The sequence below is a fragment of the Beta vulgaris genome, chromosome 8, assembly GCF_026745355.1.
Source record: "Beta vulgaris subsp. vulgaris cultivar EL10 chromosome 8, EL10.2, whole genome shotgun sequence".
Taxonomy (NCBI): domain Eukaryota; kingdom Viridiplantae; phylum Streptophyta; class Magnoliopsida; order Caryophyllales; family Amaranthaceae; genus Beta; species Beta vulgaris.
Genome location: NC_079209.1, coordinates 55,858,206 through 55,929,862, shown reverse-complemented (window position 1 = coordinate 55,929,862; position 71,657 = coordinate 55,858,206). Strand labels below are relative to the sequence as shown.

The 71,657-nt window shown below is 34.6% G+C and overlaps 7 protein-coding genes across 8 annotated transcripts in view; 4 read left to right on the top strand and 3 right to left on the bottom strand.

Annotated features, from left to right (window-relative positions):
- Positions 1–624, top strand: part of LOC104902013 (methyl-CpG-binding domain-containing protein 11) — an 8,085-nt gene extending 7,461 nt beyond the window's left edge. The window contains exon 3 of the mRNA XM_010689656.4: positions 1–624. This exon is cut by the window's left edge and continues 849 nt beyond it. Within this exon, the coding sequence (XP_010687958.2) occupies positions 1–309 (309 nt within the window). The 3' untranslated portion in view covers positions 310–624.
- Positions 625–894: 270 nt separating this feature from the next.
- LOC104902012 (thylakoid lumenal 16.5 kDa protein, chloroplastic) lies at positions 895–2,743 on the bottom strand. Its single transcript, XM_010689655.4, has 4 exons — positions 2,242–2,743; positions 1,520–1,659; positions 1,316–1,388; positions 895–1,226 (listed from the first exon to the last, which is right to left on the bottom strand). Exons 1-4 carry the CDS (start codon positions 2,627–2,629, stop codon positions 1,117–1,119), a joined length of 711 nt encoding a protein of 236 aa, XP_010687957.2. The 5' UTR covers positions 2,630–2,743; the 3' UTR covers positions 895–1,116.
- Positions 2,744–5,765: 3,022 nt separating this feature from the next.
- LOC104902450 (beta-galactosidase) lies at positions 5,766–11,131 on the bottom strand. The gene is made up of 16 exons (XM_057391601.1): positions 10,833–11,131; positions 9,829–10,037; positions 9,671–9,737; positions 9,484–9,576; positions 9,119–9,262; positions 8,925–9,013; positions 8,713–8,818; positions 8,220–8,307; positions 8,002–8,120; positions 7,700–7,907; positions 7,308–7,374; positions 7,103–7,206; positions 6,901–7,028; positions 6,556–6,789; positions 5,970–6,455; positions 5,766–5,876 (listed from the first exon to the last, which is right to left on the bottom strand). Exons 1-16 carry the CDS (start codon positions 11,022–11,024, stop codon positions 5,766–5,768), a joined length of 2,445 nt encoding a protein of 814 aa, XP_057247584.1. The 5' UTR covers positions 11,025–11,131.
- Positions 11,132–36,153: 25,022 nt separating this feature from the next.
- On the top strand, positions 36,154–41,462 carry LOC104902011 (glucan endo-1,3-beta-glucosidase 14). 2 transcript variants are annotated; one of them, XM_010689653.4, is made up of 4 exons: positions 36,154–36,853; positions 37,857–38,893; positions 39,365–39,426; positions 40,825–41,462. In XM_010689653.4, the coding sequence occupies exons 1-4, from the start codon at positions 36,799–36,801 to the stop codon at positions 40,847–40,849; spliced, it is 1,179 nt and encodes a 392-aa protein (XP_010687955.1). In that variant the 5' UTR covers positions 36,154–36,798; the 3' UTR covers positions 40,850–41,462. The 2 variants fall into 2 exon arrangements, with proteins under 2 accessions (XP_010687955.1, XP_010687954.1); XM_010689652.4 differs by lacking the exon at positions 39,365–39,426 and having other exon boundaries at positions 36,160–36,853.
- Positions 41,463–46,789: 5,327 nt separating this feature from the next.
- Positions 46,790–51,833, bottom strand: LOC104902010 (LOB domain-containing protein 36). Its single transcript, XM_010689651.4, has 3 exons — positions 51,387–51,833; positions 48,163–49,370; positions 46,790–47,565 (listed from the first exon to the last, which is right to left on the bottom strand). The coding sequence occupies exon 2, from the start codon at positions 49,294–49,296 to the stop codon at positions 48,295–48,297; it is 1,002 nt and encodes a 333-aa protein (XP_010687953.1). The 5' UTR covers positions 49,297–49,370; positions 51,387–51,833; the 3' UTR covers positions 46,790–47,565; positions 48,163–48,294.
- Positions 51,834–61,098: 9,265 nt separating this feature from the next.
- On the top strand, positions 61,099–62,911 carry LOC104902009 (umecyanin). Its single transcript, XM_010689650.4, has 2 exons — positions 61,099–61,408; positions 62,398–62,911. Exons 1-2 carry the CDS (start codon positions 61,243–61,245, stop codon positions 62,739–62,741), a joined length of 510 nt encoding a protein of 169 aa, XP_010687952.1. The 5' UTR covers positions 61,099–61,242; the 3' UTR covers positions 62,742–62,911.
- Positions 62,912–68,544: 5,633 nt separating this feature from the next.
- LOC104902008 (umecyanin-like) lies at positions 68,545–70,823 on the top strand. The gene is made up of 2 exons (XM_010689649.3): positions 68,545–68,730; positions 70,399–70,823. Exons 1-2 carry the CDS (start codon positions 68,553–68,555, stop codon positions 70,752–70,754), a joined length of 534 nt encoding a protein of 177 aa, XP_010687951.3. The 5' UTR covers positions 68,545–68,552; the 3' UTR covers positions 70,755–70,823.
- Positions 70,824–71,657: the final 834 nt, after the last annotated feature.

Here is a 71,657-nt window from a genome sequence, read left to right as displayed (position 1 = left end):
AAAGGAGTGGATTCTTCTCAATTAATTACTAATCATGAAGAGAATATAGTTGGAGAAGACAAATTTAAAGTTGAGGAGCAAGCGCAACCTGAGAAACAAGATGGCTTTGTAGATTTGGTGAAGCCTGATATTGATGCCACCAACAAAGAGGCAAAACTTGATGTGGATAGCATTGGAAAAGACAATGGAAAAGCTCCTTCGGAAACCGTCGAAGAGCCGAAGGAAAAAGATGGCGTGGAGGGCAATATAAGCAAGAAAGTAATAGAGGTGACAGAGAATGGAAGCAAGGCAGGCGAGGCTAGGTCTTGATTCTTGCTAATATGATTGAGTCATCTCCATTTGATACTCCTGGAGCTCTCTGAATGACTGTTATAGGCTTATAGCCTTGTTGTTAATGGTAGAATCTGATTTGCTGTTTAGTCAAGATTACCCCTGTACCCAGTTGTAGATTAGGCCTTGAGTCTCGACCTAGCGAGTGATTATGGGAAATATTTGTAGCTCGTGTAGAGTTCTTTCTGTAACATTATACTGTCAAATTACTGGTTCTGTTACACCTTGACTACCATCATATGTAGTGTATGAAGCTACTCTTATATACTGTTGACAATCTTCTGTTTTGTTGTACTGCTATTGTAGCTCTTTCAGCTGTTTGGAATCTTGGCAGTTCGATTGAGGACATACATTTCATTGTGCATTATCCATATATTGCTTTCTGATGTACGAATAATTGTTTGATGATGCAAGATACCTGTGTTACTCTGACACATATACTCCTATCAAACAAAAGTATGTGTCCAAGTGTTCAGGTCGGCTATTTTGTTTAAAATATCCATGTTTTTGGCCCAAAATAAAGTGTCGGGAATCTGACTCAAATACTTGAAAGAAAATGAAGTCTTGTAAGTAACATAGTTGGATATTGAGATCATGATGTGCTTAATATTTATTAGTTACATGTGAAAAGAATTACAAAACATAAGAATACTCGATGGAACATTGTTGCCGAGCTAGAGGGTCTTTACAACTCTTGTATGAAAACTACACTAAACAGGGGAAGTGGATGCAATTCTGACTCAAAAGGCAGAATAGGAAGCACTGTTAGAATCAAAAAAATCTCTTTCAAAGCCCCTTGAGAAGTCCATCAAGTCCTGTTAGTGCAGTCCATTTCTCGAACGCACTAGCTGAAGATACAAATGCGATCTTAGATGATTCGACATCTTTCTGAGCCACTACAAATTGCAGAAAGAAAGTTCAGTACCAAATAATTCGACATATCTTCATTCAGAGAAAGCAGGCTTAGATAGTTTTTCAGGCTTACCAGATGATATCAGCTCTGAGATTGAGGTGTTAAACATATCAACTTCTTCTGTCTCCTCAGGACCTAAGCTTAGCTGTTAAGGGGTGTTTCGCAGTGTGATCAAAACAGAAAAAAAAAATCATTCAGAGGTCATAAGATTTATCAATGGCAGAACTCGAGTCCTGCCATATACTGTTGAATACGAGTAAAAGACGAAGGGCAGACCTTAGTGAAGGCTGAATTGGCCTTCTTAATCCAATCAGTGTCAGTGCTAGTGCCGAGAACTGAACTCGCAGCATTAAGATCATTGCTTTCTATAGCTTGGCCTACCGCGCTTAATTTGTACACAAGATCTTGTAAATACCCTGAACATTTCAGAATTCAGATGATTGTCAGAAACAATGCTACCTGATTCTTCGTACAAAAATTGGTAAGGGACGCAATTTGCTGTCTAATCCTGTTAAACTAGCTCCCAAGTATACCACTTGCATGTACCAATTCGCTCTATTCATATAGTCACAAGGTTTTAGCGAATTAGGTAATACTGGTTAGAAATAAAGTTATCCATTGCTCCATTTGTTCAAGGTCTCGTACCATAAGCTTTTAATGAGACCGTCTTACATTAACTTATCGTTAAAACATTTTAAGCCACCCACAAATTTACACCACTGTCACAGTGTATGTGTTTCTACTGTTATGGATTGGGTATAACACACAGCTAGAATAACAAAGATTTTTTTTTTTGAAAACTCTATACATATTAGAACCAAAATTATTTTACTCAGATCTTTCACTTAACAACATAGGGCCTGTTCTCCCCAGCTTATTTTCAGTTCAGTTCGGTTCAGTTCAACTGTTTTATGCCGAAGAGAACAGGCCCATATAGTCAATTTCACTAATGTTATATTGTAGGATAAAATCAACATTCGAAAAAAAAAAGGGATGACCTTTTTCCTTAGTAGATGAGTTTATAACTCCTTGTCTTTCAAGCCTTTTCTTTCTATCCTTCTTCACCTTCTCCAAGAGCTCCAAATCATCCTCAGCTTCCAATGGCGCCGCTTCGGCATGGGGCTCACCTTTCCCTGCCATTGATAGAAGTAAGGCAGATGATAGAGAAAGAGCAAAGCTTCTTTTGCTTACACATGGAGATGATGATGATGATGATGACTCTGATTTGCAAAAGGTTACTAATAAATTTTGTCTCATAACATTGTTTTTTTGAAGGGAAAATGAAAGTGAAGATGATGAAGATGTTAATGATGAAGGTAATAAAGAGTTGGATGATGAGTGATGAGGGAATGTGTTAGTAGTAGATAGAAAGGTTGTTACTGCCATTGTTTTTTGTTCTTGTGCTCTTTCTTCCTTCACTTTTGATAGTAGATACAAATACTTAAGTTTTTTTTTTTTGGTGGGAAAAAGAATTTGTGAAGGAGAAACTTGGGACTTTAAAGAGATAAGATATTGCTGGATTTCTCTGATCCTAAATATAGGTGTGTATGAGGCCATTTTTGCAAAGTTGGAAGGGTACAATTGTCATATGAAAGTTAGTCCAAGGGAATACAGGTTGATAACATACTAGTAGAGTTAATCTTTTATAGTTAGAAATGACAAAATTGATTGACAGCATCTATCAATTAAACTACCGTCTTTTTGAACTAAGAGAAAATGAACTAAAAATAAATCTAAAAAAACAGGGCTTAACTGGATATTAAACTTAATTAAATGGTATTTAAACAAAAACCACTTTAATATCTATTTGGTGCCACTTGTGGAGTCTTTTATAAACTTTAATAAGTTTTTCTTTGTGCATATATGATGTGTTTCTGATGCAAATAAAGGTTGACCTTACTTAAAAACTAATATAACTTGTATGATTATTTTATTATAAAATATGTTCTAACGGATGATAATCCCAAATATGACTTGCACGAATTTAAAAACAAACCAAATGACTTCTCATCCATATATGAATATGTATAAACCAAATCTGATCTAAGGAGTAAGTGAAAATTTTATTATGTTCCCAAGAGCATGGTGCATATGGTGCACCCAGTAAATTTGTTCCATTTTCGATGAGTAAATGTTTTATTTCAACAAATGTTTGTTTTAAGCATATTATCCAGCAAAAAAAATGTTCTATTTTATGTGAAAATTGTTCTATATTTAGTAAGCAAATGTTCCATTCCAACTAATGCTCATTTTAAGTATGTTTTTCAACAAAAAAATATGTTCTATTTTTCATGAAAAGTGTTCTATTTTTAATAACTAAATGCTCTATTTCAACAAATATTTGTTTTAAGCTTGTTTTTCAACAGAAAATTATGTTTTATTTCTGTGAACGTTGTTCTATTTTCGATAAGCAAATGTTCTATTTTAAAAAATGTTCGTTTATAACTTATTTTTCAGCAAAAATATGTTCTATTTTTCGTGAAAATTTATTTTATGTTTGATGAGCAAATGTTCTATTTAAATGATTGAATTTTGGTAATGTTCCACTTCAATAGTAGTAAAATGTTCATTTTTCGTAATTGAATTTGGTAATATTCCACTTCAACAGTAAAATGTTCGTTTTTGTCAGTGAACTTTTGTAATGTTCCACTTCAACATTAAAATATTTGTCTTCGTAAGTGAATTCTTGTAATGTTTCAGTTCAACTGTAATGTGTTCGTTTTCGTAAAATATTCTATTTTGCTTTGTGAAAACACAATGCTCATTGTGCTCCTTGGAGTACAATCCACGGATTAAGGAGTAAGGCTATCTAGCTAATGAGGAAGCCAACTAATAGGAGAGAGGAAAGAAATTAGGACTCATACACTAATTACATCATGAATTTTTTTCATCACTTCTAAGAGAATGACTATACATTTCTTTTCAACTCACCAAAACAGGTAACTTTTAGGCTATGTTTGGCAAACTAGTTGAAAATAAACTGAAACTGATAAGCTAACTGAAACTGATAAAATAAAGCTGAACTGATAAAGTACTTGAACTTATAAGGTAACTGTTTAGTTTAACTATTTGGCAAAATTAGTTGATTAAGTTGATAAATTATTTTGGCAAAATTAGATGATGTCAAAATTTTGGAAAGATTTTTCCAAAATTTCAGTTACTTAATTTTTACTTTAGGTGCTCCCCAAATACTACTAATTATTTTAACACCTAAAATATGTTAACAAATTATTATTTAAGGTAGCTAAAATGCTTCACCAAACAGAGCCGTTATGAGATTCATCATGGATACTGTATAGGAACTCTAGATTCCAGTTTACATTACTGTTTAGTTTGTTAAAAGTGAGTTAGAGCAATTTGTTAGAAGTTAGTTAGAGCAGTTTGTTATGCTTTCTCTAATGTTATATAAATACTCCCTAGCTCTAGTTTTGTAAATGAATTGATTCATTCAATTGAAACACAGAGATTGAGACCTCAATTCTCTCTCAATTTTTCCTTCTTCTTGCGGAAAAAAATCTAATAAATTGTCATGATATCAGAGCGCAAAACTTCGTTCTGCAAACCTGATCATCCAAATTTTGGTAACGAATTCCGCAATTTCAACTGATTTTCTGCTCAAAAAATCATCTGTTGAACATCTGATTCTGCTTGAACATCTTCTTTCGAAGATCTGAAACCTAGAGGAGTCTAAATTCAGGTCTAAACTTCCTAATTCAATCTGAAATTTAGTTTTTTCGTTCTTGTTATACGAAATTGATTGACTGATTGAAATTTTTGATTGAGAATACTGAAATTGCTTCCTGAAATCTATCCTTAAATGTTATTGCAATTTGTTCTTCCTCCTTTGAGTTGTTTTTATCTGATTCTCTCTGTTCTGAATTTCTTCATTCCTTTCTGAAATCTGCAGATTCAGAATCTCTAAATCACTGATTTTTTTCTGATTGTTTCTGATTGTTTATCTGAGTTCTGACATCTGATCTGATTAACTTTCTTGAAATTACTTCATTTGATTTGTTCTAGCAATCTAAATTCTTCATATCTGATTCAAAATCTCACATTAAGATGCCTCAAATTGAAGATAAATTCCAAATTCTACTCCAATAAACCTGCAGAATCCTAGCAATATCTAATATATACATCCTTTATATGCTAATTCTACAGAAATTGTTTCCATTAACTTCAATGGAAGTGCCTTTAATGATCGAAAACGTTCTATCGAATTGTGGTTGGATTTTATTGTTACAATTTGAAGCAAGTAAAATCATGTGAGAATTATAACACAAAACCATAGGTCTTTTGTGTTACTTTAGAGAACAATCTAGCCAAATATAAATAAAGCGAAAATATGACGCAGAAGAAAACAGAAACTTTTTAAATTTATTCCATGTATTTATGCTAAAATTACCAGTCTGAATTACTACTAACTAACCATAATTACGAATAATATATAGTCTACCTAATGCTATTAAACTTTTCTATATATAAAAAACTTCTGTAAGGAAAAACTTATTGACATAAACTATTAACAAGTAATCTCCACTGCAAGTCTCTTGGTTTTCTCTTCACAATTTAAAGCCGAACCAAAGGTCTTCTCAGAGATATCCACTGAACAAGTCTCGTGACCAACACAAGCCTACAAAAGTAATAAAATCAAAGTAATTAATAAAATCTCGTGTTAACAAATTAAATCATTCAATTGTTAAATAAATACACAAAAATATAATACCTTAATAAGGATGGGTTGAGCATCGATGTCACAAGATCCTTTCCCAAAAGAGCCACAATCACCTAGAGGATTACCAAAACTAGCGAATTTAATAGCCGAAATTGAGCTTCCTTTACATGACAACTCTAATGTACTTCCTTCATAACCATTTGCACAAGCTCCTTTTACTCCAATGGTCTTGAATTTAACTTGAGTTGGGTTTCCCCCAAATTCCTCAAACAGAACAAGAGTATTCACATCGTCCCTTAGAAAAGATCGCGGTACATGATACTCAGTTTGTATAGACTTCCCGCAATTGGTAACACACTTGGTGTTATCATATTCACCACGGTAGTCACATGGATCAAGGCTGCACCCATCTTCGTCAGCTAGGTAACTCGGCCAATACCTTCCGATACTTATACCATTCACCCAAGCTTCTCCTTTCCCCATGCTACTAAGATCTAGAACAACTGGGTTTGTTCCCAATGGTGGCTTGAATGTAGTCTGTTAAAACACAAGATTCATTATAACTTATTAATGTTAAATGGTAAAAGTGTAGTGAAATTAAGTTATATAGTTGCATATATGGATTAATAATTGTTACCTTATACCATGTCATCTGAGTATCTACTGGCATATCCGTCTCAGTTTTCCACCTTCTGACAGAGGGTGATGTTTCACTATAGAGCATATCATGATCAAGACCTTGCAAACCAGTTTTGTATGCCCATACATGAGAAGATAGATCCTTTATAACAATCTCGTCGCCTCTCTTTCCGACTAACTCTACTGGACCAACTATTCCGACTGGAGTCATATCATAATAAGGACCATAGTTCTACAACCAAATTATCAATTGGCAATTAGAAAATTTAATGATTAAATGTATGTAATGAAGATGGTAAGAAACAATTGTAACCATTAAAAAGAAACTGGTGATCTAGTATACCTGAAGTCCAACTGTGGCACTAAGGAGCGAAATTATGTTCTTTCCCTTCGTCAAATTAACCTTCCCTTCAAAAATGTAGGTAAAAGAATCTTCTTTGCCATATTCATATCCTATAGAATAAAATGATATATAGTATTATTTGCATATGCTAATATAAATACTAAATAGAAGGAGAGTAAAAGTATAATAAATGAATTTTTACCAAGCTCTTCGCCATTGACATAAACATGAAGAACATGAGCACTAGAATTGATACGAAGCCTCATGTCATCACTCCAAATGATATCATTCTTGTCAAGGTGGAGACTAATTAATAAACAGGAAAATTATATTAGTTCCATGTTCCTTCTAAGGTGAAGTATGATTAAGGCAGACTAAGCAAGTATTATAGATTAAGATAAAATTACCTAGTCATGTACCACAAGTAGTCACTAGTATCATTAGTAGCAGCCTTCTGTTCAAGGAGAACATCCCCTGCAAATTGGCCTTTACCTTCTTTGACATACTTTGAGATCGATTCTCGTCTCCAATTCCAGGTTAGGGAACTTGGTTCTTCTTCAGCTTCATTGTGTTTCTTTTCTATCATGTTTGTTTGTGTATTCACCTATAACATTTGAAACGTTACGTTTGTGCATATATCAAGTAAATGATGATATAGTTCCATGTGGGTTATGATAGAGTATAGATCTATTCCCAGGGTCTCAACCATCAACTTAAACTTTTGGTTAAATTGGTCCTTTGACAGCGCCAGGTATGAGGGAGAATTGGTCCTTTGACAGGTTACTCAATTACCATCAACAAAATAACAAATAGATATATTGAATATGCACAAGAAAAAGTCTTACCTTAGCAGTATTATATGCTTCGTTTTTGCAATCTGGGAGGATACTGACAGACCAAGCAGGAATAGTAAAGGTACGATGATTCAATACTATTGTTGCATCGTTTGTTGAATTTGCATTGCTAAGGAAACAACTTGAGGTTTTGTTGTTCGTAAAAGTTGTCACCTAAACATGCATATATAGATAATAATCGTATCAAATTTCTGTGTAACGGTTAGTTAATTGAAACAATAGGTTATATTCTCCATAGAAATTTTACCGTAACAGAATTTCCCATATCAGTTGTATTCACATCTCCATAAGTAAGAAGTTTCTCCATTGAGTGTAACACAGAGTGGAGTTGTTTAAGATGTCCATATTTAGGTTGATTCAGATTTCCTATTCATATAAAATAAACGAGCACATAAATTAGTTAATTCTGTAGTTACATCATTACAATTGAGCTAATATGTCAGTAATCAACACATGAATTCATACCATATTCATCAAGGGGTGCATCATAATCATAACTTGTAGTGATATATGGACCACCAGATGTTCTTCCGAAGTTTGTTCCTCCATGAAACTGAAAAATATTATATCATAAGTTGCTATATATGTTTATAATTTCGATTTTTTTAACTTATAGGCTTCATTTGGTAGGCGTAAAACATTTTCAGTAATTCCAAAATTAGTTTTTCGTTGTTTGGTTCCATGTAAGAAAAATAATGAAAATGAAAAAAATATGAAAGGGAAAGTAAGGAGGTAGTGAGAGGAGTGTGTAAGAAAAATAATAAGGAAAACAGTTTTCCCTTCATTTTGAAAGGAAAATGGTTTTCCATCATTGGGAGTGTAATTTTACTCCAAGGGAAAATGGTTTTACACTCTTTTGCCAACCAAAAGTAAAACTGAAAATAGAGGAAAACAGTTTTCCGGGAAAATGTTTTACGCCCTACCAAACGGAGTCATAATCTTTGTTTTTGTTATTTACCATGTAATAATTCTGTACAGTGCCTCCAGTTTGGAAGAATCGTGCAACAGCATAAGCAACATCTTCAGCAGTCCTATGTGGAACCTTACCACCCCAATTTTTGAACCTGTAATTTTGCATTCATATATTCATTCATAAAATCATAAGATAATCATGTTTTCAAGTTATGTTGAGTATAATTAGCCAGATTAAATGATCGATCATCAACTAACCAGCCAGTCCAATTTTCAGTCCAGATTTTAGGACTATTGGGATTGTTTGGCGTGAAATCATGACAATACCAACCATTGCATGTATTAATCTGAATAAGAGAAAAGAATATGCAAAATAATTAGCTTATTGTATAATATAATAAATCCGAATTAACAAAAAGAAAGCAAAGATAATATTTTTTAAAGAGTCATACTATTGGTTGAGGTGCATCACTCTCTTGGCACATAATCCATGGTACTCCAATGTTCTGTGATACAGCCATGTTTGCACACCAATCACGGTATGCTTTCCCAGCATCTCCATAAGAGGATATAACATTACCATATTCATTCTCAATCTACATTTTATCGATACACAAAGGGAAAAAGAAAGTATAATTAATCAAAGGCAAAAGCTAACGGAAACCCCAGGAGCGCTAGATAAGAAATATATTGTTCAACTTAATTTAGTCGATCACCCCACATTGCATTAAAATCACTTGTTACAACATCATAATGAAGTTGATTATTTGGGGGTGATTAAGGCCACATTATGGGATTAGTGCTTAAGGAAACAAACCTGAGCAAGGATAATTGGGCCACCTTGAGAGGCAAAAAGATTCTCATCTTTCACCTTATTAACTATCAATGTTGTGAAATTTTGCATCTCATCCTGTAAAATTAAGGCATATCTTAGCTAAAAAGTTTTTTTTATGTAACATTATACTTTAAAAACATGATTAAATGTATCACAGATATGTCATTACCATAAACACTTTATTAGCAGTGCGGAGCTCAATGCCTGGCATGTTGTGCAGCCACACAGGAAATCCACTATTCAAAATCAGATTAATATAGCATACGTTAGAGACATGGTATGAGTTTTATTCATTATATGCATTCCAAACATGAAATTAATATATACCCATAATTCCATTCAGCACAGGCGTATGGACCAATACGAAGAATAGCATAAAGTCCAGCATCTTGAACGGTCTTTAAAAACCTTATAAGGTCATTTTTACCAGTAAAATCATACTGCCTACGAACAGGTTCGTGGGAATTCCAAAACACGTAAGTCTCGATTGCATCAAGCCCTCCTTCTTTCGATTTTTTTATCAAATCCGGCCACATCTACAAAAGACATACAGCAAAAAAAAATTAAACTAAATACAACAACAACAAAAATACTAATACTTTGAAACCTTATGAAACCACTAGCAAATATCATATATTACCCACACGTAGGGCCTGTTCTCCCCAACTTATTTTCAGTTTAGTTCAGTTCAGACTGGTTCAGACCAGTTCAGTTCAGCTCTTGACAATATTTTTACTCTCACATATCACTATTCATTTCAGTTCAGTTCAGCTGTTTTATGCCGAAGAGAACAGGCCCGTAGCTTAACTAAGAACAACATGATCGAGCATTACTTTACACTCCCAACATATATACTTACATAACACAACTTCAGTCTTCATGAACATGAATCACAAAGATTCATGCTTTCACATATAATAATCAACAAAAAATTATTTCATAAAACAATCATAATAAACAAGCGCTAAAAGAGAATAAGAGATCAACATGAAACTCTGTGTATAGTAACTTTTGCTATCAACCTAAACAAAATACTCATAGCTCTAAATAAACATAACAAACCAAGAACACAATATCACGTACAATAATTCACTAATCATATAATTCATGAAACTCATGGAAACAAACATATAACATATAACATATGATTCAAAATCATATAACTAAAATAATCTGAAAATTTATTTGTCACAAAATCATGTATACAACAAGTTTACTCAACTCGAGATTTGAAGTTATAACGAATTAATTAAGTAGGTTATTTACAATACAGTGATATATACAAGTTTATTTTTACGTAAATTCGAAAAAATCGCGGTTGATTAACACACCTCAGGAGTACTGCGAGGATAATGGATGGAACCAGAAAGTATGATCTTACGCTCTCCATTGATGAGTAGTGCACGTCCATCATGAGAAACAACGGTTGATAAACTTGAATGTGAAAGACTTAATATGGTGATTATGGTTAAGAGAAGAGTAATCATATGATTATTCATCGTTAATGAGAAGCTAGCAGACATTGACAATATTGCAAGTTCGAGGAATTTTTTTATGTTATGATGATTAATGGAGATACGACCCACTATTTATACCTAATTATAAGATTTTGTAGATTTACCTTATCCAAATATAAATTAAATTCTTCATAAAATAGAAAATAAGAGTTGTAGAATGAAGAAGATTTATCTGGTTGAGATGTGTCTCTAATTCTTACAAAGAAGGGGAGGGGTGATTTGAACCTGTGACCTATCGCTCACAGCACCTCAATCTTAACCACTAGGCCAAGACATCCTTGGTTAATATTGTTTAGCTTTAGGAATTATATTCGAGTTAGTATTTGTTGTTTTGGAAGGATTGATTTTGCTAGTAGAAGGCTTCCTCTTTCTAATGGTATTAGAATTTTAGTGTTATGGAAAGTCTTTGTCGTCTCGGTTTATTGTGAGGAAAGTTTATCGTTAAAGGATTGATTATGGCTATGTTTAGTTCACCTGAAATTTTCTGATTTGATCTGAACTTATTTTTTCTGATTTAATCTGAACTTTCTTTTTCTTCTGATGATCTGATCTGATCTGATCTGAACTTATTTTTTTATCTGATCTAATCTATTTACAAGATCTTATCTTTTATAAACTATATTATTACTTTGTAATTCATTATTATGCAATACATTATAAGATCTTATTTATAGTATTACTATTATTATCATTTTATTTTTAGCACAACTTTTATACAACTTTTATTAATAATAATAATAATAATTATTATTATCATTAAAACAACAACAACAACAATTATAATCATAATAATAATATTAATAAATACTAAAAATAATTATATAACCCAAGTCATTAATTTATAAGAGCACTTCTAAAATATTTCACATTTTTCCTTAAAAAAAATTTCACACTTGAGAAGTCGGCAGACTCAACTGATTTTTTTTCATATAAAATAAAATAAGATATACAAACAACTATGAAACTTGACCTAAGTACTAATACTAATTTCTCTTTTACGTTGGAATTTGGTAAGAAGAGGTATACCATATCTAAATTTATAATTTGTATCTCGCACTTAGTTTATTTTGAAATGTAATCCGAACTTAGTAGTTTCGTTGTATGAATTTGAGCTATCATATTTTATATATTTCTTATTTTTGTGTCAATCTTATGGTCTTAACACGCGGCTTTTAATTTTCTATTATTTAATAACAACAAAATAACTTAAAATAGTGATAACAATAACGTTTATAATTAGACCTGGCAAAGTTGGTCCTGATCCGAAAATCCGGTCCGAAATATCCGATCCGTGGTCCGATCTGGGCCCGAACGAGACGGTCCGAACCTTGATCCGAATCCGAAACGGTCCCGATCCGGTCCGAATCCCGATCCGAAATAATCTTGATCCGAAACTCATCCGAAATCCGAATGATCCGATATAATCTTACCCGATCCGACCCGAAGGTAAACCGATCCGAAGTTATTGGTTTCGATTAGGCTTTGATCCGAAAAACCCGAAACTTACCCGTTTTTCTATATAAAAAAAATATCATTGGCATAAGTATTCCATTCATTCCACCATTGTCCGATTCCGATCCGAAATAATAGTCCGAACGATGACCCAATCCGAAACGATCTGATCTGGTCCGATCCCGGTCCGAATGTAACTTGATCCAAAAACGGTCCGATCTGAATTGGTCCGGTCCGATTCCGATCCGAAATAATAGTCCGAACGATGACTCAATCCGAAACGGTCCGATCCGGTCCGAATGTAACTTGATCCGAAAACGGCCCGATCTGAATTGGTCCGGTCCGAATCCGATCCGATTGGTCCGATTGCCAGGTCTATTTATAATGATAACAACGAGATTAATAATAATTACCAATATTAATAATTATTAAGTACAACAGCAACAATAATAATCCTTTTGAACAAATGTACTAGTAAATAATAGTATTAATAGTAATAATGAGTTTTTAAATATAAGCATGATCTGATCTGAACTTATCTGATCTGATCTGAACTTATTTTTTCTGATCTGATTAGATCTGAAATAAGCAAAAATAAGGTGAACTGAACATAGCCTATATGTACGCACTGTTTTTATCGTATAAGAGATTATGTTTGATCAGAAAATTGTTGTTCTAAAGTATTATGTTGATTGTTTAGTAATAAGGTGTTCTCCTCCCCTCTTGACACCTTTGATCAGGAGGATGACTCTTACGACTCTTAATTAAATGCTCGTTTATTGCCAAAAAAAAGGAGTTGGATTTTCCTTGATGTGGTTGTTTGTTTTAACATGTCTGATTTATGCTTGGTTTTTGGCTTTGGCTGATGCAATATGTTATTTTTTGGGGATATGTGTACAGTACTCTAATTGTAGGTAAATTTACCTGTATTTGCTTGAGGTTCTGGCTTTTTCAGTTATTTAATGAAGATAGGTTCTTTTTTGTGATTGTAAATTTACTTGATATACTAGTATTATGTTTTTATTGATTTATAGTATATATCCTTAAGATGAACTATACTCTAGTTTAATTTTACTAATGCATTGTTGTGATCTCCAACTTTTTCTAGATTATGGAATTGCTGGATTTGGGAGTCAGTTTTTTAACAATGAATTGTGTTTAACTTTTGCCTGCTTGTTAAACTACTGACCTTTTAAGATAAACATATTGAATATAAAAATGAGAGGCTGGTTATTGTGATGTAACAAAATGAGGTTTGGTGGATCATATGAGATATGTGACTGTTTCGGCTCAATATGCGAGTGATTCATGAGGTTAAGGGGGTGAAGTTGCAATTGTATTTCCATGGCCCAAGTCGCTCAATAAACGTTGTAAATTTTTTAGTCTTTTTGTGTTTCAGTAAGTAGTGGCTCGGACCTATGTTGTTCGGACTCGGGTATTCATGTCTGACACGGGTACGTGTTAAGTGTACGACTTGGCTATTTTTTGGCCCAAAACGAAGTGTCCAAGTGTCTCACCCATGTCCGAGTGTTGAGGATCCGACACGGATACTTGAGGCGAAATGAAGAGTCCGAGTAACATAGGTTGGAACCTATGCTATCTCATCATGTTTGTTCATTATCTAGCTCAAAAATCCACAAGGCATTAAGTTCTAAAATAGTTATTACACTGGATAATTTTGGAGATTATGCTTAATCAATAATCATAACCATCAAACAAGGTCTTTTACAAGCTATTCTATTCTATGTAGTAAAAGTGCACTCCTGCCAGACTCTTACATAACAAAAGATGTGCTTATGAAATAGTTTTGCATATAGCATACTATAGAGGAGAGCTAAAAGCCCTCGAGATATTATTGTTAGAATTAGTTTTCAAAACTTGAATTTTGTTGTTAGAAACAATTTACAGGAATGAGATATTATCTAGATTCTTGTATCATGTGATGTCTTTGAGCTGTTTGACATTTTATTTATCCATATGAATCACGAAGGTAGTATAAAGTACAGAGAAGGGGAGAGGAGATTCGAATCTGTGACCTATCGTTTACGACACCTCAATCTTAACTACTAGGTCAAGACATTCTTGATAAGCTGTTGACATTTTTGCATAGGCTGCAAGAGTACACCACCATTGCAGTTTGCAGCCTCGCCAACAATATTATGAGCCATGTGGACTTGGTGAAGAGATTCTCAAAAGAAGCGGGATTTTGTTACGTTTATGATTCAATTTTGGCCCCTTTGAACTTATTTCATATTTACTTGGTTATTGATTGATAGCCAAGAAAGATTTAAAGAAATGACATTAATCTTTTTATTTTAAAGTCATTTCTATATACCCATTATCCAATTCAAAACAACATGAATCTACCACTAGTCCACTACTTGTAAGTTGTAAAGATAACTATGATCACTCCTCCGAAAATATTTCTTCTATTTCTTTTTAAGTTCAACACTTTGACTTTTACACTGTACTTTTATCGTACTTTTTTTTTACTAATACATAGAACAAAAGTGATTATATAAATTATTGGATTTGTTTCCACAAATATTTTTATAATATTAACTTTTTACAACATTCACAAATACATAATTAAAGATATTAATAGTCAAATTAAAGTTGTGAGTTAATAAATGTGAAAATCAAACTATTGTACTTATTTAGAAACAGAGGTTATTAGCCTCCCCTCTTTTTTTCTCTCTCTCAAACCCTAGCCTCCTCTACCCCTTCTTCATCAATTAGGGGCTGCCATGGATGTTTTCATCCATGGTAAGCCCCTTTTCCCCTTTTATTTTCAGTTTTTAGTTCATTTTCTTGTTTTGTTCAATAAATTAGTCTCTCTTTATGAGATTTTCTCAAACCCTGTTATGGGGTTTTCAGTTTCTATTTTGGAAATCTCCTTCTCCCCTACGGGAGCTGTGAGTATGGTTCTTTTGTTTTTAGGTATGAGAAATTATTCTCATTGGTTGAAGTTCGAGACTCAACATGAAGATATTGGAATCTCGGATGCGGTCAACCTGACTCGATCACGAATGTTCTTCCCAAACTATATCAGAATGATAGACTTCCTCATCAATAGCTGCTTGATTCAGCAAATACAAGAGGGTTGTGCTGTATTGTTCGATCTGGTTCATTGTAGTTTTTTCGAAGACAAATTTGATTTAGTCTTGTTTAATTGTATCTTATTTTACTTTAATACCTATTGTAGATGCCGTTTGGCCTTCAATTAAGGAAATTTCTCTTTCAAAAAAAAAGAAACAGAGGTTATTGTTTGTTAACCACTTTGGTGATTCTTAGATGCATTTAAGATAATTCTTACATGAATAAAATAACGTTTTTTTCACTAGGTACCCTGTAATTTGACGAAATTCACCAGGTACCACAATGTTTTCAGTTATTCACCAGGTACCCCTGAGATTTGCTTAAAATTCCTAAAAGGCCCCTGCCGTTAAGCTTTTGTCAACTTCGTTAGGTTAACTGAGGCAATCTTTTCGGATTCGCTCCGCCTTACAGCCTTGTTTCCCATTGTAATTGCCATTGTAACACGTGTGTAGCCCAGCCCGTAAGGGCCATGCGGACTTGACGTCATCCCCACCTTCCTCCTGTATATCACTGGCAGTCCCTCGTGAGTGTGGCACACACCTTTTTGTTTGTTTCGGAGCCGTTTTGGTGGAGCATACTCCGTCCAAATCATTCATATTAACCCAAATTAATTCTAATTAATCCTAATTAAACTCTAAATAACACTAATTAAACTTTAATTATTCATAATTACTTTAAACCTCCACCCACCATCACCCAGCTACCCACCCCATCCCCCGAAACCCACCTCCCCAGAAAAAAAAACCACCCACCCATCTCCACAGTTCCTGAAACCAATCCCTACTACCTCACCTTCTCCCGAAACCACCATACCCACCACCCTACCCATTGAAGCCCACCCCATCCACCTCCCTTGCTCCCGAAAACCACCTTACCCTACCCCCTTGAAACCCATCCCACTCATCCCCTGCTTCCGAAAACCACCATACCCACCACCCTACCCCCCCTCCCTCAATACCACCACCCCTACCCCCCTCAAAACCACCACCCACCTCCCCAACCTCTGAAACCCATCCCATTCACCCCCAACTCCCGACCACCAGCTTCGATCCTCCCTGCAATTCGCGCCCACCAGCTTTGCTCCTCCCTTTGCTTCTCTCATCCTCAAATCAACCATGAACAACAAGTCAGTAAAATGAGAATTTTAATTCAGAGGGGGTAATTTGATGAAAATAATAATTGATTTGGAGTAGTTTCAAAGCGACGGTGAGTTTGATGGTGGATTTAGATGGAGAAGGGGATGGAAAGTTTAGGTGGGTGTTGCGAGGGAGTTAGATGTGAGGGTGATGGTGGTTATTGTAGTTTATTTAGGGGACATCGGGCTGGTGGTGTTTCATAAATTGAAGGGAAGATTGTGGTCAAACATGGAAGAGGGCGGGTTGTGTGGCGCTGAGATGTGGTGGAGGATAGACTCAAAGTGTAGTGTTGGTTAAGGTGAGGTGTTTGTGGTGTAGACATCTACATTTGATCTCTTGTCCCTACGTGTAACACGATGATGACCGCCACTTTTATATGCAAGATCAACCCTAACTACTACGAAACTCCAAAAAAACATCGATTTTTTGAACTCATGCCCAAACTTACCTACACAGATAAAAACAAAACGAGGGAGAATTGAGAACTAAAATAAAACAAAGAAAATAAATGAATGATGAAATGAGAAGTAGAAACTAATAAAAACCACTAATTATATTAATCAAGCTAAAAGAAAAAGTGAAAACTAATAAAAATCACTAATTAAGCTATTGTTAGACATTTTAGGAAATTTATCAAACCTAAGGAACATTTCGTGAATTAAGAGAATGTGATAAAAATTTAACTGAAAGCATTAGGATACCTAGTGAATAACTGAAAACATTGGGGGTACCTGTGAATTTCATCAAATCACGAGGGTACATGATGAAAAAATCGATAAAATAAAGAGTAAACTATGGTGGGATCCTTTTAAGATCTCGAGTCATAATAAAGCCTCAAACGTCAAGGCCACTTGCCAGCGAGTAGTAAGCTCAAATTAGCCCACCTTTAGTTAGAGCTAAGCCCACTACTAACCTTACAAGCCTACCAAAGGGATTGGTTATTTTGGAAGGTTTATATTGTGGCTCACCATTAGAGCTGGCAAAATATTACCCAACCCGCCAACCCGACCCGAACCCAACCCATTAATAATGGGTTGGGTCGAAAATTTCAACCCGTTTAATTAAATGGGTCGACCTGACCCAACCCGTTTAATTAAATGGGTTGGGTCAGGTTGAAAATTCCAACCTGACTTTGACCCACCTAACCCATTTATGAAAAACCAAGCTAAAAAAATCCCTAACTCATTTCAGATTTCAACCCAAAAAACATTGAACCGGACCATAAAGTAATAAAGTAAAAACCCTAGAACTACTTAAAAGGTTAGAGATTTCAGATTTCCACCTAAATGAACATTTGTGTTGATTTTGATTTGAACAATATTATCATATGGTTTTATAATGACTTAATTTTAGTTTGCTGCCTACTATTATTTGCAAATAAATTGTGTTCTTTTCATTTTTTTTCTCGAAAAAATACAAAAAAAAAATTAAACGGGTCGACCTGAAGGTTGACCCATTTATCATAAGGTTGGGTTGGGTTGTAAATCTCAACCCGTTTAAGTTAACAGGTCAGGTTGGGTCAAGGAGTTCTCAACCCGCCAACCCGACCTGATCTTGACCCAACACGACCCATTGCCAGCCCTACTCACCATCATGAAAATTATCACGTAAAACTATATCTCTATAGAAGGGAAGGGAGGACTAAGGATCATTTGGGTGTAATGGTATGGCTCCTATCTCTCATATGGGAGATCAAGATTCAAATTTTGGTGGAAGCAAAAATTTCAATATTGTTGGGGAGGGAAGGGGGGTTGGGGTTTGTTGGGCTTCTGGGTGAGTGGCCCTGTACGAGTGCAGTCCAGAGAAAATTCATCTTACTACGGGTCCCCGAGAGGAGTCCCCAAAAAAATGTTTAAGGGAAGGGAGAAGTTATGATGTCCCCCTATAAATTTACATAATTGCCCATTGATAAATCAACTACTACTAAAAAAAGAGAAACAACAAAATTAAACTCAAATATAGCATTAAAAAAATAACTTAAATGTTGAAGTTATAATTGAGCCACCATCTCTCTTCTCGTCACATAGATCTCTTTTTTACATTTCTTTATCTTTCTTCTTATCTTAATTAATGTCTCTCTTCCCCTTATCCTATGACCTATATTGCAACTAAGGGTCTGTTCTCTTCGGCATAAAACAGCTGAACTGAATTGAACTGAACTGAACTGAAATGAATAGTGATATGTGAGAGTAAAAGTATTGTCAAGAGCTGAGCTAAGCTGAACTGAACTGAACTGATCTGAACTGACTGAACTGAACTGAATTGAATTGAACTGAACTGAAAATAAGCTGGGGAGAACAGGCCCTAAGTTCAATAGTTGTTTTGATTTTCTTCTATTAAAGTGCGTTCTTTTCACCTTATTTTATTTAACTGTACTTGTGTAGATTTATTTGAACTTATCAAAATCTATAATAATAATATATTAAAAGGCGTACGTAACAACGTCGATGCGCCACGTGGCACCCTCCTCTTGCCACCAGAATTTCGCCACGTGTCTGTTAACCAACAAAGTCAAGTGGTCATTATTTTAAAAATAAATATGTTGAAGCTTGGGCTCGAACCCCCGACCTTATGTAAGGGTTTTCAAAGAATCACCATCTCATCTAACTTCTCTTGGTGATCCATGTTTCCAAAGTTAATGTTATTAAACATATCCCTTGCATCATTAAAAATAAATAAATTTGCATGTTCATTAAAATTAATTATGTATGCATGATACCATTTGAAGAGTAGTGTTGACCACTACATTACTACCCCTAGGGAGTTTTAGTTCATGTAATCTATCTACAATAAAAAAATTAAGAAATTGTGTAGTATAGGGTTCGATCACGAGAACTCAAGTACATATACTAAAGTCTTAACCACTAGGCTAAGTTGTGTTTATTGTTATTATCATAAAGTATTATATTAATAAATGAAATTTGTTCTTACCCGGGGCATAGCCCGGGCCTAATAACTAGTTTATTTTATAAGGTGTTAAAAATTATTCCAACTTAACTAAACTTATTAGTATTAATTGTTAAAAGCTAAAACCTTCAAAAGAGATTTAGAGGGTCGAATGGTCGATAAAAAGAAAATGTATTGGTCAGGCCTGATTTTAATCAGTAGAAATATACATCTCTAGTTTTGTAGGTAGTATGGTTGTATGGGTCAGGGTAGAAAAGAATGTAGGACAATGAATTTGTTGTGAGGAAAATAAGTTGTGATGTCTGATGCGTACACTAATTTTGATTAGTTACCAGTTTACCACACCGCGTATATGTCACTTCCGATCCAATCTCCAATGGGAGTACTCTAAACACAACATAAAACCAATTCATATTCAACCACGTACATTTTTTTTTCTAAAATTTATTAGAAAAGATAATTGATCCGAATACAATTCCTATTAAACTACTAACCTATCGGGCATACCAATTTAAAGATTGGGTATAATACTATAATCATATATACAAGGCTAAATTGCCCATAAAACAATAGACTTAAAGGCCCATTGCTACCACAAGTAAAAACTTTTCTAATTCTACATGTACATTTTCAAATTATGGAAAATTGGAGAAAAGATGTGGAAAAATAGGGAACCATATTGGAAACATATTTGATGATCTATACGGCATTTTGGGAGAGTTCGGGAGTTTCGGGATGTTATATGTGGCATCTTGGGTCGATTTTATGTGCTAGAATTTGGGAAAGTGCCCCTTCTTTTTCAATGGAGTTGAAATAATTCCAACTATCTAAAAGCAAATTCCACTAACCAATTACTTAGAAAAACATTATAGATTTCTCGTTATAGACAGGAATAGAGCACAACATAATAACTTACTATGCATTAGACACTTAACATAGATAAAATTCAACCCAAAAAAATGTTCTAATGGCTCCCAGCATTTACCTCCTATGACCTTGGATGCATCCTATGAGTTAGTAATACCGGCTCCAGTCATTTAAATGTGTATGAAAGTTTTTACAAGTGGTAGATATCCGATTTTTCTAGACCGGACGATATTTTTAATCGAAAAGCTACCAAAGAGTTATGGAATATACTCTCTTTTACTAACCTAAGGGTGGTTTAATTGGCTTATATTACCTTTCATATTTTTTTTGGCATCTTTCAACTTTCAAGTTAGTTTCATCACGAAATGGCTCTGGAAGCCATCTTATATCCAATTTGAGGATGTGCGTGCTTTCACATGACCATGGGACGCATCTATGGATGCATGGGTTCCGTTGTCCAGCCCCAAGAAGGTCTGAAAGCTTGTATTATAACCTTCAAATTTGGTTATACTAAAGCAATATCCAAACTTTCTCGGCTCCAACGATGCTTTTTTAGGGACTCTTTTGAGAGTTTCAGGCTACCTAGGGATGGCTCATACCTCACTGGTGGTTGGGGCCCTATGCATTGTCTCAAAATGCTTTTCGCAATTATTTTGTATTTCTTTAGTTTTACCCTGAAATAATTCTGAAGTCCAAGATACGGCTATAAAGGCTCAGAGATACTTTCAAATGATCTCCCATGGTCCTAGGATGCCTCGCTTAAGGTTTATTGTCCGAATTCTAATAATAAACTAAAATGTATATTAGAACCTTGAAATCAGGCTATTTTAGGGTCATTTTTAGACTTTTTCAAAATCCAATATATCTATTACTCGAAAAGAATCTCGTGATACCTTGGAATTATTCTCGAATCATTAGACCCTTTTCATTGCCTCTAAATATCTTCCACAACTTGCTTTGAATCTTGTCTATTCCACGCCGAAATGGCTATTGAAGCCACCACAAGGGTTTCAGCTTCTTAAGTTCCGAAAGTCAAGTTTATAAGCTCGCATTTTCGTCATAAAGGCACGCACAAGAAGATCATAGCATCAACATGAACACATCCAATTATCCAAATGACATGAATTAAATGAAACCACAAAAAGATAAACTGTAAGATATAAAGAAATGGTGGTGAATATAAGAAAGTTACTTGTAAAAGTAAAGATTCCTATACGTGTGATACTACCAGTGGCATAGAAAAGGTCCTTATACAAAACAATTTGATAAAGAAGCGTTCACACGATTTGGTATAGTTACGTATGTAATGAAAATGGAGGGAATTAGAAAAATGTGTTCTTTTTGAAAGAGACAACTCTTAGAAGTGGCCTTTTCAGTCATGTAATTAAAGACTTGCACTAATACAAAAGACTAACTACGTTCCTTAATTTACTTAACAAGCACATAGAGCAACAAAAAAACTATACATTTTTTATTCTTTTACTATTATTTTCTTTCATTTCATTTTATGGTGTTTGCTTCCAAATCAAACCTTTTTTTTTTTTTTTTACCCCAAGAAGATGCATTTCTAATTTAGATTCTTTTTCTTGATTTATTAATTTGAAGAGTAAGTTAGTGTATTCAAGTTATTTTGACTTATCTAGAAATATATAAGTTTAAATAAAGTTAAATAAAAGTAGTTTTTAAGTTATAATATACTAATTCTAATAAGGATAATATTTTAAAATAGTTGAATAAAACACACCCTAAATTTGAATACTAAAATTAGTTAATTTTATACATCACTCAAAATTTACGTTACAAAACATTTTGCGAACAAGAATGGATGTGAATAGTTTAACTTATAGGAGTATTGAAAATAGTTAACCACACCTAAATTTTGAGGGAATGATGTATATATATATATGTCAATTAAAATTTGGTAGTGCCAAGTATATAATTTTTCTAGGCTTATTTTGTTGGAGCTAGTTATTCGCTCCGAGTTTATATGTTTCAAAAGAATAAAAGCTCAAAATCCCAAATTTAGTCCTTAGCGCGCGACTCTTATCCTCTTAGCTTGTGATGTATATAATTAATATAAAATGTCATCTTGTATATGTAAAGTACACCTAAGTTACAAGCTATTCACTAATCACTACTCCTAATTTGTACAATTAATTTTGTCATATTTTAATTTTATTTATGAAAATTGGATTATTAACACCTACTAAAATAACGCAAAAAATATTTGATGCTCATTGATATGTTATTCTGGATACGCCACGTAGGCCGCATCTGTTGCAATTTCATACTTAACTTAATCTATCTATTTATACAAATATATTAAAAGGCGTGCGAAAGAAAGCCTATGCGTCACGTGGCACTCTACTCAAATTTCTAATACAAATGTTTTATGTCTATGTGTACTCACTTTAAAAAAAAAAATATAAGTACAAGGTATCGAACATGTGACCTTTGAAATGAAAAGTAAGAGGTTAACCATCAATACATTATAATTTTGTTGTCTAATATTTCAAATAAAATATGATAAAGTCTTAATTAACTAAAAAACTTAAACAAGTATATACATCTCTAACACTTTTATTACGTAACTTAGAAAAGAATTATTGATGTCATATTCTCTTACCACAATTCCTTTTAAGGTGTTGTTTTCAAACTCAAATATTTCAAAAAAAATTTACTTATCACGTTGTAACGTGAATTTTTTAATTTTTTAATGGATAAAAAAACGAAAAGTGGCAAAATAAATTATGAAATTTAAAAATAATAACATATTTATTTATTGTAACTGACCCGAAGTATCGCCCGGGCAACAAAACTAGTTTGTTGCTTAATTAGTGCTACAACTAGCTTACGTGCTAAGGAAGGAGCATGTTGAAGTTGATCTCTACTTTAAATCTTTAATGGCTTGTGGAAATCACATGATGGAATCTCCTTAGTTTAATTTCTCCTTTCTGGCACATCATTAAAATTGGATATGCAACTAACTCGAGTATTTGAACTGTCAAGATTGTTTTTCTACATAAAACAATATGCTAAAATGCAGGAGTTCTCAGTAATTTTCTTTTTTCTGAAAGAGAGTATTCACTTACTCTCTCTATTTCAAAATATAAGGCATGCACGATGTTTTAAATCGAACTTTGACCGTTAATTACTCTAATTTATATTAATAGAAATTTTAAAAAAATAATGTTACTATAGTATTTTTCAAGACGAATCCGACGATATAACTTTTATAATTTTATTTATCATATTGCGGGAGACATTTGTGATCAAAGCAAATTTTCGTAAAGCGTGAATGCCTTATATTTTGAAACAGAGGGAGTATTGTTTTTTCCTTGGGCCCTACTACAAATTCCTTGGTAAGAAGAATGACCTTACACCTCTCGCATATCAATCAGCCCAACTACACAGGTCAACGCTTGATAGTAGGGGTAATAAGGAAATCCCTACTCCCAAGTACAAGTAGGTAGTAGGGTCCGAACTTGCGATTCACTTATTATTTATGTAGTTGGAAGTTGGAAAACTTTAACTGTGTTGAGTATCTTATACATATGACGAATAAAAATATGTGAGATATTTTTAGATTCGCAACTTTAACCGTGTTGAGTATTTTATACATATGACAAATAAAAATATGTGAGATATTTTTAGATTCGTATCACTATGTATTCCTGAAATATAATTTTATATTTTCATGAACTTTACTAATAAGGAATTAAAGAATAATGGTCAAAATTAGCATCACAGACTCTATAAAAGACAAGTGAGTAGTTATTTGTGGGATGAAGGGAGTTATTTTAGTTTTTGTAATAAAAGTTACAAAAATGAGCAACAGGTAATAGCTTAGTTGTATTGACATCACCTCCAATTCTAGAGGAATTCCAATTTTCCGCTGCAAGAGGCTTCAACTTATTTATTACCTAAAAGAAAGAGTTAAGAATCTAAAAATATATATATATGAAAGTATTATTGATTTACCATCAAGCTAGAATTGTCCTATTATATCATATAAGAGTGAAATTTCTTACTTTGTGATAGTGAAAGAAAATAAAAGAACATAGAAAAGAATGAAAGAAGTTTGGTGGATTAAAAAGTAGATCGTCATCCTGTTTCACAAATCAAAGCTTTTTGCATAAGAACAGCGTTGATAGCACTCACAATGAAAATGAGATTTTGATGACTTCTTAATATAAAGGTGGACATATATACTCTACTTTATAATAGAAAATTTCAAATAAAACACAAAAGTAGGCCATGCTTTAGAATCTTGGAATAGTTTAATGTGGTTTCTTTGCATGGATGATCAAAAATATTGTCATACTAAAGTTTGTAAAGGGAGGATGTAGAAGACAAAAGACCTCACAGTTTCAGGTTTTATATGCAGTCTTAGCTTGTTAAACAATTAGTGGTAACGTATCAACATTAATTATTGTTTATAAAGATGTTTAGCAAATTACATATGTGTTTAATTACAAAATTAGACACGTCCATGTGGATCCTTATAATTGGCAATTGCTAATTCTAATAGAGAGACAATTTCAAGACCCTGTATTAGGCATTAAACATGGACCCTATAGAGATATGAAATGTATCCATAATATCATATTATTAATAACTAATTTAAAATTTTTAATTAAAAATAGTTGAAAAATGATTAACTTTCTTAAATACTTCAATGTTATTTCATTTTTAGTAAGGAGACACTAAGACACCTTAGATTTAACATAATAGTAAAGATATATCAAAGATTAAGCTAAAATAAGTGCTATGAAATATGAAAAAAAAGGTATATAGGTTGGGGGGGGGGGGGGGATTTAGATTATCAAATGTATTTTCCTTCTAAAGTCATAAAACCTAATATTAAGTAATATAAAATATAGGTGGACCCCTTAATATTGAAGGCCTTGCTCACTTTGTTTATGTGTCTGAGACTTCTTTAAACTCTATTTATATGTCAAAGTTCAATAATGAAGAGGAAAACCACAAATGGATCTAATTTTATATACATTTTAAATAATGTTTTTTTCTAGACGAGCTTGAATAATTCAAACAAGCTATCTACACACCACAACATTTTTTTAATTGAGAAAGAAAGATAAACACTTAGGGGAATGTTCTACCGAGTTGTCGAATTTTAATTAATTTGAAAAGTTTTGTGGGAGATCATCTCAGTTCAAGACATGACTGAGACGAGTATAAGTTTAACTGATATATTTATGAAAAAGTGGATTTTAATAATCCAAACTTTAGCCGGTCTTCTTAAAATATTTCATTTATCAGTTATTTTTGAATAATCCAACCCTTTGGTGGCTTCTTCTCATAATGATCCCAGATGACGTGTGACCTGAACTTTAGTTAATTTTTTTCCCTCCTACTCATTTCTCTCTTTTCCCCCTTCACCTCCCTGTCTAGTTTGATCCATGACCCCTCCCATCCCTTCCACCGGCCCCCACCCCAACCACCAGGCCCCACCCCCTCTCTTTCTCTTCGTCGTCGCTTCTCTCTTTCTCCTGTCTTCTCCTCTTTCTGGCTCTCCTCAAATCGTGTTGTATTCATCGTCCTCATTAATAGTAGCGAAGGTTGTGTGTAGTGATGGTAGTGGTGGGCGTTGTCGTTAACAGAAGTGGTGCGGGTAAAGCTCGGGGAGAGGAGAGAGGGTGAAAAGAGACGAATAAGGGAGAGGAGAGGGGAGATGGGTGACGAGGTGGAAAGAGACGAGGAATAGGAGAGAGGGGAGGAACGACGGAGGCACGGGGAGAAGGGGAAAAGGGGGAGGGGTGGTGGGGTTGGCTACCTGCGAGATGTGGAGGGATGGTAGGGGGTTTTTTATGGGAGTGTGAACCGAGTGGAGTGGGGTTTAGGGTTTATAGCAGGTAGGGGTGGGGCTGCAGGGACTAGGGTGGGATGGGGTGGGGCTGCAGCAGGATATGGGGGTAGGCCGTAGGTTGCATCGAATTGGGGGTGGGGCCGCAACAGATTAGGGTGGGGTGGACTTTAGGGGCTTGGGGTTGGGGTGGGTTGCATCGAACTGCGGTGGGGTGGGTCTGCAGCGGATTGGGGTGGGGTTGGGTGGTGGTAGTGGTGATTAGGTGGTGGTGGTCGTGGAAGAAAAGAGTTAGAAGAGGGAGAAAATGGTATGACAAGTGAGAGTGTGACACGTACGTGTCACACTTGACCAGTTATGCCGGTCACAACATGTCAAGGACCACTATGAGAAGATACCACCAAAAAGTTAGATTATTCAAAAATAACTAATAAATGGGATTGTTTTAAGAAAATTGCTTAAAGGTTGAATTATTAAAATCAAATTTTCCTATATATATGAGGTTAACCCAAAAATCTATCAGTTTAATTCGAACATCTATCAGTTTATCCTAGAAGATATATCAGTTTCATCCATAACATCTATCAGTCTAAGCCCATAAACTGATACTTCTTCCGCTCCACAAATATCTTTTTATTTTCACTTTTCACGTTTATCAATTCACATTTTGTATGATTAATATCTTTATTACATATTAGTAAAAATCACAAAAATTTGATATTATAAATATACTCATTTAGACGATTCAACATATACGTCTATTATATGTTTTTTTCTTATATATAGGAAAGAATTTGAAAAGATTCTCTTACATATGAATAGTGTCAAATTTGCAAATGAGAAGATTTCAAAAGAACGGAGGGAGTAATTTATTTCCACATAATTGATAGTCTTATGCCCATAAACTACTAAGGTAATTTTAAATTATTGAGGCGCGTCTCACGTAAGACGCTTTGTGATTAATTAATTGATATGGATTCAGGTGATAAGGAAATGCATGATTTAGAAGGAATCAATCAAGAACAAAGCAACAATCAATAACACAATATACTTCTTGTTATATATGGTCATGGGTCGTGTCGATCACAAGGAGAGAGGATCTACTTCACAAGACAAAGTAGGTTCCACCTTAAAACCATATGGTAATAAAGAAAGTAGCCCCTTTGCATTATAAAGTGAACTCATCTTTCTTCTTTTTTCAATGTGGGACACTCACATGTGTTGTGCGCTATACATCATAACTCCTCCTCACATGTGAGGTCCCTTTTCCAATTGGCCCGGAATAAATTAACGGTCCCAGCTATGAACCTGACTCTGATACCATATTAAATATGGGTATGGGCTACGTCCATCACAAGGAAAGAGAATCCACTTCACAAGACAAATGAGGTTACACCTTAAAACCATATGGCAATAAGAGGAGTAGCCTCTTTGCATTATAAAGTGAACTCATCTCTTTTCTTTTATTAATGTAGAACACATCGTTATACATCATAGTTTCAACACTTCTCAATAAATGTTTTATCGAAAAGCATTTGGATCTTCTTCTTCTAGGGGCACTGGAGTATCCTTGCAAAATATAGCAAGCTAAGGTTATCTCCCTCAATAAAAAAAATATCAAATTTAATTTCAGTTGCTAAAATTAAAGAATCACAACATATCATATATACTTATTTTGATAATTCTCTCATTCTACTTTAATTACTTAGCCTACAACTAAATACCAAAATACTAAATCTACACAAGGGTTATGAAAATGAGGATGGTTGTCCAGTACTAAACTAGTGAAAACCTCTAACTTAGAGTTTTGGAAGGGAAATATGGAGGAATTAATTTATAGTGTTGGGTATAACATTTGAAAAGGGAAGAGATGAGGATTGGGTGAGTTCATTTTTCTTTTTTCCTCAATGTTTCTGCTAAGAAATTGAAGGTGATCACAAATACTGATGTGTGCTGAGAGACTTGATGTGGGCCCCAAGAAGGTACGCCTGAGCTTCGTTATCTGTACATCGGAATCCTGCAAAATCAGGTTAGCCTATCCCGGGGGTGGTCCCGGGATCGCCCCTCCGACGCTCAAGTCAGTAAATGATTGAGGTAGAGAGAGAAAGGGATCAATGTAGAAAGAGATGCTCTGGATTTTGCAACTTAGAATTGCCTACCTTTGTCTGATGAGACAACCCCTATTTATAGAGGATGGGAGCCCCAATAAATGAGGGTATTTTAGTCAACTCCAGCTGGTGGAGGATTTGCTTCCCTAGATGGAGGGGTATTTTAGTAACTTTGCCAAAGGTGGGCTGGTCCAAGAAATGGGCCCAAACACTCAATATATACCCAAATCCTTCCAACGTTGGAAAGATTCCGAGGAACATCCAAACCAATATTCTTTTTCTTTTCCTTTTCTTTCCTCACGAATTCTTATTAAAACACAGGGTGTGTTCTTTTCGGCATAAAACAGTTAAACTGCATTGAGCTGAAATGAATAGTGATGTGTGAGAGTAAAAGTATTGTCCAGAGCTGAACTAAATTGAATTGAACTAAACTGAACTAAAAATAAATTGGGGAGAACCGGCTCTAAAGTATTTAGAATTAGATTATGCCTTGAGTTGCTAATATATATGTGTATGTTTTGTATGAGTTCCATAGGTGTTAAGACTTACTAGTGTCCGCATAGATGCATCATGCACGCCCCAAAATCGCCTTACATGAAGTCTAAACTAGCTATAGTTGTAAATAACAGTAGGATTTGTATAGTTTTGTGGACTTATAATTCATTAATCCATTCAAAGCATTGAGTAAGCAGTCATCTTGTATCAATATCATCACATCATCAAAGGCATCTAGTGGTCTGTGGTTAGTTCCTTGTGCAAGACATTAACCACAAAGATGATTAGGGTGGGTCTCCTTTCTTTTGTTTTCTAGCTAATCGATTATTCATGAGTGTCATGATGATAGGTGACATAATTGATAATTCAGGTAGTAATGTATGATGATCATTGATCAAATTTTAGCATTTTCAATATTTCCTATGTGCATAAAATTATTTAAACTAATAGGTTCCATATAATTATTATTATTATTATTAGAAAAGATAATTGGTCTGAAGATCAATCCCTGCTAGACTACTAGTCTGCAGGGCACACCAGCTCAGAGGCTGAGTACAAGGTTAAACAATCCAAAATTAAATGTCCAACATATTGTTGGGATGAGGATTCGAACCCTGGACAATGTCCTGAAATTCGAGGTGGTACTACACTAAGTTACCACCTCTCCCTCGGTAGGTTTCATATAAGTACTATATAATTAATTTCATGAAAAATGTTTAACTTTAATCATCACCTAATTGTGTAATATACGTTGCATAATGAATTATTATAAGTTAATTATGCATATACCATTAGTGTTATGTTTTAACTTTGAAAATTGACAAAAACATCTATTGTTTCTTTTTTAGTCTGCTTCAAAAAAATTAATTTAGTTTTCGAGAAAAAAAGTAGAAACAACTTAGGGCCTGTTCTCCCCAGCTTATTTTCAGTTCAGTTCAGTTCAGTTCAGTTCAGCTCTAATAAGTTCAGTTCAGTTCAGTTCAGCTCCAATAAGTTCAGTTCAGTTCAGTTCAGCTCCAATAAGTTCAGTTCAGTTCAGTTCAGATCAGTTCAGTTCAGTTCAGTTCAGTTCAGCTCTATTCTTTTATAACCATTTTGTTAAATATTATTATTATTATGTTGGTATAATTTATTTTACTAATTACTATTATTATTATTATTATTATTATTATTATTATTTAAATATATATCATTACTATTAAGTATTATTATTATTATTATTATTATTATTATTATTATTGTTGTTGTTGTTTCTATATATTTTTTTTATTATAGCTTTACTAATTATTATTACTATTATTATTAAGAGGAACATGGTTTAGGTCAAAGCACAAATAAACCCACTTTTTTTAGCCCATAAACCAATCAAATCGCGTCAAGACGGTTTATGATATAATTTTCGCGGTCCAACCCAATCATTATTTTTATTACTAAATATTTTAAATTATTAAATCTAATTATTAAAATAGTAATATTAATTTACTTCTTAGATATTATTGTTATTATATATCATCGTCAAGTATTAATATATTAATACAAATAATATAAAATAATTATTATTAATTATCATTACTATCATTAATTATTATTATTATTAATTTATGATTATTAATATTATTTATTTATAACTATCATTTAAAGATATTCAAAATACTACTATTATTATTATTCATTATTATTACTTATCATTATAATTATTATTTAATATTCATATTATTATTGTTTAAAATATTATTTATATATTTATTACATTCAATTTATTTCAATGTAATATAATTCAATTCAATTTAATTCAATTCAATTCAGTTCAGTTCAGTTCAGTTCAGTTCAGTTCAGTTCAGTTCAGTTCAGTTCAGTTCAGTTCAGTTCAGTTCAGCTCTGATAAGTTCAGTTCAGTTCAGTTCAGCTCCGATAAGTTCAGTTCAGTTCAGTTCAGCTTTGATAAGTTCAGTTCAGTTCAGTTCAGTTCAGTTCAGCTGTTTTATGCCGAATAGAACAGGCCCTTATTTTTTAATGTGATGTTTCGAACCATCAAATGATATACTTTATAATGACATCGTCAACAACCATGCTAAGATATTATATACCTATTAGTGGTCTCTCTAGATCTTTATTAAGGGTCTGTTCTCTTCGGCATAAAACAGCTGAACTGAACTGAATTGATCTGATCTAAACTGAACTGAACTGAATTGAACTGAACTGAATTGAACTGAATTGAATTGAACTGAACTGAAATGAACAGTGATATGTGAGAGTAAAAGTATTGTCAAGAGCTGAACTGAACTGAACTGGTCTGAACTGAACTGATCTGAACTGAATTGGACTGAACTGAACTGAATTGGACTGAACTGAACTGAATTGAACTGAACTGAACTGAAAATAAGTTGGGGAGAACAGGCACTAAGTATAAACCACATTGATGCATAAGCCATAGCATAACCCTACTAGGCTACTAATATTTACTCCCTCCGTCCCAAAATATAGTTCCCATTTCCCTTTTTTCATGGTAATTTATGCAAGTAGAATCTAAGAGGAATAATAAATATATTTTGTTTATTCAAATAAATGTTGTATGGGAAAAGATGATTTTAGGAGAGAAATAGAGAGTAATTGTGAAAGAGCATTAATTGTAACATTTTGGTTGATAAACAAAGGAAAAAACAAAATTCAATAAGCAAATAAATGATGGACACGGTTTTTCTAGACAAATTATGGAAAAATGTAGAACTAAATATAGAAATGGGAACTATATTTTGGGACACCTAAAATGGAAATAGGAATTATATTTTGGGACGGAGGGAGTATTTTGTAACTTCATGCATCAAGAAAAACCAAATCATAACCCTTGTGACGTTTATATAGTAATCACATTTTTTTCATTTTAAATAAAATAGTTTACGTATTATGAGTAACCACATAACAAGACCAACTAATACTCTAATAGTATAACAAGTTACATGTAAGAATTTGTAAATGAAAATCTCCAAACTTAAATAGATAAACAAAAGATAGTAATATGTTTTTGAGAAATACCAAACTCATCTCTGAGACGTACTGAAATGTAAATCAAGTAACATTTCAATAAGTAAAATTGCCACTAATATACAGTTGTAGAGGGTAATGACATTCGTGAATTTTCTTTTATGTCATTGTATATTATACATAGGGGTACTAATGAGTCTAGCTGGTTTGCAAACTATTTGAGCCCGGTTTGAAATTTTCTAGAGGTAAACACTAAACACAACAAAGTTTGATTCAAAACGTTTGTGAGTGTAGCTATATTATTTTCCATATTATAAAAATTAAATGAAAAGTTATACATAAATTGTGCAGATTACTTGCGAGAAAACTCAAACTAAATAGTCTAAACCTGTTTATAGAATACATATATTATAATTTAGGATTATTTGCCCAGAAAGGGCTCAACTATTACCCATTTACTTTAATAAGTCCCACCTTTTGATTATTCCCTGTAGGTCCCATGTTTTATATTTAGTTTCCCCTATAAGACCTAGTAGGTCACTTACCTGCTGCAACAGGTTTAATGAGGCACGTGCTTTCAAATTAATGAAAACACGTGATTTCCCCTTCCCTTCTTCATTTCCCTTCACCCCTGCTTCAATTTTTCTTCATTTTCCCTCCTTCTTCATTTCCCCTTCACCCCTGCTCAACATGGATGTTCATCATCAACACTCTGGAGGTTCTTCGAATTCAAGACATTCAGGAGGTGCGCAATTGGATGTGTTATGTAACCATAACATTCCTTCGAAGCTGAGGACTGTCAAAGGCGGAGCAAATCAAGGAGGAAGTTTATGGGTGTGCGTTGTGCCTGTAAGTGTGAATTAGTGTTAAAATTGCTTAATTTGAACCTTCCCTCTTTGTTATTGGGGCTTTGTTAATGCTACTGAAATACCCAAAAATAGGAAATTAGGGCTTACATGAATCCTTTGAAATTAGGGTTCGTAAAATTCAAAATTAGGGCTTTGGTAATGCAATTGAGATACTGATATTTTTTTGTTTTGTTTTTAGGCTGAGGACTGCAAATTTTTTAGATGGGAATGCAAGGACTCTGACTGCCCCAAGTGTAGTGACCTTCAGTCAACACTGTTGGAGCAGTATACTTCAATTGCTGAACTGGAGCTCTTGTATAAGACTGTGGAGGAGAAATTAAACAAATTAAAGCTGAAGAAAGAGAAGTTGTGTAAAGAGCTTGCTGTAATGAGGACTGAGTTGGCTAGGTCTTCAGGAGAAGCTGATAAGAGTGCAAAGGGGGAAAAATTTGCTCTTGTTGGGTTGTTTATTTCATGGGTTTTGTTTGCTATTGTGCTGGTTTTCATTAAGTAGTTGGGTTGTTTAGTAGGGCAGTTGGTATGGTTATGGGGAATGTTTTGTACTAGGGGGTTAGTAAGGATTAATGGAAGGTTACATATCCTATTTTGCCTAATGTAATGGAGGTTACATACTCCTATTTTGCCTAATCAATGAAGAATGATGTATTCCTACAGATGAATGAATTGACCAACATTTTTTACACCTCACTTCAATTCTCTGCTGCCTTTTAGTATTACTTGCACAAATGTACAAGTCTCTCCACATTGAATTGCAAAGTGTGCAACTGCACTCCTGAAAGCCTCTCTGTTAGGAAACCTTTGTCTACTTTCCAGACAAACTTTTCCCAATCTGTGTCTTCAGGCACCAACTCCCTACCCTTTCTTCTTCTACCACTGTACTCTTCATCTTCACTATCCTCTGGTGTATCAAATATCCTCACTATCATAGTAATCACTCACATAGTCTCCCTCATTAGGTACATCATTTTCCCCAGATATGTTACTTGCAACCTCCAATCCTACCCTCCTCTGCCTCTTTCTGTAGCTGCTGAGCAAGCAGTAACATTTAACATTTGCTGCTTTCACCCTCCTCCTAGCAGTTTCACACTCATCATCACTAGTCTCTGGATATTCACCAAACTCAACACCTTCTCCCTCTAATTCTGCAGGTTCTTCCCTCCTGACCCTCTAGATTTCTCAACTCCTGCTCATCAATTTCAAGATCATCAACCACCTCCCTTAGATCTTCTTCTTCTGAACTAGCAGTTGAAGGCTCATAACCAGGATCTGTATCATCTGAAAACTCCTGCTCTGAACCTAGTGGGCTCTCTGACCTACAATCATACCATTGGTAATAATCATGTGGGAAGGTCTCTTGGTCATATATGTATGCCTCATCAGTTTTCATTTGCTTTGCTAGTTTCACCAGTGTTTTTTGTTGTCCTCTTGGTTGTTTTCTTGCTATTTTTTGTATTCACAGTGGGATGGGATGGTTGTTTTTTTGTCTTTTGCTGTTCTGTATGGTGTTTTGTCAACAGTGGGTTGGGATGGTTTTTTTTTGTCTTCTTGCTGTTCTTTGATGGTGTTTTGTCAACAGTGGGGGGTGGGGAGGGCTGGTCTGTTGTAGGAGGTGGGGAGGGCTGGTCTGTTGTAGGAGGTTGGGAGGGCTGGTCTCTTGTGGGAGGTGGGGAGGGCTGGTCTGATGTGGCTTTGTTTTGCTCAGCAGTTGGGGTCTTAATAACAGGTATTGAAAAGGCAGGGTCATATGGGGGAGGTAGATCTGTAGGTAAAATAAGTTGGCATTCCTTCAACCTTTGACTTGACCTAATTGGGGTCAACTTTTTGGGTGGAGTCCTTTTCCTTGAAATTGCTACTTTGGGTGGGGCCTCATCCCTTTTGGCTGACTCAATTACATTTGCTACTGTTGTGTCTGTATGGATGGGTAGGAGAGGTTGGGGGATTCCATCATATAACATTGCAGGCTTATCTACTCCATGTAATACATACAGATCAATAAACTTGGTTTTCATCAACAATTGCACCCATTTGAACCACCTCAGATCATTGTAAACCATCCTCAACCCATCATTTAGTTTTTCCCAGGAATCAAGTAAAAAATCTTATCAATTTCCCTATAAGTACCACATTTCTTAGCCTATCCTCCAAAAACCACCAACACAGTTCATCAGGATCCACTGCAAATGTCCTACTAGCCCCACCAATGTACTCCATTTTCCCTCCTTTCTCCTTAAACAAACCACCATGCCAGAAACGCAAATAAACACTTTCCATGGACTACAATATTCACACAACAATGACAAACCAGAGCAGCAATTTAATTAGAACTACATTATCATTTGGGGATGGGGCCATGGCATACAACAAACAAAGAACCATAATTCAGACAACAATGAAAACAAATTAAAACCCTAAATTGGTTTAGGAAAGAGAACTAAAGGTCACTGAAAAGCTAAATACATGCTCCTATTTAGTTAACATTAACATTAGTAAAATAAAAATTCAGAATTTGGGAAGGGAGGGAGAAGATGAGCAGAGAAAACTTACTTGAAGAAGACAAACTCCTCAACTTCGCTACTGAAGAATCGACTCCAATTGAATGAATGAAAAAAAAAATTCTTGCGCACCTTCGTTAATGGGTAGCAGAAGAAGTTTAGTGGGGAAGAAGACAATGGAAGTTTTAGGGGGGAAGGTGAAAATTTTGTCAACTCACCTTTTCTCAGAGTAATAAAGTCAGCACCTGTAAAAAAAATTAAAACCGATTGTGGGTCCCGCTTTTAAAATTTTTGTTTACCTTCTCAACAGGTTATAAGTTACCTAAGACTTATAGGGGAAACTAAATATAAAACATGGGACCTACAGGGAATAATCAAAAGGTGGGACTTATTAAAGTAAATGGGTAATAGTTGAGCTCTTTCTGGGCAAATAATCCTAATATTAATTCAACTCAGTTTTACGGTGAATTGAAATAGAAAATTTAAGATCGAAACTCGGCTTGAGTTCGAGTAAAAGTGTAATGAGCCGAGTCGAGCAATCCCAAGCTCGGATTGTATTCGGCTCGTGAACATCCCTAATATACAGTTACAATTACTAAGGGTCTGTTTTCCCCAGCTTATTTTCAGTTCAGTTCAGTCTAGCTCAGTTCAATTCAGTTCAGTTTAGTTCAATTCAGCTCTGGACAATACTTTTACTCTCACATATCACTATTCAGTTTAGTTCAGTTTAGTTCAGTTCAATTCAATTCAATTCAATTCAATTCAGTTCAGTTCAACTGTTTTATGCCGAAGAAAACAGGCCCTAACTATATAACTAAAAATTTGAAACTTCGATATATTTTTCTTACTAAATACATTTAGGAGATAAATAGGACTATGATCTTTGTTGCCATATGAGATTCTCTCTATAAAGAGGGAAAAAAAGGGGAAAGAGGAGGTATAGCGCGTTAAAAGTGGAAACTTCACTCAGTTTTCCTTGCCACATTTGACCAAATTCTTTCTGTCAAAAAATCTCATTTATTTTCTTCAAATTTCCTCAAGAACAACATTTTGGAAAAAAAAAAAGGAAATCAGTGACACTGTGGAGGAGTGTGAGGCAAAAACCCCCTCACACCCAAAAATTCCCTTATAAAAACCCCTCTATATTCTTTCAAATTCCTTCCCCTTTTTCTTCCCTTTTTATTCTAGCTTAGAATCACTGCTTAAATTCTGTCAATTTGTAATCTTGGGTAGAAATTCAAAGAAATTTTTGAATTTCAAGTTCAATTTATCTGGGTTTTGAGGGAATTTTGTGGGTTTAATTTGATGGGTATTTCTTAATATAATAACCTTTTTTATGGGATCTTCAACTTCAAGTTGAGTTCTTTTTCTTCTTTAAAAGGGTTCTTCTTTTTTCTTTCATGGCATGTTTGAACAAAACTTATAATAATAGGAATTATAATAATAATTTCTGGGTGAAAGAGCAAAAAGCTTGTGCTTTCTCTTTTAGTTGAAGACTGTATAATTCAAATTTGTGAGACTTGGGACTTCAGATGATCCAACAAGCATGAGATTTTTCCAATTGATTTCTCTCCTCTTCTTGCTATTCACATCCCAGATAGGTAATACTTCATACTTCATTACTTCTTTTTTATTATTTTTGCTAATATTTTTGTTAAGTATTTTGGAATTATGAATATAAGTTACTTCAATTTTATCTCATATTTGATTTTTGAGTTTTTTTTTAAAAAAATTAAATTTTAAATTCTTGAACTTTTTGGAATTGGGTGTTTTTGCATCAGCTTATTATTGTGTTTCAATCATGATATTAGAAGTTAATAGTGAAGGTGCTTGGAATTTTGTGGTTGTGGTGGCTGTTTGAAAAAGAGCAGCCTGTCTTAATCATGGGGTCAGTCTAATGAAAATAAGAAAAAGTAGAACTATTTCTGTAATATCATTGTCCACTGTCTCCTTCTGGATTTTTATTGGTTAGATTTGGCTCTTGCAAGATGTAGATGATGATATGAGTAATCAAAACATATACTTCCCTTTGTGATCATGGCTGAAAATCTACAAAGTTTAAAGTATCTAACTTCAATGAATCAGTGAGCTTTCTTAATCTTTGCTAAGCATTTCTGGTTGGTTTCTGAATTTAGTATGGATTAGGATAGGTTGGAGTAGTTTAGAAATCTTTGGATCTTGTTGAACATGTTGGTTCATGTTTAATATGATTGAACTCTTAAAGTAATATTTGTAATTGGTTGTTGTACACTCGTTACTCGATTTGAATATCTGTGACTACTGGACTCTTCATTTCATCTTAAGTACTCATGGTCGTATCAGACATGGATATTGTCGCTTGACACTTATAAGGGCCAGTTATTCAATGTAGCATGCGAGAATTTAATGTCGAATCGACGCTTAGAGTTGGAGTGAACATGTAGCTGTGGATAGTACAGTAGCACTAGTAACTTGGTTTTGGGAAACTTTGATATGGATTGTGTCATGTCCATTATATCATCTAAAATTAGTATATTCAAGATATTGAAGCTTATGGATCTAAGTTGTTTTTATTAGTAGAGGTGGAAGTTCTAATCTTGACTGTGCCACTTTTCCTTCTTTCAGCACATTGGAAAGTTAATGCTTTCACTGGAACTTATGGCATAAATTACGGAAGAATTGCTGACAATATCCCGTCACCAGAGAAAGTTGTCCAGCTTCTGAAAGCTGCAAAGATACGAAATGTTAGGATATTTGACTTTGATCACAGCGTGCTTCAGGCCTTCAGCGGGACTGGGCTTGAGTTAGTTGTTGGACTTCCAAACGGTTTCCTCAAAGACATGAGTGCAAATGCAGACCATGCAATGAGTTGGGTCAAAGACAACATTCAACAGTTTTATCCTCGAACTCGTATTGTTGGTATTGCTGTTGGAAATGAAGTATTTGGGAATGATCAAGAGCTCTGGGGAAGCCTTTTAGGTGCAGTTCAGAATATTTATAATGCAACAAAAAGTCTCCATCTTGATCATAAAATTCAAATTACCACGTCCCAACATTTCGGTGTTTTTGATAATTCTTACCCTCCATCCAATTGTACGTTCAGAGATAATATGAAGGAATACTTGAAACCACTTTTGGACTTCTTTTCAAAGATTGGTTCTCCTTTCTGTTTAAATGCCTATCCTTTCCTGACCTACATGAGTGATCCAAAACACATTGATGTAAATTATGCTCTTTTTGAGAAGAATGCAGGCATTATTGACTCGCAAACAAAACTCCATTATGACAATCTGCTTGATGCTCAGATTGATGCAGCTTATGCTGCTCTGGAAGATGCTGGTTTTAAGAAGATGGAGGTGATAATTACTGAGACTGGTTGGGCATCTCGTGGGGATCCAAGTGAAGAAGTTGCCACTCTAGAAAATGCGAGGACATACAATTTTAATCTGCGGAAGAGGCTAGCTTTGAGGAAGGGAACTCCTATGAGGCCAAAAATTATGCTTAAAGCTTATGTGTTTGCCATGTTTAATGAGAAAGACAAACCCGGGCCAAATTCGGAGAGGAATTTTGGGCTGTGGAAACCTGATGGCAGCATCTCATATGATGTTGGATTTCCTGCATTGAAGTCATCAGCTGTAGCTACTTCACCCTTTTCAATGAAGGTACACAATTGAATATATCTTCTTTAAAAGCATATATACATACATATATATACTTCTATCTTAAGCTAATGACTGACTTTGTCAAAAGCCGTCCTTATGCTGATCAAAATCAGTAAATATTGCTTTAAGAGATAGAGGGATTTTAAAAATAGAAGTCTATCTTTAGGTTGGGTTGTGGCAAGTTTTTCATAGAGGCAAATGTGAAGTATTTACTTGATAGACTTTAGGAGTTAGTAATTGTCATTTCCTTTCCCTTCTATTTAGATTCTAGGCCATCTAGGGAAATACCATACCAGGCTACCAGCTATACTTGTTTGCTGGTGTAGCATTCTATTGATTGTATTAGGGAGGTAGACCGTGGTATGGTGTTATACTCTAAAACTACTCTTACCTGTAGACATGCATTTTGTCATTGTCATTGGCTCATGGTGATCTGAATGGTATTCCATTTCTACCTTCGATGTGATGCAGGACAACCCTTGTGGCAGAATGTGGGGTTGGCTTCTGTTTATCCATTTATTTCGGAAAGGAAGGTGCTATTTTTACTTGTGAAACTAAATGCGAGTATATCTAGAACATAGAAATATATACTATCATGTTTTCTGATGAATATGGAGTGTCTTACAAGCTTGGGGAAGGCAGCGTGGGACATATGAATCTGTGAGAAGGAATAGAATTGTCAAATCTTTTGACTAATAGGCACTTTGCTTGATCATGAAAATGCGAATTTTCTTGAAAGATCTGATCCAATAGCTAGGAAAGCATCTCCTGTGATATATGTATATGTATATGTATCATGTCATAGTATGTGACTAAGTTATAATTCTAGCCGCCGACCTATTTCAACCCTCCTTTATCTGGGTTTGGGACTGGCAATGAATGCCATAGTGACACTCACAGGCAGAGTTTCTATGATATATATGTATACTCTCCATCAATCTAGAGCCCTCCGTTCAAGTCTGAGTAAGAGACTTATCATTTACATTGAGACTTCAGGTTCATAAACTGTTGATGTGTGTGATTATGAGTAGTAGGCCTGGTAACTGGGTAGGTTGGGCAAGCTACTGGTCGACTGTGGGCCCCGCTCAAAACTGTATGCAGGCCAGGCCAATCTATGCTCGGTTTTGGGCGAACCAAAATTGGGTTGTTGATTGTTAAGTGATAGTATGAATCTTAAAGAAGGTCAGCGATAAGTTGCTAGTAGCCTTCCCTTTAAGTAGCTTTAAGCAATCTTCTAGCATTCGTTCCCCTTTTTGCTTCTCCTTCTCTGCTTCCTGAAACTCCATTTCAAGATAAATCCGTAATAAAAAGTCATTAAAATTTACTAGAAACAATTGTAGTTGCTTGGTTTAAATTCAAGCGAATATAACTGGCGCACACAGCAACAATAGGAAGCAAAATTGAACTTTACTTGATCAGGTTAGATATGAATTCATCCAACATTATAAAAAATCGCAGCACCAAGAAACAGAATCCTACATGCATTTAAACTTTTGAGGGAGGAGTTCTTTAATCTTTCTTTGACAGGTAAAGAGAGTTGCCATGGAAAAAGAACAAGATTCTCTTCCTCCACTACAGTTTACAGCCTACAAGACTGCATAATTCAAAAGTCTTATTTTCTGTAGAAACTGGCGCAGATGACACAAATTTTGACCCTTTTTTAGAGTTAACGGGAAGTTTATTATGGCCTCGTATCCCCTATGATCATAAGCCCTATACAGCCCTGTCTGTTAAAATAAAAATCCTGGCCAAACAGACGGGCTTTATTTCACTTGAGATAGCACGTAATGACTTTGTTCTTTCTACCTTGTTAACTTTCACATCTGAGCTTATTAACTTTTATCTGAACTTATCTTTCTTGATATTTGTTTTTTAAGGCGAATAGTAAAAGTTATATCTGACTCATTCCCTTGTTGAACATTGATGAGCAGGATATACGAGTTCAAGGTCGGTTAACCCCGTACTTCACCATATTTACAACCTGTATGATGATATTGTTTCTCCTCTTGAGATCATGATATAGCAGCAGATGTTACTCAGATTCGGGTATCTGTGTTAGACACTTATATGTGTCCAAGTGTCCGACACAATTGCTCTATGAAGAATTTTCATGATTTTTGGCAAAAAAAATGAAGTATTAAAGTATCTATACCATGTCAGAGAGTCGAAGATCCAACACAGCAACACGGGTACTTTGATTAAAATAGGAAGTCCAAGTAACTTAGGCAATATGAATCTTCATTAAAGAGTTAAACAAACATCAGGTATTCTTCGTGTGTTCAGTAAACTATCTGCTGTGCTAATATAAATCATGTTTGATCATGTTTCCAGCAGCCACAGAGGATTTTTGTAACTATTGAAATGCTTGCTAGATTATGCTGATAATTTTTGTCGAGTTCAGCAGTAAATAACTAAATATCATTTCCAATTAGAGAATTTTAATAAAATCGCCCTCTTTCCTCTGTTTAGAATTACCAACTGCTTCTTAGCTGTCAGACTGTGAAATGTTGATCGTTTAGCCCTATGAGTTGGATGCAAAAGTCTACTGCATGACTATTTTTCTTTTGCATTTTTGGACGAGTGCAAGTCGCATCATTTCAGAAAAGCGTTTTCGTGATTAATTCTGGGTCTGGTGTTATAAATGTTTCAAGAATGTCTTATTGTTACTCAGTTTTTAGACACAATATACGTGTCCATATGTCTGACTCAACTACTATATGGAGATTTCCATTTGGCCCAAAATATTTACACATGCTAATTTATGGTTCACTAAGCTTTGAAGTGCTTATAGCATGATGCACACTAAGTTTCACACTTTTGATGATATTAGCTTTTGTTGCGAGATGTAACTCTGCCCACTCAAGTTGAGAGTTTGAGCTTACTAATGTATATTGAGCATTCTCTTGGTATTATAAGTTCTCTACCTCCCTTGTTCAAGACTTCCAACCCATCCTTCTTCAAGATTATATTGGACAGGACTTGTAGTAGCTTGGTTTTGTTTCATAGTGTCGGTAAGAGCAAATGCACCTCCTTTAGTTTTGTTTGCTTGTTATATGTATGGTTGTATTAGCATTAGGCTGTACTTTCTTTTTTAAATTAATGCACGTTTTCTCGTTGTCGAAAAAAAAAAAAAATGTTCTCTACCTCCCTTGTTATACTGTATTATATATCCCCATTGTTATTTTTATATCACCAAAGGAAATGCCCCTTTCTATAGAGTGGTATGCTTACCAAGTTCTAGAGCTGATCTTGCCTACCCCAGCTTGCCTGACCCAATTCAGTCTAATATCGGACCGCTATTTTTTCCTGCCCGAATTGCGGTCTTGCCATTTTGTTGGGTTGTGGACCGGCCTTGCGTATTCATATTTAGACGAATCTGGCCAGGCCTTCACCCGACTTGTCTGAGGTTGAGTCTACAGTTTTAGCCTGAATTCTTAGCCAGGCCCGGAGATAAATTGGCTGAGTTTCATGGGCAGCGGAATTACCAACCAAACTGACCCAGCACAATTTGTACTTTCAATGCTCCAAGCCTCCAAGTGAAGTGAAGGCTAGACTATGGGCATGTTTGGCGCAAGCTTTTGAGTTAGCTTTTAGTGTTTTGACTCAGAGTCAAAATACTAATTAAGAAAAGTAGGAGTGTTTGGTTAAGTAGTAGTATGAGTAGCTTTTAGTGGTAGAAGTAATGTTTTGGTAGTGTTTGTCAAAAGCTATAATTTGTAGCTTTTTGGAGTAGTGTTTAGTAGTTTATGAATTTTATATTAATTATTTGAGTTTTTGATTTGTTATTTGTAAACAGCTACTTTCACAATTTGTTTTACCGAACATTAACAGGTTATACAGCTATTTTGACATCTAACAGCTAAAAGTTACACATCAACCACTAACATCTACCATCACAGCTAACAATTACTCTCACGGCTAAAAGATACCACCACAACTAATGTTCCCGAATATGCCCTATATCCAAGATGACCTGAAGATTTGATGATATTCAGTTGACGCAAAAAGTTTGCAATTTAGATAAGTATCAGTAGATAGCCATATAGTACCATCGAACCAGGGGCGGATTATATAAGGGGCGGGTGGGGGCTTAGCCCCCCATAAATGTATAAGATAAATTAAGTAAATTGTAGTTCATGTCACAAAACAAATCGTGGCATAGTGGTAGTGAAGCAAGGTGTAAAAGGAAGTTCGAGCCCTAGAGGTTGCAAGTTCAAATCTTGCATCAACACATTTATTTAGTTACTAATGAACTATACCTTCAATTTCTTAAAAAATTACTCAATTTCTTGAACATTTCATAATGGTCAAACAAATAAATGAAAACAATTTCTTAAAAATTGCACCCTTGAGATTTTGATTTATTACATTAGCAACAAGCTCTTTGTAGCCATTAATAATAGTATAATTTATAGGGTAATGTTATATGTAGCCCTTAGGGCTATATATAAGCATTAAATACATTTCTTTAAATAGAAACAATTTAAGAATTCAAGACACATTTTCACATCAATTGAGGTAATAAATGCTTGATTCAATATTTTATTTTCATTTTAACCATCTTATACATAGCCCTTAGGGCTATGTATATCATTTTCCTAATTTATATTTTGGTGTGTATTAGTGTTTTTATTCATCATTTAAAATTTTACACTAAAAATTTTATTTTATCAACTCGGCCCCTGTTAAATAGTTAGTTAAGATCCGCCACTGATCGAATACCCATCTACTTGATAGTTGATATGCTTTTTTTTTTTTTTTTTTGAGTTGAGAACTTGATATGGCTTACTTTGTGTAACAAATTTATTAGGATCATCTTTATAGATTTTACGGTGCTTAGACAAAACTTAATATAAGTATTAAAACTAAACATGAAATTAAGTTTAAGTCCAATTAATGTTATATTGGGGTAAATTAGAAAAACTCATGACTAGCAATGGGAAGAAAAAAAAAAAAAGTGAAATCTATTGAGAATTCTTAAGCATAAGGCATACCATTGAGAATTTTCAAAAAATAAACATTAACTATAAGATAACACAAAAGATTATGTTAATACAACATAAGAAATTCTAAATAAATTCACTTAACATACTTTTATCGTTTATCAAGTTTAAAATTAAGTGACTAAATAAGAACACAAGAGAATGAAAGGAGTACTATTCTAGAAATAGAGAGTATTGTTTCTCTGATACTCCCTCCGTTTTCTTTTGTTGTTCCTGTATTTCCCATGGAAAATTTTGTTGTTCATATTTTGAAACTTTACATACAGATTTATGAATTAAAATTTCCATTAGTTTTAAATTACAATAAATGTGTTCACAATATTAAATAGTCAATTTTTTAACTTTTTTACCCCACACTTATGTTTCATCGATTGCCTACATAAACTAACTCAAAGGACAAAAAATATGTTCACACTAGTTTGTATCCATTTTTTTCTCTTTTACCCCCTCAAACTTTTGTATCATTGGTTGTCTAACATAGAATAACTCAAAGTACTGAAATCTTTATTTTTGGTCAATTAATATAAAGAACGTATTGTGTCGGACTCGTCCGACCATAATCTTGGTCGGACGACTTTCAGGTGGTTCCAATTTTTTTTCAGTTAGTCTTAATTTTCTTTTAGGTAGTCTTCATTTTTTTTTCAGGTAGTCTTCATTTTGTTTTCAGTTAGTCTTCTTTGTTTTTCAGTTGGTTTTTGTGCTTCAGTTAGACTTACTTGGGTTTCAGTTGGTCTTTATTCTTTTTCAGGTAGTCTTCATTTTTTTTAGGTAGTCTTCATTTTGTTTCAGTTAGTCTTTTTTTTTTTTTTTCAGTTAGTCTTCTTTTTTTTCAGTTGGTTTTTGTGCTTCAGTTAGACTTAGGGCCTGTTCTCTTCGGCATAAAACAACTGAACTGAACTGAACTGAACTGAACTTATCAAAGCTGAACTGAACTGAACTGAACTTATCGGAGCTGAACTGAACTGAACTGAACTTATCAGAGCTGAACTGAACTGAACTGAACTGAACTGAACTGAACTGAACTGAATTGAATTGAATTAAATTGAATTGAATTATATTACATTGAAATAAATTGAATGTAATAAATATATAAATAATATTTTAAACAATAATAATATGAATATTAAATAATAATTATAATGATAAGATAATAATGAATAATAATAATAGTAGTATTTTGAATACTTTAAATGATAGTTATAAATAAATAATATTAATAATCATAAATTAATAATAATAAAATTAATGATAGTAATGATAATTATAATAATTATTTTATATTATTTGTATTAATATATTAATACTTGACGATGATATATAATAACAATAATATCTAAGAAGTAAATTAATATTACTATTTTAATAATTAGATTTAATAATTTAAAAATATTTAGTAATAAAAATAATGATTGGGTTGGACCGCGAAAATTACATCAAAAACGTCTTGACGCGATTTGATTGGTTTATGGGCTAAAAAAAGTGGGTTTATTTGTGCTTTGACCTAAACCATGTTCCTCCTAATAATAATAGTAATAATAATTAGTAAAGCTATAATAAAAATATATATAGAAACAACAACAACATCAACAATAAAATAATAATAATAATAATAATACTTAATAGTAATGATATATATTTAAATAATAATAATATAATAATAATAATAATAATAGTAATTAGTAAAATAAATTATACCAACATAATAATAATAATATTTAACAAAATGGTTATAAAAGAATAGAGCTGAACTGACAACTGATACTGAACTGAACTGATGACTGAACTTATTGGAGCTGAACTGAACTGAACTGAACTTATTGGAGCTGAACTGAACTGAACTGAACTTATTAGAGCTGAACTGAACTGAACTGAACTGAACTGAAAATAAGCTGGGGAGAACAGGCCCTTACTTGGGTTTCAGTTGGTCTTTATTCTTTTTCAGGTAGTCTTCATTTTTTTTCAGGTAGTCTTCATTTTGTTTCAGTTAGTCCAACTGAAAGAAAACAAAGTCCAACTGAAAGAAAACAAAGTCCAACTGAAAAGAAAACAAAGTCCAACGGAAAGAAAACAAAGTCCAACTGAAAGAAAACAAAGACCAACTGAAAAGAAAACAAAACACTAACCTCTGCTTTCTCTCACTTTCTCCTTCTTCTTCATTCCTCTTCTGCCAGCTTAACAAAATTGTACACTTTGTTGGCCTCCTCATTCCAAATACTCCTAGAATGTTGGTCCATAGGCTGTAGGACTGCAACATTCTCTTACGAACAGATCCAGAAATCAATTTTAGGGTTCTGTTGGAGCTTTGGAGGTTAGGGGTCTATTGGATTAGGCGGTGGTGTTTGGTAAATGTAGTTCTGCTCAATGCATCATTTGCCTAGGTTTTTAAGCAATAAGAAGCTGAGTAAAAAAATGGAGCAGAATTCATCTCCTAAGCCAAAGGATCAGAGTTCATCTCCCAGGCCGAAGCTTGTCGAAGAAACGCTGCCAAAAACTTTGAGTATACCCCTTCAACTTCAACATCGCCATCATCTGAAGAGGCCTTGGTTGGCCGACTACGTTGCCGGAGGTATGTGATGGGGGGCAATGGAGAGTTCTTGATGTTGTCGGGGTCACTGTGAATCTTCAATGATGATGATGAAGGACGCGTTATTATTGTTGGTGAATTTACTGGGCTCAGTCCGTCTGACGAGAATATTGGGTCAGACGGTCTGACCCAATACTTTCACATTAATATTTTGTTTGCAATAGTGACATCTTGTCTATTTTTTGAATTGCAATGGTTTTTTCCTTTATTCCAAATAGGAACAACGAAATAAAACAGATAGATTATAGAGTATCAGATAGGCATTTAATGATTGTCAAACTTACAAATTGCTCTAAAAAATAATAGTAATCTCATGAACAAACAACATCTTTACTATTGTGTCTCTCCAAAATAAGAAACCCATAATAAAAAAACCAACACTTTTTGGGTGGTCTTCTCTCCCACCCAAAAGTTTCAAAAAAGAAAAACATTTAAAGGAAAAAAAAACAAACTATAGGCTTACTAAAAGGAAAAACAATCATAATCCGGCTCCATATATTTAACGAGTGTTTGGTTGGAAAGAAAACAAATTTTCTAAAAAGTGATTCCCTTATGAACACATAAGCTAGGGGGGCCGATATAAGCTACGGGGGCCAATATAACTAATCGCAAGTTCGGAGGGCCGAGATTTTCACCACTTTTCTATAGAAATTTGACAAGGGGAGGGGGGCCATGGCCCCTGTCAAAACCCCCTGGCTTCGCCCATGCCTTATTTTCATTCTAAAGGGTGGAAAATAATTTTCCAAATGAAAGAAAGTAGTTCATCCAAGGATTGGAAAACATTTTCGTTATTTAAAGAAGGCGCGTCACATCTAACTTCCATACTTTCCATCCTCACCTTCCTCTTTCCTTCTTCGTTTCATTTGCACTTCTAGATTCCTATGCATAGAGGTAAACTAAGGAAAACAAATCTACAATTGTATGTTTAAAAAAGAATTTTTCTGGAAATCATTTCTCGTTAAAAATGTTTTCTATCCAACCAAACAGATACTCAACCACTAACTGTTTTCACCTTTTCCACTGTCATAATAATCTCTTCCTTGTATAAATAAGATGTTGGAGTTCATAAGCATGCACGAACTGAGCTGCATTAACAAAAGCAAAACAAACGCCAGATAATATTAGATTAGCATGCATTAGTTTTTGAGTCACATTATTGTAGAATTTGAACAAAAAATCAAACATTAATAAACACAAGATTAGAGCCAATTTACAGCAAAGATAACAGAGAACTCTAGTCAAAACAAAACAGAATGGTAGATGCTGAGCTCTCACGGCCCGTTTGGTTGTTGGTCATAAATGGTGGTAATGGGAATGAATTTGTGTGTAAATTTTGTGAAAAATATCTAGTCAAAACAAAAGCAAAACAAAACAGAATGGTAGATGCTCAGCTCTTATAGTCCAAACTCTAAAATGATTAGTATATCATGCAAAATTTTCACCCTTCCATCCTGTTTGTCTCTTCTCTCACCCCAACAAAATCCAAATACTTCCATTTTCTTCCAATTCTCAAAAATATGCTTTGCATTTTACATAAAACAGGCAAAATGCTCTTTCTATCACCATCGATCTCGTAATTACGAGCTAATATTCATCAATAAGAAGGTGCAAAAATTGGAAACATACAAATCTACAAAATACAGCAAGAGATTGAGAGAGGAGAAAGAGAGAAAAGAAGTTACCTTGGGACTGCAGTTTGTTGAAGAGTTGAGCTTGTAGGAACTACTAAAAGCAAAAAAAAATATGCAAAGGAACACCAAAATGAGTATTCTTTAAGTGTCTCCTCTCTAACAAGCAGGAACAATAGTCCTACCCTATTCGCTTCCGGCCTGCTGCTGCTGCTGATTATGTTCATGATGGTGAAGAAGATGTTGATGACTAATAGAACCTTGCTGCTGCTGCTGATTATTTTCATGATGAGGAATCCCCTGAGCCACTTCTCCCATTCCTGGCTGTTGTTGGGTTGTTACTGGCTGCTGAAGAAGCAATAGCTGCCCTAGTGACTCAGCTCCTTGTTGAGGCTGTTGTGTTTGAATATGATTATACCCATTGTGATCAAATGTGGTCGCCCCAAGAGCCAACGACGGTGATGTAGCTGCCGATGCAGACCCCACTTGATTGAACTCACCTCCGTCACCACCTACAACCATTGTCCCCTCGTACAAGTCACTGCTACCATTAAACCTCATAAACTGCTGCTGTTGTTGTTGCTGCTGCTGTTCCCAGTTCCTCATCATCTCCTGCTCATCTTTCACAGTCAATGCCGCCAGCTGCTGCGACTCAATTAATTGCTGCTGCTGTTGCTGAGCATCTCTGATTACCAACTGTGTTCCACCACCACCATGAGATGGGCCTGCAACAACCCCGGTAGGAATACCCATCATGGGGCCCATATTGTACTGTTGCTGCATCACATTAACAGCCGAGGTGGAAGCTGGGTTGGCATAACTGGGTTGAATCATAGGCATAAGTGCAGACGGCCCAACGTAAGTGGCTAATTCTTTCTTAGCTGTATAAAGGTCAGTCTGAACTTGCTTCAGTCGTTGCTGCAAGAGGGAGATGAGGCCCACACAACCATACACGGGGTCACGCAGCCTTGCCTCCGCCTCGTATGCTAACGAATTCACCACATCCTCCCGCTGTGCGGCATTCAATTCGTTCAGGAGCTTCGCCACATTGCTAGCACCAAACACCTTGTGAACATTAGCAAATCTCTGGGGTTGATCTGGAGGAAAGTATGGCGCAAACACGCATTCTTGCGTACATTTCCTTCTTAGAAACTTGCACGCCGCACATGGTGAATTTGACGATGACATCTCTAGCAACCTCCCACCTTACCTTCAATTTCTTTTTTCCTTATCTTTCTCTTTTGTAATATTTGCGTCAAATGCTATCAAAAAGGCGAAAAATAGATACTGTAAACAATCAGGATAATAATGAACTATTGACTGGAATCAAATTGTAATAGAATGATTGAGAGGAAGAGAGAGAAAGAAAAAAAAAAAAAAAGGGAGAATCACACAGCACTTTCATTCATTCTCTTACTACCCTACAAAAGAAAGGTTCAATTTCAGGTTTTGTGTAATATCTTTGAAGATTTTACTAAGTAAATTATTTTATATTCACACTTAATTGATTAACTTATTTGCATAGCAATTCATAAACACTCCTAAATTAGAATCTTAAGTTTATGGAACAAAATTAAAGCTCTGAAAAGGATTTTGTGTTATTATCATTTGACTCAACCTTGCTAAGTCTTTAAGACAAACTTTTGTTATGAACTTAAGTTTTTATACTAACTAATCTGTACTCTCTGGATAGAAGACCATAAAAAAATCTTAGAAGGTTTTATTTTTGTCACATTTTGGTAACTGTGACCAATAATTATTTTTTCATATAATTATTAACAATTGCAAGCTGTTATTTTTATGAAGTTCTTTTGAGAGGTAGCAAATAAATAATGTTGAAATATTTGTAGTATCTCCGTTTCTTTTTAATTTACTTACTTCACTTTACTAGGGAACAAAAGAGAAACTACAAAAAAAGTATGAGAAAGAAACCGAAAAGGTGGAGAAAAAAACCAAAAAGTAAAGGAGATGACCTAAAAAGTGGGTTAAATTATGCTACCATAAAAGTAGATGACATGAGTGGAAAAAGAGGAGAAAGTAGATGACATGTTACTAGCAATAGAAAAAGCAGCGGCGTGTAGATTTATAAAACAGACGAAAAAGAAAAGTATGTAAATAAAAAGAAAAGTAGGGAATAACAAATAAGACCCTTATACTAACAAAATTTCCAAACATATGATTTCTAAGAAAAACACAACCAAAGTACACAAATAACTAGATGTGATTAGCTTTCATCCCCAGGCCAAAGCCTCCATACTCACACGAGCATCTAAAACTAGGTGTTCCCTCTCACATTATTTTTTTGCACATTTTACATATTGCTCATTTGAGCAGAGTATGTGACAAGTGAGTAAAGAAGTGTGTGAAGTACATAGTTCTAAGTGCTTCCGACAAAACATGATAACTTGTACTTAGAGTCTTAGACCCCGAATTAACTAATGCATGCACCAAGTGATTCAATTTGCATCCTCATCCACGAGTATGAGATCGAGTGCATAATAAATGAACTCTTAAGTGACCAACACCGTCTTAGAGATTAATCTAGAAAATTCTAAAGGTTTAATGAAAAATGTGAGAAAAATATGTAATGTGTATCTATAATTATCTTGTGAAAAATCTAAGATATTTGTATTTGAAAGAAAAATCTAGAAATAGGATACAACAACTATAAATTTGTAATATGTGCATGAGTTGGAGAGGGAGCCAAACAAGTAAGCTCCACACAAGATATTAGGAAAGGTAGAAACAAAGGATTCTACCGGAGTGAATGAGAGACATGAGCTCTCACAACACGCTTGTACAATTAATTATCAATGAAAATTCAATTTTATGGTACTATTCGGGTCCATCAAAACTTCCGTGTGCGCCACAAATTCTATCACACAATTACAAAAAAGCTAATTTTATTCCAATAACGATTTCGCACCCGTCGCGTACATATAAGGCTATATTGTTGCGTTACCAAAAAAACAATATTGCGTCAGATCACGAGATTAATGTTTTAATCTGGTTTGTACAGCGATTCTCGTTGCCAAAACGAAAACAAAACTAGACAACATGAAATCGACGATTATCTTAAAATCCAACAACCGACATTAATAATAATGATCAAACAATATTCAATCTGGTTTTAAAAATAAACATTTCTATTCAAATTCAAAACAAATGCAAGGATTCAATCGTAATCAACAACTTATAAAATCACGCAAACTTGATTACTACTAATTAACATAAAATTAAATAAAAAATTATAAAATAAAACTAATTAGAAATTTTACCTCAATGTAATACCGCTGAATTATCGCAATAAAAACCCTAGAAATCAAGTGAATACTGCAACATTAATCGACGATTGAGTCTGCAAAAAAATGAAACTTTTAGCGAAAATGAGATTGTGAGAGATGAGAGAGAATGAGAAGGATTTTCAGTTAAGATCCATATTAACTATTTTGAAGGTAAGCTTATGACACAAGAATTTTGAGAAATTTCATGGCTTTTAGTCAGCGCATTTTGTGGCACACGCATGCACTTCAGTTTTTTTTTTTTTTTTTTTTTAAAAAAAAAAAATTCTAACCATGTTGACTTAATTTTTTCTAGGAGAATGAAATAATAATTCATTAAAACTAACTTATACCAATTGAAATTACAGTTGGTCTTGTAAGAAATCATCTAACAAGGTCCAAGCCCAATATTAAGAGAAGAACATGGCGCCTTTGTTTTATAGAATGACTAGTTTAATCTATTTAGGAATTAGGTTAATCTATTTCGTGACCGGTTTAATCTATGCAATAATGACATTTTTTAATCTATTATTCAGTGACTAGTTTAATCCATTTAGTGACTTGTTTAATCCGTTTGGTAAAACTACCGAGTTATGTTTTTGAAATTATTTGTTGTAGTTCGATACTCAATAAGAGAAGGAAGGAGAAGAGAAGAGATGACTAGAATAGTGTTGGGTTAGTTATAGTGAAATGGAATGGGCTTATTAATAAAGATTTGTCTTAAGTTCGTCTAATTTTATGCTAAAAATAGATATGTTAAAATTAGACCGCTTATTCTAATAATTTGTGTTGAAATTAATTTATGTGGAGTGGAACACATTTTTATATTTCAAATCTATTACTTCATAATGTTAACGAGACTATGTGTCCTTAGAAGCCTTAAAAAAGTTTTTACCTTTAAGGGGTCGTTTGGTTCATATAATGGTATGGGTTTGGAATCAAGAATGAAATCAAAGTGGTATGGGTTTGGAACTTGATACTTAATACCTTGTGTTTGGTTTCATTTAGGAATGAAAAATCTTCTTTTATTTGATACCTAGAGGTAAGGTATGAGCCATACCCACCTCCCCCCATGGGTTTCTAAACCCCATACCTTATGGGTTTGAGGTATGGGTATAAAATTTAGAAATAAATTAAACAAACACTAGGTATATATGGATTTTGTTCATTCCAAACCCATACCTCATACCTAAAACTAGTGAACCAAACACCCCCTAATAGGCTAATACATATAACAAGATGGTATGAAGATTTTATTGTCAACTATTTATAAATATTATTCTACCAATTTGAACTCTTTTTATTTTTTCAATCATTTTTAAACTTTTCGATTGGTTTCAACAACGTAAATGTATAACATACAACAATTCGGAACATTGCTCGTGATGCATAATTTTTGTTTTGTAAGAACTATCCACAATTTCACATACTAAATAGTTTGTACTACTATTTTCTTATTCTCTGTTTGGAATTTTTTCGGGATGATTGATTGACCAAAACAAAGTTTGCTAATTTAGAAGTATCAACAAATAGTCCCATCAAACAGCCAAGAAGTTCATATGGTTTACTTTGTCTAACCAATAATTAGGAGCATCTTTTTATAATTATAACTAGTTATTAGGCCCGAGCTATGATTCGGGTAAGAAAAATTTCATTTATTAATATAATACTTTATGATAATAACACTAAATACAACTTAGTCTAGTGGTTAAAACTTTAGTATATGTACTTGAGGTCTCGAGATCAAACCATATACTATGCAAATTCTTAATTTTATTATTGTACATGAATGATGAATTACATGAATTATAACTCTTTAGAAAGAGCGTCACGTGGCACAATTTCTTGTTTTCACATGTCTTTTAATATATTTGTTTAAATTTTGGCACCATAATCAAATATTTGATCGAGCAATGAAATAATGCCCCCACTAATAAGTAATAAAGCTAATACGTACCAATTGTATCTTTCTTGAAATGTCAACGTTATTTTTATTTTGTTTTGGCTGAGCTAGTAAGGCAATCGGACAAACTAAACTACTTCTCTCCCTAAATCTTCCAATCCAATTCTTTTTAAATATATTCAATTCTATAGGAAGAGTAAATGACCTTCAACTTTTGTACTAACATTGTCACAAAATATTAACCCACATGGCCACATGGCCCACATATGACTTCATGAATCATTATCATAACTCTTAATTTTGCCATAAATTGATAGAATTGGTATAAAGTTGAAATGTTGATTAATATCACTAGATCAAATGCTTCTTCCGTTTTCAAATACATGTAACATTGACAGATGATACGTAAACCAAGGAGGAGGATCGAGAGTTTAATCTGACACATGTACATAGATCAAATGCTTCTTCCTAGATAGTAGTTCTTTAGCCTACCTTGATACTGTTGTTATTTGGAGTCATCCCTCTTCGAAAATACCCAACTTATCAAAAAAAAATAAAAATAAAACAATTTTCTTTTTATAAGAATTTTCTAATAAGACAAACGTTACAAGTACTATAAAACATGTCAAAAAGAATATGTTGCTTGTGTTTTTGTTTTATCAAAAAGTTAGGTGGTGTGTTTGGTTGCCAGCAAAAATGAGAGAGGAGAGAGATTCTAGAGAGAGAAAAAAGGAATTTCAATGGACCACAGTCAAACACTCAAAAAATAGATCGGTGCAAATCCAGGCTCGTCGAACATGTTTCATCAACCATCTTCCATCATCGATAACCATTGCTGAAATATCTCAAATTTTCCGAACTCACGGAGCCATAGAGAATGTACTCATACCTGCTTTCCAGAAAAACCCAGACCATATCTTTGCTTTTGTCAAGTACCGTTTTTCACAATCGATGAGCACAGCTTTAAGAGATGAGCATGGGAAGATAGTTAAAGGGTCTAGAATTACAGTGCACCTAGCAAAATACGATAAGCCCACACCAACCATTCCTCAAAACCACAAACCCCAAACCACCAAAATACAGACCTTCATCAACCATACCATAACCAAACAAAAATACCAGAAAACAAACTTTCGAGACAACCGAACCTACAAGGAAGTGGCGAATCCCAGTACTCAGTCAAATGAAGAAACCCATCCAAACCAAAAAACAAAAACCTCATACTCACACCATGTTCCAACTAAGGAAAAAGATAACCCACAAAAAGTACACCTAGCAGAAGTTAGGCCAGAAGTGATCCTGATCAAACCAAATCCTTCTAGACATCGAATAATGAGCTCAAGATGTCTGGGTGAAAGCACGGAACAAGCCCGGAATTCGATGAAAGAAATAGATGAGAATGGAGAGTATGCAGCCGCAATTGATGGAGAAAGGTGCAAGGAGAATGATGAGCTATTGCTAAGAAGCGCCATTGGTATTACTGACTCGTTAGTATCTTCGGAGTCAATAATGGAACATATACTAGCAGAAGGAGTCAATTGCATTACAATAAAAGCAATGGGAGGAATGCAACATCTCATAATATTCGAGACGATAGAAGATAAACAAAACGTAATAGAATGCAAATGGCTAGAAAGGTGGTTCATCGAAATTCGAAACGTAAACAAACATAGTGCAGCCCTATGGAGAGAGACATGGGTTAACATATATGGGACTCCACTCATAGCTTGGGGTTATAGGAACTTCCATAAGATAGGAAGTATATTTGGGAGGGTAAAATCGATCTCATATGGGGAATATGACTGTGCTCACATTTTAATCATCACTGATTGTCTTTTTGATATCAATTGCAAAATTCAACTGCAAATAGATGAGGTGAACTATTCCATATACATATCAGAAAAACATCAGGTCATAAGTCAAAGGTCCAGCTCATGCAAGGATGATAAAGAATCAGAATCAGAAGAAATCCCAGCAAAAAAAAAACAAATAGTACCAGGTAAGTCTTCCATCCTTGAGAAATCATGCTCTAATGATGAGGAGATAAAAAGCCAGTATGGAAATGACGTGTGCAATATTGAAAATCTAAAACGTCATAATCATGAAACGTCACACTTCCCACCAACTCTCTCAAAAACTGAAACCGAATTAAAAAACCTAGAAAACCAGAAGTTGGTCCCACTTGACATTATCACAAATGACAGAGAACATAATCATGACCCCAATGAAAATGTTGCAATAGAAAGTATGGACCTAGTCATTGGGTCATCAGAAGAATGCAAAATGTAGTCACCAATTAGAATGCAAACCAATCAGGAAAAGAGCCCAACACAAAATAATCACCCAACCAAAAGCCCAATACACAGCAGTATACTGAAACAGCCAATCCCATTAGAGAAACAGATGTCGCCCATCCAACTAAAAAACAAATATGAGCCACTTCTCAAAAACAACAAAACAAATTCCAACTCCGCAACATCATTGGGCTCATCATCTTGCTCAGGACCTATTTTTCCACCTGGGTTTGAGCATTTCGTACCAGTCCATACAAGGATAGAAAAAGAAAGAAAGAGAAGGAAAAAAATGGAAAAAAAAAGGAAATTGAAGAGAGAGGTGTCAAACGCTCAAAAGGCAGAGTCTCTCTCCTCACCTAGTAAGAAAGTGAGCTCAATTCACATTGATGACGTGATAAAAATGGCAGAAAGCATTGGGGTCACCTTCAATGGGTCAGTCTCTGAACTGAAAAAAAGAATTGTTTCAATTCTGAATGAGCAAACGCAGAACTGGGAGGCTAACTCTTAGTTTCTTGCCCAGCAACTCATAACAACAGTGTTAATAGATGATGATGATTTCGTGGAATATCAGGGGTCTAACAGCAAGACCCAAGAGATCCTCACTCAGAGAGATGATAGCCCAACATGACCCCATTTTTGTGTGCATTCAAGAAACGAAAATGAATGAAATAAATAAAAAAATGGTGAGAACTTACTGGAAAGCAGAGGAAGTGGAGTGGATCTTTAGTCCATCTGAAGGTAACTCAGGAGGAATTATAACATTGTGGAACAAAAGCAGGTTTGATATGAAACACAGTAACATTGCCAAATCCTGGATTGCGATCAGTGGTTGTCTCATTACAGCAAATTATGAATGCACAATCATTAATGTATACAACCCATGTGACGTTACAGAAATAGCGGAAGTATGGAGAGAGATTCTGGAGTTCCAGAAAATCACGGAGCTTCCATGCCTCATCATTGGTGACTTCAATGAAGTTCTCAATGCAAATGAAAGAGGTAGTCTCTTATTCTCCCAAACAGGTAGTACTGACTTTCAAAATTTTGTGCAGGACTCTCACCTTCTTGAGATAAAGTCATCAAGTGGGGGCTTCACCTGGTTTCGAGGCAACTCAAGGAGTATTCTCGACAGAATGTTTGTGAATCCAGAATGGATTACAATGTTCCCTACTCTCAGTGTTTCACTCATGCAAAGGAGGCTATCGGATCACTGTCCACTGTTGGTCCATACTAATGAACAAAATTGGGGACCGAAACCTTTTCGGTTTCAGAATTGCTGGCTCACGAATCCGGAATGCCTGAAGATTGTGAAAGCGGTGTGGCAAGAATCTGAAGCTCTACGCACTAATGAAAAACTGAAAGAAGTAAAGAAGCGGCTCAGGTCCTGGAACCACAATGATTTTGGCAACATTGACGCAAGAATTAAGAAGCTTGAAACTGAAATACACCATCTGGACAGCATCAACAACACAAGAGATCTTGATTCTCAAGAGCTTGATGATCGTAAAAAAGCTCAAGTGGAATTATGGCAGTGGATGAAAAGGAGGGAGATGTATTGGGCGCAAAACTCGAGAATTATGTGGCTCAAAGAGGGTGATCGCAACACTAGGTTCTTTCATGCAATAGCCTCGAATAAAAGAAGGAAAAACTCAATTGTTAGTGTGGAGATTGATGGACAGAAAATTAATGAGCCTTCTCGCATCAAATGGGAAGCTACAGCATATTTCAAAAAAATATTCCGGGAGGAGCATAACAGCAGACCATTCTTTGAAGGTTTGAATTTTAAACGTGTGTCTCAAGAACAAGCAAAGCAGTTAACACTTCCCTTCTCATGTGAAGAAATAGACGAAGCCGTATCCTCATGTAACTCGGACAAGGCTCCGGGACCGGATGGATTTAATTTTAAATTCATCAAAAGTGCATGGGAGATAATTAAGTATGACATATATGAGATGGTCAGCAAGTTTTGTGACTCATCGAACCTGCCTCAAGGATCAAATGTGGCATACATTGCGCTCATTCCAAAAGTGGACAACCCGGTATGTTTCAAAGATTATCGACCAATAAGCATGGTCGGATGCCTTTATAAGATAATTGCAAAGTTGTTGGCAAAGAGGTTACAAAAAATAATGAGCTCGCTCATTGGACCCCTTCAATCCTCTTATATTGAAGGACGACAAATCCTAGATGGAGCATTAGTAGCCGGTGAAGTAATTGATTCATGCAAGAAGAGCGGTAGTGAAGCCATCCTTTTTAAACTAGACTTTCACAAAGCATATGATTGTGTATCATGGAGCTTTCTCAAATGGATTTTAGAGCAAATGGGATTTCCGGAGAAATGGCGCCATTGGATAGTAACGTGTGTCACAACGGCATCGGCTTCAATCTTGGTAAATGGATCCCCTAGCACACCTTTCAAGCTTAGAAGAGGCTTGAGACAAGGAGACCCGTTGTCTCCCTTTCTATTTGTCCTCATTGGGGAAGCACTAAACCAAGTAATATTGAAGGCAACAAATTTGGGGATGTGGAGCGGAGTGGAAGTATGCAGAAATGGAATAAAGATCACGCATCTCCAATATGCGGATGATACACTAATTTTTAGTGATGCAAAATTGGAGTCCCTAAAAAACATCAAGATGGCGCTCATTCTCTTTCACCTCGCTTCGGGACTTCAAGTGAACTTTCATAAAAGTTCAATCATCGGAATAAACACATCTAAGGAGTGGCTCAATGACGCCGCAAATTCCCTTCTTTGCAAAACGGGGGACATCCCATTCACCTATTTGGGGTTGCCCATAGGTGGAAATTTACATCGATTACAATCATGGGAACCAATCATCAACAAAATTTCAATGAAGCTAGCAACATGGAAAGGGCGCATGCTTTCGATTGGAGGAAGATTAACATTAATCAAATCATCATTGTCCAATCTTCCTCTATATTTTATGTCGCTATTTCCCATCCCCAAAGGAGTTATTGAGAAGATAAATAAGATCACTAGACAATTCCTATGGTCTGGCAACACTGAAAAAAGGTCTCTTCATCTTGTATCTTGGGAAATAGTGCAGCTACCAAAACAAATGGGGGGACTAAGCATTGGCAACATACTTCACAGAAATATAGCAATGTTATCAAAATGGATTTGGCGCTTCCTTAGCGACCCATCCCCTCTATGGTGCAAAGTAGTTCGCGACAAATACAAGTACCCAGCCTCTGTGACGATAATGGAATTTAAAATACCAAAGTCAGGTGGCCCGTGGCGGCATATTTGCGCTGCCATCTTTCAACAAGCAAGTGTGAAAGAATTGCTATGCAAAGGTATTCGCAAAAACATTGGGTGCGGCTCTCAAACGAGATTTTGGCATGAGTCTTGGCTTTCTTCCTCACCCCTAAAATTTGAATTTCCTAGATTATTTTCAATAGCAACTGATCCGAATGCAACAGTAGCCTCTCTTGGGTTCTGGGAAGGATTCAATTGGATGTGGAGTTTTTCGTGGAAAAGGGCTCTAAGGCCTCAAGATGTCGAAGAAAAAACCAATTTGGATAATATTCTGCAGCAAGTTTGTCCATCCAAGCAGGCCCAAGATCAATTAATTTGGGCCTTCTCCAAATCAGGTTCATTCACGTCAAAATCAGTTGCAAAAGAACTTGATATGCTTCGCCCATCTTCTTCTCTCCATGATGCAGTCAAAGGTATATGGGTAGGGCTAGTGCCTCACAGGATTGAATTATTTGTATGGCTGGCCTTGATGGGAAAAATAAACACTCGAAGCAAGCTAGCAGCCCTCGGAATTATACAGAGCAACTGCAATATATGTCCTTTATGCATGATTGAAGCCGAATCACCCGAGCACCTTTTGCTTCACTGCAGCGTCGCATCTCAGATATGGTTATGGTGGATTGAATTATGGCAGATTTCATGGGTTTTCCCTTTCAGTCTGAAGGATGCTTTCTCACAATGGTGTTGGCCAAAAAAATCACCTTTCTTCAAGAAGGTATGGTCTGCGGTTTATTTCATAATATTATGGACTTTATGGAAGGAAAGAAATCAACGCATTTTCACAAATCAGTCCTCATCAATCAAGATCATGAAAGAGATGGTTCTTCTAAGATTGGGTTGGTGGATATCGGGTTGGGAAGAAAATTTCCCGTACAACCCTATGGATATTATGCGAAATCCGGCTTGCTTGCAATGGTCCAGTAATTTGGAGATAAGTAAAGCAAATCACATCGGCAAAAATGACGTGATATGGTTCCCCCCTGCTTCTCACACAATAAAATGGAATGTTGATGCGTCAGTTCATACCTTCAAATCTCGCTCTGCAATCGGGGGAGTATTAAGAAATCATTCGGGCAATTTCATGTGTTTGTTCTCATCTCCCATACCTTTTATGGAAATTAACAGTGCAGAAATTCTGGCAATATTTAGAGCAGTGAAGATAACCTCATCTAACAAGGATCTAAAAGGGGTGAAATTGATTATTGAATCTGACTCAAAGAACGCGGTCCTATGGTGTAATAGTGACTGTGGAGGTCCGTGGAATTTAAACTTTCAATTGAGTTTTATCAGGAACGCTCGCAAAGGAGGGCTTGAATTAATGATTGTTCATAGAAGTCGAAGTGCAAATGTAGTAGCGGACTCAATGGCGAAGCAAGGTCTTCATAGAAAATCCGAGTTCATTGCGTGGATGTGAGTGCTTTGAACATTAATTCTTAGCATGCTGCAGGAAGAATTCGAAGGGAGGAAATCAGGAATGAAGAAGTGTGAAGTCGTGGTGTAGAATCTTGCCAGGCTGGGCCCATCAAGCCAAAAGGAACTCATGGATTTCAGAATGTTGTGGAATCTCAAATCTCAAATCAGTAGAGTATGGTAAAATTGGAATCACAGTTGTAGGAATTTGTATGCAGCAGTAGTTGTTTGTGGGAAGAGTCTTTATCAAGACTTGACCTCCTTTCATGTATTTGGATTTGGAATATTATACTGTAATGTGTTTGTTTTTGAAGCCTTTTAAGGATGGAAAACCCCCTCTCCTCCGGGTGTGATTATTCACTATAAAAGTTTTCTCCTTCTGAGGAGGAATACCTGGGTTGAGTTGAGGTCTTCTATTCCTTGGTTATGAATTAATAAAAGAAACTAAATTATCAAAAAAAAAAGAATATGTTGCTTGTATTAAGAAGCATATATAGCTAGTAGATCTTTACAAACATCATCATTTTTATAATTTCACTACAATACAACTATATTAACAATAGATGAAGATTGAAAAACTAATCCTAAAAGCTAAAATTAACCAACTATTTTTAGATGGAGAAATAATTTTAATTTGTCCTCTCTTTAATAATATAGATTTAGTGGAGCCCAAATCTTATAGTAGTTGGCATTTAGTAAGTAGTAATGAGCAAAAGCTATTATATTACTTTAAGAATTGATCAAGTCGTCCAAAAAAGCCTAAACCAAGTCCATCATACATGCATGGTGGTATCCCAATAACTTTTGAAACATAGCAAAATTCAGTTATATATACATATAATGAGAAAATCATCATAATCATCACCCAATTAGGCCAAAGGGGAGATAGATTTGCTTTTCTTATCAAGGCAAAAAGGGGAGACTTTGAGAACACAAAAGAGGTCAGCAAATACATAGAGGGAGAAAATGGCAAAAATGTTTATTGTTGCAGCAGTGATAATAATGGTAATGAAGGGCATAACTGCAGAAACAATTAATGTGGGAGATGCTAATAGATGGATTAATCCTCCCTCACCTGAATTATATACTTCTTGGGCTGCCGAGCACACTTTTGCTGTTGGTGATGTTCTAGGTAATCACTACAATATTATTCCTTGTTGATAACTATCATTGATATTTGATGCTATATTATGATCAAATGACTCTTAACCCATGAAATATTCTTGTGATGTTGAAGTAATATGCAATTGATTCCGAATAGAGGTGATCATGGGTTGGGTCGGAGTTTGGCCAAAAAAGTGGTTCGTTTCGGCCCAAAGCATCGGGTTGAAATTCTTTCCCCAAAACCCATTAATTTGTCCTGGCCATTCTTGGGCCGGGGCAAAAATAACCTACTTTTTCATATTTAAGTCGCTTGTGACCCTATATTCTGCCTACAAAATCGGGTCAGGCACATCTTGATTACCTCATGTTCCAAAGCTAAGGTAACATGTGTGGGTATTGACTCTTGAAGAACGTGTAATTACACTTGGATGTATCTGCACCCATTGACACATGTCTTTGACACATTGGCATGTGTTGGTAGACTTTCAAATTCGAAAATTGAGATTGACCGACCTTGACCCGATCAACAAAAGATAAATAAAGATCACAAAATCCCATTGCATTTGGTTCAAGCAAAAACGAACCCTTCACACCTATAGATCCGAAACTAATCCAACCATTTTCCACGTTTAGTAGTCCCCTTATAAATTTGTATTTAGAGGTGGCAATCTCTAATATGATAATATAAAGTAAACAAACGTGACAAAATTATTAAGAGAAACTTGAACCAACAAAACACAAATACAAAATCAAGTCTAACATACCCTAGTTTGTTCAATTTGTAATATTGTGCAATCACTGTACCTTTTTTCAAAAAAAAAAATCATATACTTTGTGGACATGCAAAGATTAGTACAAAACCAAACACAAACACGACCAGTTTACCAAACTAGATAAATTATATTGTAAATATTTTTAGATGACCCTTTAATCAAGGGTAACAATTAAGATTGTACAACATTAGTGGTCTAGTGGACTAGTATCATGATCTTTAATCTTTCTTTTATGTCATTGCAGTGTTCCAATTTACCACGAATTTCCACACCGTTGCCATGGTTACAGAGGCTGGTTATGATGCATGTGATGCTGGTAATGCTGTGATTCATACTGAAGGCCCAACAGAAATAACCCTTAACAGACCAGGAGAATTTTTCTTCATTTGCACCGTTGGTACACATTGTGATAATGGTCAGAAGTTCGCCATCAACGTCACTGGCACCGCCGCCGCCGCCGCCCCCGTTCCTACAAGCTTGCCGGTTGAACCTACACCCACAGATGCAGGCTCCTCACCACCTATGCCTCTCATTTCCACCTTCTTCTCTGTTTCTTTCGTGGCCTTTATAGTTGCTTTGCTATATTGATTACAATAATGATCACTTATTTGTGGATTGTTATTAGTATGGAGTATCTATTTTTTGGTGCTAATTGTTATGAAGTACTATTTAATTGTTGTTAAATTTGTTATCTTGGTTTTGTGTTTTTCCCTAATGTACAAGATCATGTACTATTGATTTTTGTTGTCATTTGCTTGGATTTTGTCAAAGCGGAATTATATTAACATTTTTTTGATATCTATAACAATTTGTTACAATTTTTTTTACCAGTATGGGGATTAATACATAGTTGATCTACATTTGTTTGTTACGAAGAGTTACATGTTTTTGTTTTGACATTGTCGAATACAAAATTTTGACTTCAAAAAGAGAAAATACAACCGTTTATAAATATACTTATATACTGATTAAATTATATTTGTGTTATTAAATTTTTATTAATTGATTTGTAGAAGTATTTAAACACTTCATTTGAATCCTATGGACTTGAGTGCTTTCCAAACCAGAAAAAGATTGTTGCATGCTAAAATATGAATTTTTAAACTACCGTATATAAAAAATAGAGTTTGCAGAAAAGAAAAGAAAAAAACATATGAAAGAGATTAAGAGAGTGTTAATGGACAATAAAAGAGAAAGAGATGAACGGTAGAGTTTGTTATAGAGAAGTTATTAACTAACAACTCACTTCTTTCTTCTATTTATACAAGATCAGCCAAGTAGACCATCATGTTCTTAGGCCTAATGTTTAGTAATAATTATATATAACTTATACACCCCTTCAAGCTGGACCTGAGTGGAGAAGGCCAAGCTTAATTGGAACAAATAGAGTGATGTTGAGCCAAAGGAAGAGCCTTAGTAAGCACATCAGCAAGTTGTTGATTGCTAGAAACATGAGCAATAGTTAAGAAACCTGTAGCAACTTGTTCACTGACATAATGCATATCACGCTTCAAACGCTTTGTCTTCCCATGAAACATAGGATTATGAGCCAAATTTTCAGCAGAAGTATTGTCACAAGATAAAGTAATAGGGAGAGGAACTTTAACTTGTAATCTCACTAGCGGCATTAGACATGCTTCTATATTCTGCTTCTGTAGAAGATTTACTCACAGTAGATTGTTTCTTTGTCTTCCATGAAATAGACCCTAGGAAAACAGCATATGCACTGAGGGATCGACCACTGAACTGACATCCACTCCAATCAGAGTCACCAAAGGCATGAACCTAAAGAGCCGCATCCGCCTTGTAATATAAACCATACTCCAAAGTACCTTTAAGATACTTGACCACATGTAATGCAACTCTTAAATGAGGAGTCCTAGGACAATGCATGAATTGACTCAAATGTTGTACTGCATATGATAAATTTGGTCTAGTAAGACCTAGATATAGTAATCTGCCAACCAGTCTTCTGTGTACATCAGGTTCTGTTAAAATATCTCGTGTTTCAGTAGAGAGCTTCAATCCAGTAGAAAGAGGAGCAATAACAGGAGAATCTTCCATATTAGTATCAACAATGATATCTTTGATGTACTTCCTTTGTGACATGAAATACCAGATGCATTTCTTGTTATTTCTTTACCAAGGAACTAATTGAGTTCCCCTAAATCTTTGATTATGAAAGCTACATCAAGAGCATGCTTCACTTCTTCAATATGATGATGTTCCTGTCATTAACATGTCATCTACATAGACCAGGATAACAAGAAATTCTCCACTGAAAGATCTAGTAAAGAGAGAATAATCTTGTGTAGACTGTGTAAAACCAAGAGATAATAAGAACTTGGTTAACTCTTTATTCCACTGTCTTAAAGCTTGTTTCAAACCATATAGAGACTTCTTTAATCTACACACTTGCCCAGACTTAGCTTTATTGTAACCAGCTGGTGGTAGCATATAGACTTCTTCATCAAGAAAACCATGTAGAAATGCATTGTTTACATCAAGCTGACACATTTTCCAATGATTCATAGTTGCCAAATCAACAACAACTCTTACAGTTGCTAACTTAGCTACAGGAGAGAATGTTTGCGTGAAATCTTGGCCAACAACTTGTTGATAACCAATGGCCACAAGTCTTGCCTTATGTCTTTCAATTGATCACCATCAGGCTTAAGTTTGATCTTAAAGACCCATTTGGAGCCATTAGCTCTCTTTCCTGGAGGCAGCATAGTTAACTCCCACGTTTCATTATCTTCGAGAGCCTTAAGCTCTTTATTCATTGCTTTAATCCAATTAGGATCATGTTTAGCCTAATTATAGTATTTAGGTTCAATAATCTGACAGGAATTCACAGCAAATGACTGTGATTCAGAATGGGAAGATGAGTTATGAGGAGGAATGTTTTTGTGAGGTAAGTAAGGGGTAACAAAATCAACCAGTTTAGTAGAAAGGATAACTGGTCTAATACTGTGTTTTATAACAAGATATGAAGAAATTTCAGATGGTGGAGAAGTATTAGAATGTGTTTGAGAAAGAGAATGAAGAGAATATGAATTATGATTCAAAGATTGATGAGCTGAAGAATTAGAATCATGAGAGAAAGAAGAATTTTGAGGTTAATTATGAAAAGAAGAATTTTGAGGTGAATGATGAGAAGAAGACTGTGTTGTAACAGTAGGAATACAGTTAGGATTATCATCACCAAATGAGGAAAGTTTAGGTGTAGGAAGAGATTGAAGAGTGTTATGTGTTTGATATGGAAAAGAATTTTCAAAGAGTATTATATCTCTTCAAACAAAAGAAGAATGACTCTCAAGATCATACTAGGCCATTTGTCCATATGGATAGTGTTGTAGCCTAAAAATCAACGGCTATGGGTGTAACACATGGCCTCATCACAGCCTTACAGGTGGCATTCTTTTGTACGTTAAGGGGCCCCCTTTTTTTTTGCCCCGGACCACCCAATATTATTCAGGAACGGCCCTGAGCATTGCGTGCACTCATACATGATACATGTATCACATATTGTACAAACGACATCCTCGTTCGCCTCATTATTATGTGTATAATTAATGTGCCTATATTGCCTTGCATTTGCAGTTTTGCACCGAACTCGGAATGACAGAATCAGAACATTGTTCCTAGGTGCACAATACAGCGTGCTTCGACGAGCTATAGAACTTATAAGCAGCGCATGTTATGGTAAGGGATGGGGAAGAGTTATGATGTCCCAAACGTAAATTTTATATATCTATATAAAAAAACCTAAAAACTATTTGTATTTTTTTTCTACAACAATTTCCCGAATATTCATTACACTTACTTTATAATCACAAAATATCTTGTACCCACTAATACATTACTCTCGATAGTCGATCTGCCATTGCTCATGCATGGTCAGGCATATACCATGCATGCATGCATGTTTTATGATATGCTTGTAGCTCGCATGGCCTTTGACATTTATGACTCCTATACCTCCCCACTTTAAAGAGCTATGAATGAGTAGTAATACATTTGCTTTTCTAATAACCAAGTTAGGTTGAGTTAAGGGTACAAAGAGGACCCAAACTATCAGGTTTTTCACCATTCATGACCTATAACTATTTTTTTCACCCTTTGGGACCTGATGACAAGAATCCGACAAGTTAACTCAACTTTAACTCACCTGAGGTTAACTAGAGCAAAAAAAAGCAAAATTAAATTGAAAAGTAACCGTTGGAATTTTTGGAACTTTAGTTCCTAAAATACAGCTATAAAAACAAACAAACACAAAAAAAAAACAATTAAGATAAAATAAATAATACTTAATATCCAAAAAGTACAAGAACACCAACAAAAATAAACTCCATTAAAAGTTTCAATCTCCATTCTCATCTTCTCCAAAGCTTAAAAAAAATGATAATTAAAACCCCAAATGAACAAGACTAATTAGATCCTTTTTTTTTAGTTTTCTGAATGAAAATGAAAAACCCCATTTGCCAAATTCACATTTATCACAAGCCCATTAGAAAAATTCGAATTTATTGCTCCATTCTTGAAGATCTAAAGAATTCGAACAACAATACAAAACAATACGACCCAAAAATAAAAACAATTCAAACAAAAAATATAAAACAATTCGAAAGAAAACCCAAAAAATCTGAACAATTCCAACTGGAAAATAAGAACAACCCCAACAAAAAATCACAACAAAAAATCACAACAAAAATCAAAACAAAAATCATACCACAAAAATCAAACATACCCATAAAAATTCGAACAATACAACAAATCCAAAAAAAAATCCACAAGAAAAAGAGAGTTCAAGAGTGAGAAAGATAGACCATACGACGAAGACCAACTTCGAGATTCATCCACATTGAACATATCTTGTGCTAAAAACCCAAAAAAACGAATTTTTGGGTTTGAAACATCTAGATTCAAACTGAAAAATTCGATTTTTGGGTTTGAACATTCTTCTTCCAATTTGAATGATTTCAGATGTTTTTTCCCAAAAAAAATGAAATCGTAAACCATAAATGGTTAACCCACAAAATAATGATCCCATTAACTCGAAAAAAACATAAATAAGCGAATTTGTGGTAAATTTTGGTAGAAATTGGTGAACAAATGAGGAAGATCTGGGAAGAAAGAATAACGGAGGAGAGAGAAAAAAAAATTGGGTTAGGGTTCTTGAGTTCTTAATTTTTTTTGGGAAAAACAACAAATGATAGCTTTTTGGGGTTTTAATTGTCAACTGGGCCCACAAGTTAACCAAGGTTAACATTTATGCTCAGAATCTCATTTTAGGTCCCAAACGGTGTACAAAAAAAGATCAGGTCCCAAACGGTGAAAAATCTGATAGTTTGGATCCTCTTTGTACCCTTAACTCAAGTTAGGTTGTTTACCCAATTTTTTATTTGTGTAAATGACGAACCTAAAATTTCAGTTTCAATGTGTCAATTATAACTCTTTAAATCGATAATTTGGGTTGCGGAGTCTGCAATTGAATGCAAATTTTTAAAGTAATTTTTCAATGATAGATTTAAAGAAAAAGATTGATAGATGGTTTTTTTTTTTAATTTGAAATGTCAAGTGATACTCCTTACCTCTACGTAGGTCTTTCTTTGGCATGACTATTATTCAAATAACAAGATCAAAAAGTGCCCTAAACTCTTTACTCCTTCTGTTTCAAAATATAAGACATTCATACTTTACGAAAATTTGCTTTAACCACAAATATCTCTCAAATACGATAAGTAAGAATTATAAAAATTATATCATCGGATTCGTCTTGAAAAAAAACTATAATAATATTATTTTTTAAAATTTTCTATCAACATAAACTGGGAGTAATTAACGGTCAAAGTTCGACCTTAGCTTAAACATCATGCGTGCCTTATATTGTAAAACGGAGGAAGTAGTTTTTGACATATTTTTCTTTCTCCACATAATTATGTCTTTTAGCTAACTGTTTAAACTCAGGTCGACAATTGACTATTTGCTTTATTATTCTTTCTAAGCTTATAAGTCAATTGTTCAATAAATCATTTAATTTTAACTACATATAGAATCCAGAATATTCATGTCAACCAAGTCCATAGATACCATACCATGCTCTTCTACATTGAGCACCCCATATCTAATACGTGGTGAGCAGCTTCATTTAGACGACAAAGTTGGCATCTTCAATATTTATTAATTCAGTATTTTTGACAGCTTATGTATAATGTATGTAGTCTATGTACACATTCTTGCATTTTCTAAAGCCGGTTATGTGTTGACGTACAAATTTATAAATTTAAACTCCAACATAATGTTGCGCATGCAAGTATACATTAAGCAAAACCAATCTAACTTTTTTTTTAAAAGGTCAAAGGAAATTTTGGAGAAATGGCAGGAACACTTTTTGAGATGGTAGCAAAATATTTAGTGGTATTATTAGCAATAACATTACTAGTTTGGGGGAATTACAACGTAAGTGCAACAGAATTTGTTGTAGGAGATGCTGCAGGCTGGAATGTGCCAGATTCACCAACAACATACTCCTCTTGGGCTTCAGAACACAACTTCTCTATTGGTGACATTCTAGGTAATAATATTTGTCAGTATATCATGCATCTAGTTTTTTTTTTTAATATTCATATTGACAAGAGTTTATTGAATAAATTTAATTTACTTTTGAAGTAAAAATAAAAATGAAAAAAAAATACATATTTGTTATTTGTATCTAGAAATTAATTACAAGTTTTCATTTTGGATTAGGGATCTAAGTTTTGTATCTTGTTCTTGAAAGTAGGGACATTGATTTCATATAGTACTATAGAAATTGAATCATCCTAGAGTAGTAAATCAGGTGTTTTTCATCACGATATGATAAATTTACACGTAACTTAAAGGTTCTTTGTGAAATTAATTTGAAAACATATAATACCATAACGATAACATATTAATTTGCCTCTCAAAAAAAAAAACATATTAATTTGAACCAAGTTTACATGTAAAAAGAAACCTATGATGAATTCATTAGGGTTTCCGACAGAAGAATTCCTTTACTCTCCCTCAATTTTTTATGTAAAAGTTTTACGTAATAGAACCTTAAACCAAGTTAGTTTCATTACCATTCAATATATTACATGTAAAGATTTTCAAGACAATCAATTTGAAAGTAGCATTTAACATATTCATAAACAAGTTTACATGTACATTAATTAAGAAACAAGTTTGTTCATGATCATTAAGAGTTTTGGAGAGAGTTATTCATTTTTCTTCCGCATATTCAGGTGTTTTTACTTTAAACTATATGAAAAGTTAAATTTGAGGACCCTTAAACAAGGCTTGTTTCATTACCATCCAAGAATCACATCTAAGAATTTTCAAATATCAATTGAGAACATGTAGCACCAAAATATATATATAGAAATAAAGTTTACTTGTGGAGAGCTTAGAATGGTTCATTTAGGGTTTTGGGAAGAGAGACGATCATTCCTTTTTCTCATCCAAATTGGAAGTGTTTATATACTTTGAATAGCGTGGAATTTACTATGTGATGAGGTTTGAAACGTTTCTTATACCATGTAAAAATATAAAAGAGGCAAAATGATCCGCCTCAACACTCTAAACTATAGCGTGGGTGTACTAATTAAAGTGAAGAGAGAAAGTGACAAGGTGAAGTGAAAAATTGTATGGTGGATTATTATATTAAAAAAAATTGTAGCACCTGGGTGGAAAAAGATGAGAAAATAGGTGGGACAAATTACTAAAAACAAATAAGCAACAGTGTGTAAATTAAAAAGAAACGAATCATAAAGGAAGGTGTATTTTACAACTCTATTAACTTTTACTTACTTTTACTCATTTTACAACAATGTTTAGATTAAAAAGAAATAACAGTGATGCAATGCATATTCATTTTATTTACGTAATACAAATTGTTACGATCCAATTAACTTTTATTAATGTACCAAGTAGTACTTGGTCTAGCGATTTGATCTGTATCTCGCAACCTTGAGGTTGTTGGATCAAACCCCACTAGAGGCACTTTGGCGGTGGGGATTTCCCTTTACCATCTCCCTACTCTCAAGGGGCCTTGCCTGCAAACTCAATCCAGATTGACATGAGCGAGGTTCCGGTTCGATTAAGGCACATTCTTCTTACCTTAAAAAAAATTTAACTTTTATTAATATACGTATGATAGTAATAAACTTAAGGTGTATTATACATTCCTATTTATTGATGGAAAGTTTGTTGAGTAAAACAGTATTCAACTTTACGAGTGGATCTCACACGGTGGCCTTAGTGAACAAGACTGCATTTGAGACATGTAATACAGACGACACAATCTCAGTCACATCTCAAAGCCCATCAAAAGTTCCCCTTCAGGAAATAGGCCAACTTCACTTCATTTGCACCATTGGTGCCCACTGTTCTTCCGGTCAAAAGCTAACCATCAATGTCTCCGACCATTCGTCGTCATCGTCGTCGTCGTCGTCGCCGCCATTACGAGCTCCAGTGTCAGCCCCATTGAGTTCATCATCACCTTCAAATCTCACCCCACTTGCTATTGTTTCCTCAGCTTCTTTTGTTTTCTTTTTGCTTGTGGATGTTCTTGTTTAACTATTTTAATTATGTTCGGAATGATAGAGTAGGTATTACTCTGCCGAGAAGGCCCCACTTAACTAATTTTATCTACTAAGATTATTGAAATACTTCCTTCGTTTCAAAATAGTTGCACCATTTGGCATTTGATCTCTATTCATTAACCAACTTTGACAAGTTTTCGCTCACTATTATATGAGAAAAAACATACTCAGGTGCGATCTTGTTAAATTCGTCTCAACGGGAGGATTCCAAATATCAACTTTTTATAATTTTTACATATACGCAATTAGAGATATTAACGTTAAAAAAAACGTCTTGAGAAACATGAAAAACAAATGGTGCAACTATTTTGAAACGGAGGAAGTATGTGAGCATGAGTTATGGATTATGTTTGGTAAAGCCTCGAACTCTCGACTCCTTACTTCATAAGTCATTATCAAACCATTATACTATGGTTTTTACTCATGACGAAATTTCAACACCAAATAATACGTCCTTTTGCTTTATTAAATTACCTTAACATCATTCCAACAACTAGTTTTCTTCTCAAAAAGAAATGTTATTCGGATTCAAGTACTCATAAATGTGAGAATAGATACGAGATATGTTCAAATGTCTAGCTTGTCTATTTTATAAAATTTTATGAAACTACAAAGTGTTCATATGATCATATTCATGTTAGAGTATCGAGGGTTTGACACGGGAATACTTTAGCTAATATACGATATCATGTAAGCTATGTTTGACAACCCACTTCAACTACCTAATACGATAAGTAGCTAAATAATTAAAGTTGTTTGAATTAATACTCTGAATTTGTTAATATATTTTGTTTTGAAAAAAAATTAATCAATACCATAAATCATGACGTAAATATTGAAATTATAGATAAAGTTTGTATAAAGTTGTTATTCGTCA

Coding starts and splice junctions, on each gene's coding strand:
- LOC104902009 (XM_010689650.4), top strand. CDS start 61,243: ATGGCAAAAATGTTTATTGTTGCAGCAGTGATAATAATGGTAATGAAG. Junction 61,409..62,397: donor TGCTGTTGGTGATGTTCTAG/GTAATCACTACA, acceptor ATGTCATTGCAG/TGTTCCAATTTACCACGAAT.
- LOC104902008 (XM_010689649.3), top strand. CDS start 68,553: ATGGTAGCAAAATATTTAGTGGTATTATTAGCAATAACATTACTAGTT. Junction 68,731..70,398: donor CTCTATTGGTGACATTCTAG/GTAATAATATTT, acceptor TGAGTAAAACAG/TATTCAACTTTACGAGTGGA.
- LOC104902011 (XM_010689653.4), top strand. CDS start 36,799: ATGAGATTTTTCCAATTGATTTCTCTCCTCTTCTTGCTATTCACATCC. Junction 38,894..39,364: donor CTTCACCCTTTTCAATGAAG/GTACACAATTGA, acceptor GATGTGATGCAG/GACAACCCTTGTGGCAGAAT. Junction 39,427..40,824: donor CATTTATTTCGGAAAGGAAG/GTGCTATTTTTA, acceptor ATTGATGAGCAG/GATATACGAGTTCAAGGTCG.
- LOC104902450 (XM_057391601.1), bottom strand. CDS start 11,024: ATGTCTGCTAGCTTCTCATTAACGATGAATAATCATATGATTACTCTT. Junction 8,121..8,219: donor TGCACCCCTTGATGAATATG/GTATGAATTCAT, acceptor TTATATGAATAG/GAAATCTGAATCAACCTAAA. Junction 7,908..8,001: donor ATATGGGAAATTCTGTTACG/GTAAAATTTCTA, acceptor ATGCATGTTTAG/GTGACAACTTTTACGAACAA.
- LOC104902010 (XM_010689651.4), bottom strand. CDS start 49,296: ATGTCATCGTCAAATTCACCATGTGCGGCGTGCAAGTTTCTAAGAAGG.
- LOC104902012 (XM_010689655.4), bottom strand. CDS start 2,629: ATGGCAGTAACAACCTTTCTATCTACTACTAACACATTCCCTCATCAC. Junction 1,389..1,519: donor CCAATTCAGCCTTCACTAAG/GTCTGCCCTTCG, acceptor ACCCCTTAACAG/CTAAGCTTAGGTCCTGAGGA. Junction 1,227..1,315: donor CTCAGAGCTGATATCATCTG/GTAAGCCTGAAA, acceptor TGCAATTTGTAG/TGGCTCAGAAAGATGTCGAA.